Source organism: Talpa occidentalis, unplaced genomic scaffold, assembly GCF_014898055.3.
Source record: "Talpa occidentalis isolate TD23 unplaced genomic scaffold, MPIMG_talOcc4v2.1 talOcc4.15, whole genome shotgun sequence".
NCBI lineage: Eukaryota > Metazoa > Chordata > Mammalia > Eulipotyphla > Talpidae > Talpa > Talpa occidentalis.
In genome coordinates, this window is record NW_023601543.1 from 44220503 (window position 1) to 44281450 (window position 60948).

The 60948-nt window shown below is 43.4% G+C and overlaps 1 long non-coding RNA gene and 3 pseudogenes across 2 annotated transcripts; 3 read left to right on the plus strand and 1 right to left on the minus strand.

Moving 5' to 3' along the window:
* Positions 1 to 6433, minus strand: part of LOC119246069 (heterogeneous nuclear ribonucleoprotein A1-like) — a 6893-nt pseudogene extending 460 nt beyond the window's left edge.
* On the plus strand, positions 4733 to 5366 carry LOC119246388 (peroxiredoxin-2-like; annotated as a pseudogene).
* A 2748-nt stretch (positions 6434 to 9181) lies between the features above and the next one.
* On the plus strand, positions 9182 to 12416 carry LOC119245616 (60S ribosomal protein L23a-like; annotated as a pseudogene).
* Positions 12417 to 29400: 16984 nt separating this feature from the next.
* LOC119246071 (uncharacterized) lies at positions 29401 to 60259 on the plus strand. Of its 2 annotated transcripts, none has more exons than XR_008552005.1 (7): positions 29401 to 31552; positions 46398 to 46491; positions 49382 to 49509; positions 50058 to 50229; positions 50534 to 50836; positions 51495 to 51627; positions 52973 to 60259. It is a non-coding gene; the product is annotated as an uncharacterized LOC119246071 (long non-coding RNA). The 2 variants fall into 2 exon arrangements; XR_005125459.2 differs by lacking the exon at positions 29401 to 31552 and adding an exon at positions 37216 to 44931.
* Positions 60260 to 60948: the final 689 nt, after the last annotated feature.

Below are 60948 nucleotides of genomic sequence, written 5' to 3' on the forward strand. Positions count from 1 at the left end.
AATCTAACATTCTTTCACAACCCCTCCCCCACAACCATCACCACTAAAAACATAGGCCCATACCAGGGTATTCTGCAACTTATTTTTCTCACATAACAATCCATTATAGCATTCTCTAGATCAAGAGAGTAAGGAGGTAAACTGTTACCACCGCTACAAAATATTTCATAATAAGAATGTTCCATAATTTATTCAAATATTCTCCTTTTTATGGAAATACAGGTTGTTTCCAGTTGTCACAAAAACAGAGCTGCAAAACATTGTTGTTCATGCATCTTTATATACTGGTACTTCTGTTTTTGCAAAATGGTTTTTTTTTTAAGATTTATTTATTTATGCATACAAGAACTGGGGTACAGGCCAGAGGTGTGGGGGTGAAAGGATTAACCAGAGACAGTGGGGAACAGAACGGGTGGAATGACCTAATATACACTACTGAGGGGAGCAGTGGGCGAGACAGGAGAGGTCTGCCGCGCCATGTGGGTTGCTCCCTGGCCGACTGGGGATCGAAGTCGTGCTGCAGTGGCTGCAGACAGCCTCATAGGTTGTGTCTTGACCCCCTGCGCCACCAGGGAGGCCCCACAAAATGGGTTTTTAAAAGTCAGACTAGGTTCGAGTATTGAGTGAAGTGATATCTTTGTTTTTTTTTAATTTCCCTAAATATTGCCAGATTACTTTTTGAAAGGGTTGCAGGAATTCATTCTCCAGCAACCTATGAGTGAGACCTGGGCACCTCTTAACTGAAATTTCTTTTAACCACATGAGGATTTAACAACAAATTAGAGGTCAATTTTTACTGTCCTCCCCAAATAGTAAATATTAACATAAATTTATTTCCACCAGGAGGTTTTAAATATTTTTCTTACTCATGGAGCAGTGCAGCTAACAATCCACAAAATAACAGAGCAATTCCTCCGAGAGATGACCTGAATACTTACGTACACCCATACACACACCCTACTGAGATGCTTCCAGAACATATATTAAATAGTATATGCCTGAAAATCCTCATTTGTTTATACATAAAGGGCATAGAAAAAAAATTAATCTAGCCCATAACGAATATGCCACAAACTGGTTAGTTTATCAGAACTACTTAGGTTGCACACGCAAGGCAAGTAAATAAGAACGGGTAGGCCCAGGAGGTTAGGCTGTTCCTGAAAGCCCGCAGGGGAGATGGAATCTTCCATTTTGGTGCAGCGTGGTGTCAATAAAAACCCATTTAGTCAAGGAAAAACCATAGAACGACCCAGAATCCCTTCTAGGCAACCACCTTGCCTTATCAGTGGTGGTAAGGTGATGAAGGAGAAAGAAATGATTCTCCGATATTTTGAAGAGAGGCGAGACAAAAAAACGAAACCAAGCCGGCTCCTCCCCCCACTCAGGCAGGCCACGCGATTCCGAAGTGTGTCGCCTCCCGAACAGCCACATCTCGAGCTGCTGTGAGGCCCAGCACTCACCACAACACAAAAAAGGGGCGAGCTTTCTGGAATTTCCTTAGCAGATTCGTCCCTTGGACGCCTTTCCACACCCGCTACGCCCGCAGAATTTGTCCCAGTACAGGCGCCGCCATCTTAGGTCCTAGAAGAATCCGGGGGTACAGAGTGATGAAAGCCTGGGGGTGGGGGAGCCACAGGCAAATAGGCCCAGAGCCCAACCACCGCGCGCTACCCAAATGGCTCCGCCGGCATTGCGACCAGCCGCCCTGGGCCCCTCCCCCACTTTTCCTGACCGGTTGCTCTTCCTCAGGGTTTAGAGTCACTGGAATTCCCTCCTTCTTCCTCCTTTTCTTTCCCTTCATCTCTTTTTTCCTTTTTAACCACAAATTTATTTTACTTTTGCCCCGACTCCTCCTTTTCACATTTCTTTTTTTTTTTTTTTTTACATTTCTCAAAGTGAGGGAAAGTTTATTGCGCCCCGGGCGGACCTCACAGACCCAAGGCGGGGGTCAGTGCAGTCGCGCCCTTTTCACATTTCTAAGTCGCTCTCATTATTCTCAGCTTTCATTAACTTCACAAATACATAGCATTTTACAGTAGACAAATCTTTGGTTTTTTACTAAATTATCATTTTATAAGGAAAACTAAGGAGTGACTTTTCCGATTTCATAGATGAGGAAACTAAGGCCCAGAGAAATGAGCCAATTTCCCAAAAGCTGCAACATCTAGTAAGTTTTAGAGTGGACCAGAACCGAGTATTTTTCACTCCAGTGAGCTCCCTGCTCCAATAGATTACCATCTGCTTCAACCAACTAGTGATAATTGGAAAGATAGGAAAACTGAAACCAGAGATGGGAAGGGTTTGGGCCTGAATTCATAGAGTGAGTCAGTGACAAAACTGAATTCAAAACAAGCTACTTCCTTATTTAATTCTCAAACACAAAGCTCCTTCACAAAGGGATTTGGGATGCAATTCTCCGGCTTAAAAAAATCATTTCTCTTCTTATACTCATCTCAAATCCTGACGCCTGTAAGAAACCTCTACTTTTATCAAAACCTTTTGCTTTTTCAGCCCCTTTCCATGAGGGCAAGGACACTAGCTGGATGCCACCCCCCAAATCCTAAAAAATTTTTTTGAAAACTTAGAAGGCTGAAACTTGTTGTGAAGCGTTATAAGTGAATGGTGTAGAAGACTAGTGGGGGAAGTTCCGCCCTGCACAGATAGGGAAAACACGATTTTTTAAATTATTATTAATGTAGGGACCTCCCTGGTGGCACAAGGGGTTAAACACCGCACTATGAGGCGATCCGCAGCCTCTGCAGCAGAAGTTTGAGCCCTCGCAGGCCAGGGAGCAACCCACCTGGCCTGGCAGACCTCTCCTGTCTCACCTGCTGGTACCCTCAGCAGTGTATTTCAGTCAGTCTGCCTGTTCTGTTCCCCACTCTGTCTCTGGTGAATCTTCTCTCCCCCCCTCACCCCCCGCATCTCTGGCCTGTACCCCAGATCTTGTATGCATAAATAAATAAATTTTTTTAAATTGTTATTTATGTAACATTCCCTAAACTGAATTCAATGAGTTCTTCTTTTGGTGGATATCTGGGCCAAATAAAACACCCTACCAAGATGGATAACACACAAGACAAGTATCTATTTTCTTGTGACAAGAAAAGGAGACAACTAACCCAGGTTTCCAAAGAAACTATCAATATTTCACAGAAAGCAGTTAGTAAAGTTACACAGTATTGTTCAGTGTGCAAGGGGGTCTTCAGGAATATCTTTGTTCCTGCTGCTTGCATTTTCTGATCTTTACCTTCAACCAGGGAGGCCTGTGAAAAACATACCTCCAGGAGAAAATGAAAGTTTGTCATATACTCTATTCTTATCTCATCTAGGTTTTTTTTAAAGACACATTTATATAGCTTCATGTTCAGACTATTACATTTTGCAATCAATAGCTTAGGTACCAAAAAAAAATCTATACTAAAACCCTTTGTGGGCCTCCCTGGTGGCACAAGGGGTTAAGTGTCAGCACTATGAAGCTATCCTCAGCTACTGAAGCACAAGTTCGATCCCCGGCCAGTCCTCAGCTACTGAAGCACAAGTTCGATCCCCGGCCGGGGAGCTACCCACATGGTTTAGTAGACCTCCCTTGTCTCCCCCACTGCTCCCCTCAGCAGTGTATTTCAGTCAGTCTGCCTGTTCTGTTCCCTACTCTGGTGAATCCTTTCACCCTCCACACCTCTGGCCTATACCCCAGTTCTTGTATGCATAAATAAATCTTTAAAAAATAAAATAAAATGTGTCTTCTTTGTAGCAGCTAGGCCTTGCCACCTCTGTGCTTGGCTGAGTTCACAAAGCTATTGTAACCTGTAGCTCCACTGTCATTTTTCTGGCTCTCCTCTCCTGCTAAACTTTATTTTTATTTCCTTAATTAAAACCTTCTGCCACTGCTGCTGCTGGGGAACCACCATAGCCACTTTGCTTTCCTGGTTTGGCAAAGTACTGGCCTTCCCCACAGGGGCCAGAGCTTTTGCCTCCAAAGTTTCCTACTTTCAAGGTTCAAAATTTGAACATTGAGATGGCTTCCCTGGTGGCGCAAGGGGTTAAGTCTCAGCACTATGAAGGTATCAGCAACCACTGTAATAGGAGTTTGATCCTGGGCCAGCCAGGGAGGCCAGGGAGGCCACATGGCACAGCAGACCTCTCCTGTCTCAGCAGACCTCTCCTGTCTCACCCGTTGCTCCCCTCAGCAGTGTATTTCAGTCAGTCTGCCTATTCTGTTTCCCACTCTGACTCTGGTGAATCCTCTCTTCTCTCTCTCTCTCTCTTCTCTCTCTCTCTCTCTCTCTCACACACACACACACACACACACACACACACACACACACACCACCTCTGTCCTGTATCCAAGTTCTTGTATGCATAAATAAATAAAATAAATCTTAAAAAGAAAAAACAAAATTTGAAGATTGATTGTTGTAATTGCCAAAATCACGGTAGCTTCCACCACCTCCAAAATTGCTTCCATCATTGCCAAATCAAATCCATTATAGCCATCCTCACTGCTACCATATCTTCCTTATTCCTCCACAACCCCCACCACGATGGCTGCCACCAAAACCACTTCAACCACTGAAGTTTCCTCCACCACGCAGGTTGTCATTCCCACCAAAACCACCTCCACAACCAGCACCAGTTTCCAGAACGAGGTGCTGAGAATGTGAGTCAGTGCTTGGGTGGGTCCCTGCCTCCTGCCCTTGCCCCCTACAGCTTTCTGTTGTGGCCTTGGGCAATGTGCACATCTGAAAGCCTGAAGGACTTCCAGGCTTCGCTGAGGTAGATGGCGCCTTCAAAGAATCGACGCTTTCTGACCACTGAGGAAAACCTGTGGTGCTCTTTTCCTACACACTGAACTTCACCTTTTTGTGCCCCACAGAGATCATCAGTTTCTGAGAACATGCAGAGCCTCCACAAACTAGGCTGCGAAGTTCTGGGGGTGTCTGTAGATGTAGACTCTCAGTTCACTCATGTGCCTTGAATCAACACCCCTGGAAGAAGGGAGGTCTAGGCCCCCTGCACATCTCCCTGATGGCTGACACAACCACAAGTCTATGCCAAGATTAAGGTATGCTGAAAGAAGATGAGGGCATCATCTACAGGGGCCTCTTTATCATCGATGGCTCCGGTGACCTTCAGTAGATCACTATCAATGATTTGCCTGTTGGGCATTCTGTGGATGAGGCCTTGCAAACTGGTCCAGGCCTTCCAGTACACTGATGAGCATGGGGATGTCTGTCCTGCTGGCTAAAAAACAGTCAGTGATACAATCAAGCCCAAGGTGGATGACAGCAAAGAACTTCCCCAAACACAACTATAGTAGATACATGGCTTTGGCTCTTGGCCCCTGCCTGAGTACCCTGTGCTGACCCAGAAAAGGCCAGACCTGCCCCTTCAATCCCCATAGTCTGTTACCCTGAGGGGTAGGCCAAGGTCTTCCCATGCTCCCAAATGGGAGTATGAGAGCCCTCCACACAGCAGGCACAGGCCTAGAGGTAACTAATAAAGTATTAGAGATGGTGAAAAAAAAAAGTTTCCTGGATGACTCCGACCTCTTCAGCTGGATGTAGCCCTGGCCATTTCTTTTTTCTTTTTTTTTTTTTTTTAAGATTTATTTATTTATTTATACAAGCACTGGGTACAGTCAGAAGCGCGGGAGGGTGAGAGAATTCACCAGAGCCAGAGCGGGGAGCAGAGCAGGCAGAAGGACCGAAGTACACTGCTGAGGGGAGCAGCGGGCGGCAGGAGAGGTCTGCGCGCCTTGTGGGATCCTCCTCCAGTGGCCGGGGAGCAGCCAGGGATCGAACCGGCACCGCAGAGGCTGCAGGCAGCCTCACAACCCAGCGCTCAACCGCTGCGCCACCGGGGAGGCCCAGCCCTGGCCATTTCTAGCTTAGTTAGGGCTTTCCTTGCTTCACAGTTGTGGCCATTCACAGTGTGGCATTTCTGAATGACAATCTTGTCTACAGAATCATGGTCATCAGAGGTTATGAAAGCAAAGCCTCTCTTCTTGCCACTGCCCCCATCAGTCATGATTTCAATCACCTCAATTTTCCCATTCTGCTCAAAATAATCTCTAAGGTGATGTTATTCAGTGTCTTCTTTAATGCCACCAACAAAAATCTTTTTCACAGTTAAGCAGGTACTGGATCTTTGAGAATCTTCTCTTGACACAACCCTGTGTTCCACACTCTTCCATCCACCTCGTGTGGCCTTGCATTCATAGCTACATCCACCTCCTTCTCCGATGCCTAAGCAGCAAGCCCAAAGCCTTTGGATTGCTTGGTGTTTGGATCTCTCATCACCACACAGTCTATGAGCATTCCTCATTGCTCAGAATGGCTTCTCATCTCCCATCAGTGGTTTCAAAGCTTAAACTTCCAACGAAGAACATCCGCGGCTGTTGGGGCTCTTTGGGAGACTCTGGCTTAGCCATGATGGTGGTAGAAGGGGAGACTTTTAAGATGCTTAATTGTAGGCATCCTCAGGCAGAAAGAAAAGGCTCTCATTTAGGTTTCATTTTATAGTCCAGAGATTTGAGAACAAGGTGATCTATGCCGGGTGACCTGAGCCAGCAGGAAAAATTTCTTCACTCTTACTCTCAATGTGCTCATAGTTGGTTAAAAACAGTATATAGATTTTAGGAATTCAGCATTATAAATCAACATCTGTATATACTACATTATGTTCGGCACTAAAAGTCTAGTTTCTATCCTTCCATAAAATGACCCCTTTTAGAGAAGTCTTATCCCTTCGCAAAAGCGTAGTTTCTCTTATAAGTTCTAATGTTACCTTTGGCTTTCTGCAAGTACCTAGCATGGAACACCTCTTATTCTATTCATTTGCACCATCACCTTTCCTTTATTTTGATATTGTCACTTAATGGTAGATAATTGTGTGAACATTTGGGCCTACAGGTATGGCCCAAAACACTGCTTGTCAGTGATACATGTACGTGAGGTGAAGCAGTCTTTAAGCTTAATGTTTATCATCTCCTGGACATTTTTAAGTACATCTTGAAAACTGGTGAGGCAGACACCAGAAGTCAATTGCAAAAGAAACAGCTGAACTTTTGAGAAAGAACACATCCTAAGACCTGAGAGTATTGAGTCTGAGTATTGCAATGGGTCTGTGACTTCATTTTTTCCCCATCAGGGGGCATATCTCTTGGTTGTACTACAAAATGTACTGATTTTGATCCACTGCACCTTGTGCAGTGCTTTACTGGTAAGTAGAATGGTGAAGAAAAATGAGTAAAACTTGTGGCCTTATTCTGGTGGTTTAAGCCTTTGGAACAAATGAACATTGGGTTTTAAAGAAATGCATATAAATAACCAGCAGGAAACATTAGTAGAACAACAGGCTTGTGGAGCTGCTAGTCAATTTCAGGGGGGAAACCCTGAGGCACCAATTTTATTTAATGGTGTTTCAAATTAAAATGAGCTAGACCCAGAGAGCTAGGGACAGAAAAACTCTGTTAATTCACAGCTAAGGTAGAAACTTCACATTCCTACCCCCACCCCCTCTTGTTTCCCCAGTCTATCTGCCTTGATTCTAAAGAAAATGCTTCCAGATAACACCAGAAACTAAGTTTCATGACCAAGCTACAATGCTTGCTTTTCAAAGTCCATCTTCTTGGGCCTCCCTGGTGGTGCAAGGGGTTAAGCACAGCATTATGAAGCAATCCTCAGCCTCTGTGGCTTGCTGGATCGCCCCCAGCCAGGGAGCAACCCATATGGTGCAGCAGACCCCTCCTGATTGGCCTGCTGCTCCCCTCAGCAGTGTATTTCAGTCAGTCTGCCTGTTCTGTTCCCCACTCTTTCTCTGGTGAATCCTTTCACGGCCGGCACCTCTGGCCTACACCTCAGTTCTTGTATGCATAAATAAAATAAATAAATCTTTAAAAAAAAAAAAAAAAAAAAAAGTCCATCTCCTTGGCTTCCTTGAGGTCCAGTCAGTACCTGTTTAATTCCATATGAGAACCTAGTTTTCCTTTTTCGTAAGTACTTGTTCCCAAAATAAGAAAGCTGGATACAAAATCCAAATAAGCAAAAGAGGAGTTGTAATTTCACCATCATCTGGATATGGTTAGCCAGCACTTATTTACAAAGGGCTCTCAGTTGGAGAATTTACGAAGATAATAGCACACTTAATGAAGCCTCTGACCATAGTTTTCTGTGACCTTTGCATTCATAATCTAAGACAGATGAGTAATGAACTTATAAATGACAGTTAAAATAATAGATGCATGCAGAGTTTCACTAGAACACATTCACTGAGGCCAAGTACAATTTGATGTGACAAATGGGAAAGCAGATGTACATAGAATTTATCATTGATTAAGAACCCACATGTAAAGAATAGAAAGGTGGAGAGTACAATGAAACCCAATATTAGAGGAGATTAGATTCAATTTGGGGGGGGGAATAAGGTATTCTAAGCAGTATTTTTGTATCAGGCACTGTACTAGGCACAAGGTGGATGAAAAGTAAGTTTTGGGTGTAGGAAGAGAATACAGAGATGAATCTACCATGATTCCTAGCCTCAGGGAATTTAGAGACTAGTGAGGAAAAATAAAACATGAAGTTGGATAATTCTTTTTATTAAAGGGGGGCCTTCCTTGTGGCAACAAGGGTCATTAAGTTTCAGTGCTGTCCCATCTAAGGCCTGAGTTCCATCCCTGGCCAGGGAGCTAACCCACATGGCACAGCAGACCTCTGATGTCTTGCCTGCTGCTCCCCTTAGCAGTATATTTTAGTAGATCCACCTGTTCTGCTCCACACTCTGTCTCTGGCAAATCCTCTCACCACTCCCCACCCCCTCCCCCACACCTCTGGCCTACACCCCAATTCTTCCACACATAAATAAATAAATAAATAAATAAATCTTTTTAAAACTTATTTTTATTAAGGAATTCAAGGAATTCAACACATAAAATCATATCTTTTGTAAGGTACTATACTAAATGATAAAAGGGATGGGAAGAACAACAAAAAGGAAAGCTGTGAAATATACTGCAAATCAATGAGGACAACATATTAGAATAAAGCAGGTATCAAGGAGACATGTAAAATCACACTACTTATACTATGTGTGACGTTGACCTGTCCTGATGTTCTTCTTTATTTATAATTCACATGCCATAAAATTCACCATTTCACACTTCTGGCTCCTCCACCTCAGCATGGCTGCTTTAGGTACTGTGCTGTCCAGAGGGGTCCGGAGGCTGCTCTGAGGGGCTGAGGTTCAGGTTGTGAGCCAGTGGCCACTCCAGTAGAGCCAGGCTGCCAACCATTCGGGCTACTTACTGAGCTACTTTCTTGCTGCTACTTAATGCATTTCCATATTAATCTTAAGCGGATGGACCCCCTGCTCTTCCAATGAAAGGCCAGCTACAAAGAAAAGTCCAAAGGGAGAAATTCGCAAGACTGTTTATACTGCTGTCACAGGGTTGGGACGCTGGATTACAGAGTTGGCAGCTCAGGCAGCAGCAGAAGTTGCAGGAAAAGAAAGGAAACAGGAAAATGGTCAAGGGCACGGGGCCTGTACTACAGAAACCCCTACCGAGTCAATGAAAAGCAACTAGTGTGTCTCTTCCCCAGTCTTATCCCTGGCTTTCTTTTCTAGCATTAGACGCTTCACCCCCGCCAGAGGACAAGCATTATGTCCCTTCCCATCTGCCTTCAGAACAAAAGAGTTTGGGGGCCTTAAACAGACAGGAAACTCACTGCCATGAAGGATCAACAGGCTCAGAGTCCTCCTCATCCTCCAGGACAGGGCAGCAGAATCTTGCTCAGGGGTATTTATCCTCTCCTTTGCGGGTCTTAGGTGTGGCACGACTCTTGGCAGTAGCTGCCCTACAGGAGAAGAGGGCAACCCTTTCACTGACTTAAGTTACACAGGCCAGTTAGATATTTAATAAATGTTCTGATGAAAAAGCAAAAAAATAAAAATAAAAAAGAAGAAAAAACCCTTTTCAGAGAGTGTAACCTTCACCACTAACTTCAGAACATTTTCATCACCTCAAAAACAAGCCCAATATCTATTATCACTCATTCTTCCTTCTTCCCCCAATCAAGTCCCTGGCAAATACTAATTTATTTTCTGTCTCTATCAATTTATCCCCTCTGAACATTTTATATAAATTAGGTCACACAACAGGTGATCTGTGCGTGGTTTCTTTTACTGAGCATATTTTCAAGGTTCCTGCCTGTCACAGCATGTAGAAGTACTTTATGACTAAATACCACCCCATTACATGGATATACAATGTATTGTTTATTCAACAGATGATGCATTTTGAGCTGATCACTTTTTGGCTAGTATAAGCAATGTTGTTATGACCACTTATTTACACGTTTTTGTGTGGACAGGTGTTTTCTTCCAATTCTTACTGGAATATATGCCAGAATGGAAATTCTGAGTAATATGGTAACTCTAGGCTGAACTCTTTGAGGAACTGTTGAACTGGCACCATTTCACTGCACCATTTCACTTTCCTACCAGTAATGTATCAGGTTTCCAGCTTCTCCCCATCAGTGTGTGTCACTGTAATTGTAAGCAGCCTAGCAGGTGTGAAGTAGCATCTAATAGTGCTTTTTTTTTTTTTTTTAAATAGAGGCATGTTTTATTTATTTATTTGTTTGTTTATACATGCACTGGGTACAGTCAGAAGCGCGGGAGGGTGAGAGAATTCACCAGAGTCAGAGCAGGGAGCAGAGCAGGCAGAAGGACCGATGTACACTGCAGAGGGGAGCAGCGGGCTGCAGGAGAGGTCTGCGCACCATGTGGGACCCTCCTCTGGTGGGGAGCGGCCGGGGAGCACCCGGGGATTGAACCGGCGCCGCAGAGGCTGCGGGAAGCTTCGCAACCCAGCGCTCAACCACTGTGCCACCGGGGAGGCCCTAATAGTGCTTTTGATTGGCATTTCCCTGATGGCTAATGACATAGAGCATCTTTTTATATGTGTATTGGCCATTTGTATATATTCTTTCTTTTTTTAAAAAAAGATTTATTTTATTTATTTATGCATACAAGAACTGGGGTGTGGGCCAGAGGTGCAGGGAGGGGGTGTGGGGAGAGAATTCAGCAGAGACAGAGCAGGTTGCAGAAAAGGCGGATCTACTGAAATACACTGCTGGGGGGAGCAGCAGGCAAGACAGGAAAGGTCTGCTGTGCCACGTGGGTAGCTTCCTGGCTGGGGATAGAACACATGCTACAGTGGCTGACAATAGTTTGATAGCACTGAGACCTTAATCCCTGTGCCACCAGGGAGGCCCCCTTTGTGTGTGTGTGTGTGTATATATATATATTTTTTTTTTTAAGAGTTTTATTTATTTATTTATTTATTTATTTATTTATTTATACAAGCACTGGGTACAGTCAGAAGCACGGGAGGGTGAGAGAATTCACCAGAGCCAGAGCGGGGAGCAGAGCATGCAGAAGGACCAAAGTACACTGCTGAGGGGAGCAGCGGGTGGCAGAAGAGGTCTGCGTGCCATGTGGGACCCTCCTCCGGTGGCCGGGGAGCAGCCAGGGATTGAACCCGCGTGCAGAGGCTGCGGGCAGCTTCACAACCCAGCGCTCAACCGCTGCGCCACCAGGGGAGGCCCCCTTTGTATATATTTTTAACAAAAATGTCTATTGGGTCTCCCTGGTAGCCTAGGGGTTAAGTCTCAACACTATCACCACTGCAGCCTGAGTTTGATTGGTGGCCTGAGTTTCATCCCTGGCCAGGGAGCAACCCACATGGCATAGCAACCTTTCCTGTCTTTTCTTCTGCTCCCCTCAGCAGTGCATTTCAGTAGAACTGCCGGTTCTGCTCCCCACTCTGTCTCTGGTGAATCCTCTCACACCCCATACCTCTGACCTACACCCCAGTTCTTCTATGCAAAATAAATAAAGTTACCAACACCAAAAAAAAATATTTAGCCATTCGTCAGCTTTTCACTGAGATGGCATCAAAAAGAAGGAAGGCCCTGCCCCTCCCAAAGCCAAGGCCAAGGCAAAATCTTTGAGGACCAAGACAGCAGTGCTGAAAAGTATCCATAGCCACAAGACAAAGGAGATCTACACATCACCTGCCTTCCGGAGGCCCAAGATACTGTGGCTCCAAAGGCAACCCAGATATCCTCGGAAGAGAGTCCCAGAGAAACAAGCTAGACCCCTATGCCATCATCAAGTTCCCTCTGACCACTGAATCACTCATGAAGAGGATAGAAGACAACAGCACTCTTGTGTTCATTGTGCATGTCAAGGCCAGCAGGCACCAAATCAAACAGGCTGTGAAGAAGCTCTATGACATTGATGTGGCCAAGGTCAATTCCTTGATCAGACCTGATGGAGAGAAGAAGGCTTATGTTCGACTGGCTCCTGACTATGATGCTTTGGATGTTGCCAACAAAATTGGGATCATCTAAACTGAGTCCAACTGGCTAATTCTAAATATAATTTTTTTTCACCATTAAAAAAAAAATACTTAGAGGCCTCCCTGATGGTGCAAGGGGTTAATCTGCAGCACTATGAAGCTATCCATAGCCACTGCAGCACTGCATGAGTTAGATTCCTGGCTGGCCAGGTAACTGACCCACATGGCACAGCAGACAGCTCCTATCTTGCCCACTGCTCCCCTCAGCAATGTACTTCAATCAATCTGCCCTTTCTGTTCCCCACTCTGTCTGTGGTGAATCGTCTCACCCCTGGCACCTCTGGCTTGTACCTCTGGCTTGTACCTCTGGCTTGTACCCCAGTTCTTGTATGCATAAATAAATAAATCTTAAAAAAAAAAAAACCAAAAAACAACGTAGCCATTTTTCAATTGAGTTGTTAGTCTTTTTTTTTTTTAAAAAATTATTTATTTTTGTAAAAGAACTGGGGTGTAGGCCAGAGGTATGGGGGATTTATTCTCCTAATACTTCTAGAGGTAGCTCCCTGGCAGGGAATCCAACTCAGGCCTCCAGGGTGGGCTGTCACAGTGATAGCACTGAGACTTAACCCCAGGCCACCAGGGAGGCCCACAATGTTTTCTTAATTTCATTTTCAGATTGTTAATTGCAAACATATACAAATACAACTGTTTGTTGTATATTGGTTTTGAAATGTATAACATGTTTTATTAGTTTGAGTAGATCTTTTTATTCTATAGATTTTCTAGGTACAATATTATGTTATTTGAAAGTTTTACTTTGTTCTTAGTCTGGAGGCCTTTTATTTCTTTTTCTTGGCTGGCTGTCCTGGACAGAATCTTCACTAGAAGGTTGAATAGAAGTGGTGAGGGCAAACATCCTTACCTTTTCCTGACCTAAGGAAGAAAGGATTTTCATAGGTGTTATATGAGCTTCCTATTGCCATTATAAAAAATTACTACAAAGTTAGTGACTGAACAGAACATAGATTTAGTCTCCTAATACTTCTAGAGGTCAGAAATCTGAAATCATTTGCACTTAGTTAAATCTAGGAGTCAGCAAGCAGCTCTCCTGGCACAGGTGCCTATGCAGGTATTTCTCTGGGAAAGATTTTCCCTTTGCAAAGCAGCAGCAGCTCTTGTGCCCACTCGTGTCTGGGCAAGCATCTTCTCCTTGCCTCAAAAAGTAAATTAATAAATATATCTTAAAAAGTAAATAAATAAATAAATAAAACCAAGGTGTCAGCAGGTCTGTATTCCTTCTGGAGGCTCTTGGGGAGGATCTTGAGGACCAAGACAGCAGTGCTTTTTTTTGTTTTTCCAGGCTGTGGGCATCCCTTAGCTTATGGGCCCCTTCCTCCACCTTCAAATCCAGCATGTAGCAGCGTCTGTAATGTTACCTCTGCTGTCTGTCTCTCCTCTTCTCCCTTTGACTCCCATCCCCCCCCCCTTTCTGATAAGGAATGCTATGATTACATTGGGCCCACCCAAATAATTTAGCACAATCTCCTGATCTCAAGCTCATCATTTAAGCATATTCTTGATTATCTTTTACCATGTGAGAGGTAACAGGTTCATAAATTCTGGGGACTAGAATTGGGGGCCATTATTCACTCTACCAAAGATACTCTTTTTCAGTTGCAGTTCCCTTTCTTTTTTTTCCCCTCCCCCCCTCAGTTCTCTTTCTATGCCTAGTTGAGTGGTGTTTTTTTTAGATTTATTGATTATTATTATTAAAAGATTTATTTTATTTAGTTATGCATACAAGAACTGGCGTACAGGCCAGAGGTGTGGGGGGTGAGAGAGTTCACCAGAGACAGAGTAGGGAGCAGAACAGGCAGATCTACACTGCTGAGGGGAGCAGCGGGCGAAACAGGAGAGGTCTGCTGTGCCATGTGGGTCACCTCCCTGGCTGGGGATAGAACTTGTGCTGCAGTGGCTGCTGATAGCTTCATAATGCTGAGACTTAACCCCTTGCGCACCAGAGAGGCCCCCTCATAATGTCTTTCTTTGGTTTTGGTGTCAGGATAATTTTGGTCTCAGGGGATGAGTTTGAAATTGATTCCTGCTCTTCTATTTCTTTCAAAATATTTCTTTTAACAGGGACTCAATTCTTCTTTTAGACATTCGGAAGAATTGACCAGTGAAGCCATTTGGTCCTAGGTTGCTTTTTTTAGCTCTTCTTTGTTATAAATTTCTTTTTTTCACTTTCATTATTTATATATTTATTTATTTTTGTATACAATATAAATGGCTTATTAACAGTGGCAGGGTATTCCGGGGGGGTTGGAAGTGGGGGGAGGGGCCCTGAGGGTTGACCCAGAATCATCCAGGACCCAGCACCAAGTTCAGTGCAGCCTCCAAGCTCCTTGCTCTGACTGCAAAAGAGTGCGCTTGTCGCCCTCACTAACTACGCCTTCCACGTGTAGGTGATGAAGTGCCTGGTGTCTTCCACGAATTCCACGCGTCCCAGGGTGCACTGGCCCTGCGAGGAGGGCGTGCAGCACCTTGGCGCGTCTACTCAGCGCGGGGCTGCAGGCCTCCTCAGTATCCCTGAGGGCTGAGGGCGGGGCGGTGGCAGTTGGCCAGAGGGCATCTTTTCACTTTTAAAAGTCTATTCAGATGCTCCTTTTTTTCTTCAGTCAGTTGTTGATAGTTAGTGTTCTTATTTTACATACTCCTTAAAGCTATTTCCGAGGAGATTAATGCAGGACTTCTCCTCTGGCTATTTCTGAGCCAAGTCAATGCCGGTTTAGTATATGTCAGAAGTATTCACAGTATTTAGTATATGTCAGAAGTATTCATAACTGTCTCTGGTTAAAAATCAAAATTGTGAAGATGCATTATTTGACTGTTCACATCTCCACTTCAAATGTGAAATTAGAACATTTTAAATTCCCTTTATTTCTATTTGATATTAATTTTCTCCACAATAATGGAAGCTCTCATGTGACAATCTGTACATTTTCAATTACTTTACTTTTCTTTGTCACTTATTTTCAAATCTCAAAAGAACATTCACATCTCTTGATAAAGATTTATATTCATAAAGCATACTTTCAAAGTTGGTTTCTTTTATTGCCATTATAGAGAGTGAAATACAGAGTAAAATCATACAGTTTTGTCTTCATGATTTATTCACTTAGCATAATACCCTAAGATGCATCCATGTTGCTGTAAATGGCAAGAATTCATTTTTTTAAGTAGGTAAATAGCATTCTATTGGGTACATATCTTCTTTATCTATACTCTCTACCAGGACCCAAATCACCAGACTTAGATAGACTAATAATCTCGTGGCATCGGGAAAAGTTAGCTGATTATTTACCTATAGGCAAATGGCACAATTACACTGATAAGTGGAGCTCTGGCAGCAGCCCTAAGCTTCCTGGAGGTGTTTGCAGACATAGAAGGAAGGTGCTTATTAATCTAAATGTGTCTCCATATGATGGCAGTGTAAGAAATTTATAAGAATAATTTGTGCCATGTGGTAAAAGGTTTTTGGGGAGCTGAGGGCCACCATGTAGTCATGTTAGCAGGCAGAATGAAGAGCACATCAGGATCCCCAAACCTGCCTCTTCTAAATGGGTTCTGCCATTCACTGCATAAAGACAAAACATACTCTAGTGCATAAGACCTTCAATAAAAAGAACTTTAGTGTGCAAGAGACAACTAGAGTGCAATAGAGAGAAGAGAAAGAATGTAGCTAAAGTAGTTTCCAATTAAACACCCAAAGTTAACCATCCTCCAGACAAACAGGATTGACCCAAAGCAGGGCCACTGAGACCCAAAAGATTGCTATAAATCTAAGGCAGGGAAGGGGCAGAAGGAGCCAGGCAAGTCTGGAAGTGAAAGAACAAAATCAAAACCCAAGTCATGACAAAGGCTGCCATCATCAGCCCCACCCCCACCCCAATGGGTCTCTCACCCCCATCTCTGTCTCTTCCAAGTGTCTCCTTCCATGTCACCTAAGTCCCTGGTACAAGTCCAAGGCCCAGAAGCAGGTGTGGCTTCTTCACATATCTCTCTGCTCCTTGTGCTCTTCAGATCTTCTTCTCCATTTCTCTCTGCTTCTGCCCTCCTTACTCAATCCTCCCAGTCTTTTCTAGCTTCACCTCCCTGCTCAGCTCCACGCTTCCTTGGGTAGGGCAGGGACCCTGGAACCTCTGCATTTATGGCTGTCACAGAGTTGGGCAACACCTACTGCAGAACTTACTTACTCCTGCGTGCTCCATGTTCCCCAAGTTGTTCCTGTTCATCACAGTTGTGTGCCTTCCTCCCGCAGGGTTTCTGCAAATTCATTTTATTTTCTTCTCAGTAGCTCAACTGCCAGTGATATCAGAGGCCTTGAAGAACACAGAGACAGGAAGGGGAGAGGGGGCACAGAGATCGCAAAGGATGCTAGCTGGCATGGCTGTATCATTTCTAAATCAAACATTTGGAAGTGAGAAGCTGTCCACAGCCTCTGCATATCCATAACATGACTTCAAAGGTCACAGAAAGGCTCTTCACCCTGCAAATAATTTTGCCGAACGAAAGAAAAGTGCACACCTCTTGGTTTGGGGGTCTTGAGAGTAAAACTTGAATTCCTCAGGGACATCTGCCTGTCTGTCTCTCTCAACATGGAGTTTTCAGTTGGTTTTTTTACATACCTCAAATTCACAAGTAGATGATTTCTGTTTCACAGGCCTAATGTAATATATGGCCGCAAGTAAAAATTAGGAATTCAATTCCTAGACCAAAGGCCAATTCCTCCTTCATTATAGATCCTAGGCCCTACCAGGTAGAGAAAATCTGTAGCTATAGCTTTTGTACTGACAAAGCGAAATATTTGCTGAGTCACATTGTGTCATTAGTTGTTAGGAAGTATTACTGTTGCTCCAGCTGTCCAAATGATGATTTGCCTAACTTTGTCTTTATTCGCTTATATTTCTTTCCTTTCCATTCACATCGCTGGATGGTTTTGCTGGGAGAGAGGCGGCGGCGGGGGTGGGGGTGGGGGGCGGGGATTTAGGGAAATTGCCCCTCCCTTGGAAGCTTTGGGCTTGAGCGCCTGGCCTCTTTTGATGCTTTGTCATTTGAAAGACTGGAGAAAGGAAGAAGAAATTGGAGGAATTCTAGGATGCTGAATGAAAGGGGAATGAAAAGGAGCTTTTAATTCTCAGCAGGGCGCCATTCTTTATTTTATCGAGGAGGGTGGTGTTGAAAAGAGACTCAGGAGCTAGGCTCACCGGTTTGGTCTGATTCTCTGATGAACTGGTGAGTGAGGAAGCTGCCCTTCGGACTGCACAGGTAAAGGCATCTTATGCCACCATCCTGTCCTCTCGCCTTACCTCTACAGGAGCCTTTGTAGGGGGGACAGTTTTTGCAGTAGAAGGATTGACTTGTTTGCCTGGGGATAGATCTTTGTTCCTTCCTAAGCTAAGCAAGTCTTAGAGAATGCTGATTTTCCTTGAAAGGTCTTAGTCAAGCCCCAGGTGAGCATCAGAGAAGGAGGCACAAGACTGAGGCCACTGATCTCTCTCTGTGGGGGGAGGATGCTTGGGGTGGGGAGCATAGCTGACTGCAGTTCTCTTTGCTCCTGGGCAGTTTATCCACAAGGTGAGGGTGAGCCAGTTTAGGTTGGAGGAGGGGTGGCTCACAGAGCAATTGCCCCTGTAGCAAACTCAGCTACGGAAATCTCCCTTTCAGCCCCCAAGGCTTTCCTCTCTTTTTTTCCTGAATAAATAGTCTAGCTCCGAGGCTCTGAGAACTCACATTCCCTTTCAAAGCAACTGGCAGCATCTTTCTCAGTGAAATTCCTTTGCCTTCCCCCTCTTGGCTTCCCCTATTAGCCAGATCTCTCAGCTGTTCTCTGCAGGGGTAGATGTGACACCAGGATTCTACTGACCTCTGTCTCCTTACCTGAAACACAGATAGTGCCAAAGCAATCCCCACTTGGCTCCCCGCCCCCTCCACTGCCTCACAGTCTCGATGCTCTAACATCAAGCATCAGGATATGAAACTCAGGAAAAGGCATCTGTGAAAGTTGGTAGAGGACTCCCTGGTGGCCCAAGGGGTTAAGACATAACCTATGGAGCTGTCCACAGCCTCTGCAGCATGAGTTCGATCCCTGGCCAGCCAGGGAGCTATCCATATGGTGCAGCAGACCTCTCCCGCCTCACCCGCTGCTTCCCTCAGCAGTATATTTCAGTCAGTCTGCCTGTTCTGTTCCCCACTCTGTCTCTGGTGAATCCTCTCAACCCCTCACACCTCTGGCCTCTACCTCAGCTCTTGTATGCATAAATAAATAAATCTTGGGGAAAAAAGTCTGTAGAAAACTAGAACAAAGCTGAGGTGAATATGGGCTGCGTTGGTGCAAAGAAAAGGAGATAAAGAGAACACAGAGATTTCTGTTATTGTTAAAGCCTTTTTAAAGCCTTTTTTTTTTTATAGAGGCATGTTTTTATTTATTTATTTATTTGTTTTGTTTATGCATGCACTGGGTACAGTCAGAAGCGCGGGAGGGTGAGAGAATTCACCAGAGCCGGGAGCAGAACAGGCAGAAGGACCGAAGTACACCGCTGAGGGGAGCAGTGGGCGGCAGGAGAGGTCTGCGCGCCATGTGGGACCCTCCTCCGGTGGCCGGGGAGCAGCTGGGGATCGAACCGGCGCCACAGAGGCCGCGGGCAGCTTCGCAACCCAGCGCTCAACCGCTGCGCCACCAGGGAGGAATTTCTGTTATTGTTGCCACTGTTTTTTTCCTCAACGGCCACTGCTTTTACCTCCTCTATCCAGTGCCTCTCCCTTGCTTGCTGGCGGCAAGGGATAGAAGAGACATGCAGGTCTCCACCCCGCAATGGTAGCCTTCTATCCAGACTGAGGGCAGAGGTGTGAGGAAAGCTGACTCCTGAGTCTCAGCAAATTCAAAGATAAGTAAGGCTATTCTCAGCACCAGGGGCAGGAGGGAATGCTGTCATAGGTAAGGAACAATGAATTATTCATACTTCATTTTCCTTACCTCACATTTAAATGTTTTCCTTACCTCACATTTAAATATAGAATATTTCAGTTGAAGAGTATTTAGTTCTCTATTTTTATTGTTAGAAATTCCAGGACAGGGCCTCCCTGGTGGCTCAAGGGGTTAAGCACAGCACTGTGAAGCTGTCTACAGACTCTGCAGCACAAGTTCGATCCCCAGCCGGCCAGGGAGGTGACCCACATGGCACAACAGACCTCTCCTGTCTCTTCTGCTGCTCCCCTCAGCAGTGTATTTCAGTCAGTCTGCCTGTTCTGCTCCCCACTCTGTCTCTGGTGGATCCTCTCAACCCCCACACCTCTGGCCTGTACTCCAGGTCTTGTTTGCATAAATAAATATTAAAAAAAAACCCCTTTGTTGGAAAACTGATGTTCTGGGTTATGTGGACTTGTACTCCATTTTTAGTCTATTTTTAAAAAAGATTTATGTATTTATGCATACAAGAACTGGATTGCAGGCCAGAGGTGTGGGGGGTGAGAGGATCCACCAGAGACAGCATGGGGAACAGATCTACTGAAATACACTGCTGAGGGGAGCAGAGGGAGAGACAGGTCTGCTGTGCCATGTGGGTCACCTCCCTGGCCGGGGATCGAACTCCTGCTGCAGTAGATGCAGATTGCTTCATTGTGTTGCGTCTTAACCCCTTGTACCACCAGGGAGGCTTTGTGGGTCTATTGTTTCTTTAGATCAGTCTTAAACCCCTCATGAGATAAAGTCCTTTTTTTCTTAGATAATGCGTGTCAATTATTGATTAATAAATAACACAATTAAAATATTATTTATAGCTATTTTAAAAAGATTTATTTATTTATGCACACAAAAACTGGGGTACAGGCCAGAGGTATGTGTCGGGGGAGAGGATTCACCAGAGACAGAGTGGGGAGCAGAATAGGCAGATCTACTGAAATACACTGCTGAGGGGAGAGGCAGGCGAGACAGGAGCGGTCTGCTGTGTTATGTGGGTCACCTCTCTAGCTGGGGATCAACTTGTGCTGCAGTGGCTGTGGATAGCTTCATAGTGCTGCATCTTAACCCCTTGGGCCATAAGGGAGGCCCCTAAATAAATAAACCTTAAAAAAAAAAAAAGAAACTCCAGGACAATGTAAATTAGCAATGGTGAAAGTGGGCATCCTTGTCTTGTTCTTGACCTTAGGGGGAAATCCTTCAGAATTTCAACTTTGAGTATTATATTAGTTGTATTAAGAAAACAAATAAATGGGGCCTCCCTGGTGGCACAAGGGGTTAAGTCACAGCACTGTGAAGATATCTGCAGCCACTGCAGCGTGAGTTTGATCCCCGGCCAGGGGGCTACCCACATGGCGCAGCAGACCTCTCCTGTTTTGCCCGCTCTCCCCTCAGCACTGTGTTTGAGTCAGTCTGCCTGTTCTGTTCCCCACTCTGTCTCTGGTGAATCCTCTCACCCCTCACGCTTGGCCTGCAATCCAGTTCTTGCATGCATGCATAAATAAATCTTTAAAAAAAATAAATGCCTGCTATCATATTCAGGAAGTGCCCCTCCATTCCTAGTTTTCTGACTGTTTTTATTATAATGAAGTACTGATTTTATCAAATGCTTTTTTCTGAGTCAATTAAGATCCTGTTGTTCCCTGCATCTTGTCAATGTGGTATATTACATTGATATTCATATATTGGAAAATTCTTGCATCCCTGAGATAAATTCCAACAATGTAGTATAATCCTTCTAATATGTTGCTAGTTTCAGTTTGTTAGAACTTTGTTGAGAATTTTTGCATCTCTGCATGTAAGGAATATTTGTCTGCAGCTTTCTTATGATCTCTCTGGCTCTGGTATCAGGGCAATTCTGTCCCCAGGGAATGAATGACGAGGTATTGTGGAGGGGTGAGGCCAAAGGCCCAGGTGGCTGAAAAAATTCTCCAGAGACAGAGTGGAGAACAGAAAAGGCAGATTTATTGAAATACCCTGCAAGAAAACAGGGCAAAACGGGAGGTCTGTGTGGGAAGGATTTGGGGCTCTCTTTCAGTCTCTATTTTCACAGACTGTCTTACTTGGGGTGCCAAGTCTGGTCTCAGAACTGGCCTTTGACACAGAATGAGTTCTAGCTCTGTTTCTTCATTCCTGGAGCTGGGCTGGTATTTCTGCTCATAGGTCTATCTTATGGCCTCATTTCTATGGCAACCTTATCAATTCCCATATCTATTCAAGCCCCAAAACCTGGCCTGATAGGCAAGGAGTGGGAGCTGAGTTTTTGTTTTTATTTATTTATTTTTTAATAAAAGCTTTATTTATTTATGCATACAAGAACTGGGATGCAGGCCACAGGTATGTGTGTTGGGGGGGGGGTGGTGGTGAGAGGACTCACGAGAGACAGAGTGGGGAACAGAGCAGGCAGATTGCTGAGGGGAGCAGCAGGCGAGTCAGGAGAGGTCTGCTGCGCCATGTCAGTCACTCCCTGGCTAGGGATTGAGCGGCTGTGGATAGTTTTATAGGTTGTGTCTTAACCTCTTCTGCCAGCAGGGAGGCCCCGGGGGCTGAATTTTTTAGCCTTATTAAATGAAACCCTGACATTTACCCCTCTCTGAGAGGACAAGGACAAATCTTTGGGAATGGGCCTGAGATTGTGACTTCTGCAGCTGCTTCAAGCTGAGTTTGGGGGCTTAGCACCACTGGCCCTGCCTTGCTTACTGTTGTCTCTGGGCACTTGGAATGGGGTGTGAAAGAGAATAAGATGGCGCTTTTGGGACTTTCAGATCAGGGTCAAATTTAGCTAACAGTGTTGTTCCGAGGGGCTACAGGTCCTATTATTTTGCAGCCATTTGTGCCTCTAGTTCTCAATAGTCAGTGACCTGAAGCTGCAGTTTAATAGTCTGTAAATGAGATGAAATTAAAAAAAGGGTTAAGAGGGCCTCCCTGGCGGCGCAGGCAGTTGAGCGCAGCGCTGTGAAGCTGTCCGCAGCCTCTGCAGTGCTGGTTCAATCCCCGCCAGCCTCGCAGCATCCAACATGGCGAGCAGACCTCTCCTGTCTTGCCCGCTGTTCCCCTCAGCAGTGTATTTCTTCGGTCTGCCTGTTCCGTTCCCCACTCTGTCTCTGGTGAATCCTTTCACACACCCCCACCCCCTCCGCACCTCTCACCCTTCCGCGCATCTGGCCTGTACCCTGGTTCTTGTATAAATAAATAATTTTTTTTAAAAAAGGAAGAATGCAATGTCTTGGGACCTCCTCGGTGGCGCAAGGAGTTAAGACACAACCTATGAAGCTGTCCGCAGCCACTGCCGCAGGAGTTCAAATTCCCAGCCAGCCAGGGAGTAACTCACTTGGTGCAGCAGATCTCCCCTGACTTGCCTGCTGCTCCCCTCAGCAGCGTACTTGGTCAATCTGCCCGGTTCTGTTCCCCAGTCTGTCTCTGGTGAATTCCCTCACACACCCCCACTCCCTCAGCACCTCTGACCAGTACTAACACCCAGCTCTTGCAGGCATAAATAAATCAATCTAAAAAAAGAAAAAGAAAAAGAAAAGAATGCAATGTCTTAAAAGACCCCAGTGGAGAAATTTTTGCATAAGAGGCAGTAGTCCCCTCAGGCGTTTTTTTTTTTTTTTTTTTTGGCTGGAGCAGGCTATTGTGACTTCCTGGAAAATGCAAAGATCCTTTCATTGCACCCTAGTAGGGGTGGTAAAATAGATCAGTCCAGATAAGCTTACAGAGGGCCAGATAAGCGTCTCCTCTTTTATTTTGAGAAAGATTGGTGTTAATACTTTAAATTTTTGGCAGATTATACCAAGAGGCTGGTCTTCCTGGATTTTTTTCCCCCTGGTTTGGATGGTTTAAATTACTGATGTAATCTCTTGGTATAGGTTTATTCAGGGTTTTTTTCTATTTTTTGAGCCAGACTTGGTAGTTTGTATGCTTCCTGGAATTTGTTTATTTCATCCAGGTTATCTAAATTTTTGACCCACTTACTATTGTATTCATAGTAATTATTTATTACAACCGCATAGGAAAAAAAAAGTAAGGTCTTTTTATTTCTGTATGGTTGTAGCAATGTCTGTAAGATTTTGGTAACATTTCTGTAAGTTTATAATTATTATTTTTTTGTTACAGAGCAAGTTCCAAGTTGTCTCCTGGTACCAGCAAGCCACTTTAGGATTACAGGCTGCCATCTCTACACTGGCTGTCTATCTGGGAAATGAGAAGTGGTAGACAGGTAAGCAAAAATGCCACAGTGCTAGGTTATGGTATTTTAGCAGCATTTATTCATTAAGTACCACTCTGGTTGCTCTAAGTTATTTTAAAAATTAGATTCCAGAGCTCTGAATAAGTTGGTTATGAGCCCCCCCCACTCCAGCTTAATGGTTGTTTCAGTGGATGGGTGTTCCAGTAATGTCCCCCCATTTCATTATAATTATGAAAGATTTCGGTCAGGCAGTAAAGATGTAAGGATAGTACAGTGAAGACCCCTCCCCCACATAGGTTCTACCATTTACACTTTACTATATTTGCTTTTAATTATATAATTATCTATAATTCTACAATATAGAGTTATATTATATAAACAAATTTTATAATATGGAATTATAATATCTATAATTCCACTATCAATCCATTAATTCATTTTATGTTTTGATGCATTTCAAAGTAAATTGCAAACCTTCATATATCCTCTGGACAATTCCATAAATGACATTAACAGACTTTGAAATTCTTTTATAGTGTTTTTAACTGCGATGTAAAGTACATATAACGAAATGCACTATTAAGTATATATTCATTGTTGGTAAACATTAAAAACCTCTCCTAACATCCTGATATCCCCTTTATGGACCCCATAAATTGTGTATGCATGTAGGGAAGGATTAGAGGAATGATCCAAATGGGTCATAAGATGCTGAGCTAGAGGGAAGACTCTTATAGGGCATATGGCCCAACGTATCTGATTATTCTTTACATAGCATTCCCACCATTGCATTGAATACCCTCAGGGATTGGCATCTCACCAGTTCTGCAGTTCATTTGTTCCATCTTTGGATAGGTGAGAGTGTTGCGACAGCCCTATTTATATAGAGCTATATAGACAAGGATACTCATCTCTTTCTCCCAGTGCAGAGAGTCCTTACAAGTTCTGAAGAACCCTTCCCTAAATGTTCTTTTCTTTATAAAATGTTCTGGTTCCTTTAACTGTTTTTCACTGATGACAGCTTGGAAAGATCCCACCAGTCTGCTTATTTGACTTTGAATACTTTATTAAAGTCCATTTTAAAAAACACTGTAATCAAAGGCAATGGGAGAAAAACTCCCACTCAGAGGGGCTGTTCAAATTAGAAGGAATAGAATTGAAAATCCAGAAACAGGGCCTCCCCGGTGGCGCAGCGGTTGAGCGCTGGGTTGCGAAGCTGCGCGCGGCCTCTGCGGCGCCGGTTCGATCCCCGGCTGCTCCCCGGCCACCGGAGGAGGGTCCCACATGGCGCGCAGACCTCTCCTGCCGCCCGCTGCTCCCCTCAGCAGTGTACTTCGGTCCTTCTGCCTGCTCTGCTCCCCGCTCTGGCTCTGGTGAATTCTCTCGCCCTCCCGCGCTTCTGACTGTACCCAGTGCATGTATAAACAAAACAAACAAAGAAACCAGCAAACAAATAAATAAAGCATGCCTCTATAAAAAAAAAAAAAAAAAGAAAATCCAGAAACAAAAGGACATTTATATGGACAGCTACTCTGTGATAAAGGAGCCCAGAATACACACTGGAGCAAGGAAAGCCTCTTCAACAAGTGGTGTTGGGAAAAGAAAGCAAAAACCAAAACTGAAAACAACAAGTGGTCTTGGGAAGAGTGGACAGCCACATTCAATGAAACTACACCACTATCTAATATCATAAAAAAAAAAAAAAATCAACATAGCATACATGAAACACTCTGGGACATAGGCTTCAGAAATCTTTTGTGGATTTGTGTCTAGCAGCAAGGAAAAGAAAGAAGAATATAAACAATTGGGATTACAGGAAACTAAAAAGCTTCTGCACAGTGAAAGAAGCTATCACTAAAACAAAAAGACATCTTACCAAATGGGAGAATGTATTTGTACACCACATATCTGAAAGGGGGCTGATATCCAAGATCTACAAAGAACTGATACACTTCAATAAAAAGAAAACAAATGATCTGATAAAACAACAACAACAAAACTAAATAGGCATTTCTCCCTAGAAGACATACAAAAGTTCATCATCACTTAACAGGTAAGTGCAAACAAAATCTTAATGAGCTAACACCTCACACCTGTGAGAATGGCCATATCAAAAAGACCAGACAATAAATTCTGGTGATGGTCTGGAGAAAAAGGAACCCTCTTGCACTGTTGATGGGAATGAGGACTGGCCTATGCAGGATGGAAAACGGTATGGTTGTTTAACAAAAAATTAAAAATGGATCTGACATACAATCCCAAAACTCCACTTTTACTATTTACCCAAAGAATATAAAAATAGTACTTACAAGGGAAGCCTGCACTCAGATTCATAGCAGCACTATATTTACAACACTCAAGCTCTGGAAACAACATAAGTGCCCAAATACAGGTAAGTGCATCAGGAAGTTGTGGTACATATACACAGCGGAATACTACTGGAGTATCAAAAAAAAAAACAAACAACACACACTCCTGCCATTTGTGGCAACATGGAGGAGCTGGAGGAGGTGATGGTAAGTGAAATAAATCAGAAGGAGAAAGACAAATACTGGAAGATGTCACTCGTGTGTGCAATAGAGAGAGAAAAAGCAAAGGTTCCGATCAAGCCAAACTAACAACAAACCTTAGAAAACTGAGTCAAGAGCGATGGCGGCTGTCAGAGCGGGAGAGCAAGGGGAGAGCACGGAGAGGCGCACCAAGAGGGCAGGAAGCAGCAGGACTGGCTGAGAGTTGCCAGGGCTTCCGTGCTGGGTGTGCTGTGGAAACAGCGCCCGAAAGGAAGACAGCATACTTCGAAAACACAAATGATGCTGTCCACCGATGTTACTGAATTAAAAACTCGGGCGGATTTCAGCGCTCTTTTTTTCTGATACTGAAGTTGTACGAAGAGGACATTTTCTTCAGCTCAGACCGCGTACAAGCCCTTGCCGCCTTTCCCGGTCTGGCTCAGCGTTTCGCTGGTAATTGCAGCCCGCCCTCTGGGGGCTCAATCCGGCAATGCATCACTTTTACTGGAACTAGTCTGAGCACCTGAGAGGACGGAGAGGTTAACAAAGTAACAAGCCTAATGGAATAATCAGAATCTTTAAGAGAGGACTTGATTGTTCCGCGGGCTTAATTCCATGCGTTTGAGAGCCCAAAACAGAGGATGTGGACACACCTAGCGCAAAGGCACGGAAAAAACGCCTGGAACATCTCCATTTCAGTCCAACTCTGGGGAATGGACTAAGTCACTTTTTCTTCAAGTATCTGTTTCTACGCCTCTCATCCTGACAGCGTTATAAAATGAAGTGAAGCATCAGTGCAGGCAAAGAGGGACTGTGAAAGGAAGAAAGTGAAATGGAGGACTGAGGAAAGGCTCCGGGGCTTTCAGGGCCCTAGGCAAATATTTTTGGAGAGTCCCTTTCTTTGTAAGTGATCTGATTAAAAATATTTTATAAAATTCATGGCTCCATGTGAGGTGTAATTTGTCAACGACGGTATCGAATAATGGGTAGCAAAAAGGTACTTCTTTCATTTTCACGCCTGTTTATTTGTGATCGCTATTGTCAAACACACTACACATGCGGTTAAGTTCGCATTTCTTGCTCACAGAGAATGCTGGCAACACTGTTAATAGTTCCAATACCGCGTCTTCCGGAACCTGTTTTTTTTTTTTTTTTTTTTTTCCATAGAGGCATGTTTTATTTATTTGTTTGTTTGTTTGTTTTGTTTATACAAGCACTGGGTACAGTCAGAAGCGCGGGAGGGTGAGAGAATTCACCAGAGTCAGAGCAGGGAGCAGAGCAGGCAGAAGGACCGAAGTACACTGCTGAGGGGAGCAGCGGGCGGCAGGAGAGGTCTGCGCGCCATGCGGGACCCTCCTCCGGGGGCCGGGGAGCAGCCGGGAATCGAACCGGCGCCGCAGAGGCCGCGGGCAGCTTCGCAACCCAGCGCTCAACCGCTGCGCCACTGGGGAGGCTCCCGGAACCTGTTTTTAATCCAAATAATATCGATTTCTTGCTGCGGCAATTGTGTGCTCGAGTGTGTTTGATTACCGCTGGAGTCTTCTCTCCCAAGTACCTGCAGTGCATCTTCAGTTAGCTGCAGCCAGCAAACGTCTTGCGGCCGACGTGAGTGAGAGTCACCCAAAATCAGCTTTCTGCGCCTTTTTCGCGGCTAAGTCTTACCCGATCCTATGAAAGAAATTTCTATCGCAGTCAATGCGAGTGATCTTCCGGCCACCCTACCACCCTAGCCTGTCCGTAGAACGCCGACATAACCTGTTTTTAACTCGCATTTTCTTCTTTTATTTTTCTTTTTCGCAAAACAAAAGGTTTTAATGTTAAAACATCAGATTTATCAGTCTTTTGTAGTCGCTACTTTCTGTGTCTTGTTTAAGAAAATTTTCCAGAACCCAAGGTCTAAACAATAGGAAGCACTTCTGCAACTGTGGAAAATTCTGCTAGACAGAGTTTATTGGACAGGCCTAGTGATTGATAGCTTGTGCTAAAGACACAAGAAACTGAAAAAAGTTAAATACTATAGTGAAGTTAGATTCCTGGTGATGCTATGAGTCCAGGGATCTTCATACTGGCACTAGCTTTTAAACTAAAAACAATGGAATCAACATTCATCAATCTCAACTTATCAACACATATAACGAATGATTCCTTTACCTGAACCTGTTTCACCAGTTATGCAAGATTAAATTAGGGTGAAATCTTAGAGGATGGGGGGTATACATTATGAAAGAAATTTATTATTTATCTGCAGGCCCAAGGGCATGCTTACTTGAAAGTATTTGGGTGACTAGAAGACAATGTATCCTCTGACTTTGTGGGACTTGCGCGATACTTAGTTTCCATTGTCTTCTGCCTAGTCTCTGCTGTTTCTCTGCTCAACGATAAGAGTAGTCTGACATTAATCGCTTCTTATTGAAATAGCCTACAGGGGGCGTCTGGCCTTTTGTGACCTTTTTTCTACCAGTTACTGTCAGTGACTTTACTTCTCTCCTGTGCTCTTCCGAATCAGTGTTGATGTTATCACATTCGCGGGAGAAGTTGGAATGTACGAAAGTTTGGTATTCACCAGCTTGCAAGTACAAATAGGTCATAAACAGTATCCGTGGATTCTTTTGGGGTTAATCGGCAATCTGTGAATGCCTCCTTTCGTTTCTACTTCTTGCGCGGCAATGAGTTTGTAAAGGCACCCGGTGACCTAGGTTTGGGGTGGTAACACGACGTCAAAGTCCTGGAGTAGAAAACACACGTCCGTATGATCTCCTGTGCCTCGGGTAACCTTCAAAGGTTTGATAATCGATGAGCAAAGGGTTAACCCTTGACTGTCACCTCCGGTAATGGAAGGGGTCGTCCTTGTACTTTACCGTATTACCTTTCCGTTCTTGTTTGATTCCAAGGTTAGGTGGGGAAGTGAACCATTCTGACCAAATGAGCTATATAAATGCTTCATTAACATATCAAAGCTCTACCACTCCCTTCCTCTTATTTCAAAACCAAACTAGACTAAAGATTTCTCATTTGTTATTCGGTTGAGAATTTTAGCATTACTTTTCTGATTTGATTGACCCAAGGTCTCTATTTTAAGGATAAGAACCCTTTGAAAGCCCATTCAAGTTAGAGATCCTGGACTAGAGATGAAGGTTATTTCCAGTCCAGTGTTTTTTCCTAATGCATATTGTTATAAGATTATAAGATTTTTTCTTTCTGGGTAAATTTTAAACTGTCTGGCTTTCAGTCTTTAGACCACGCCTCTTCTTCTTCCTCCGCCCTTACCCCCTCCCTCCCTCCCTCTTTTCTCTCTCCCTCCCCTCCTCCCTCCCTTCCTCCCTCACATTTTAAAGCCCTGCAACTAGCAGCGATCGCCATATTTTTTGTGCGGCAACTTAGTGAGGGTGGCGCTTTTTGCTTGTATGGTTCTTTCTGGAACATTTTCTACTTCCCAACACCCTTTAGGGTGTATTTCTTTTCAAAGAGCCATTAAAATACAATGAGATACCTTCTGAAGGCTAAACTTTCTCCTTCTGTGTTCTTCACACCTTCTCTTGGTTTTTGAGGTGCTCGAGATCTTTTAAGGCGTTCTCCATATTTGAAGAATTTTTCGTTGGAATGGTTTTGGTTGACTCCCGCTATTTGTGGTATAGTTTTATTTTCCGTCCACTTCTCTATATATTGCTCATGGGGTCTATTAATACCTGGTTTGATATTCTTTTGCCCAACGGGGCTGTGGATACCTGCTTTTTATTCTTTTTTGTTTTTAATGTGCCCATCGGGGCCGCGGATACCTGCTTTTTAATTTTTTTTCTTCCCTTAGCCCATCGGGGCCTTGGATATCTGCTGGACCACATCCCCTGGCCCATCGGGGCAACGGATACCTGCTATTTTTTTTTTTAACAGCCTTTTGGTCCATCGGGACCCTGGATACCTGCTTTTATTATCATTTTTTCCCCTTGCCCATCGGGGCCTCGGATACCTGCTTCAATTTTCTTTTTTTCTCCTTGCCCATCCGGGCCACGGATACCTGCTTAGATTTTTTTTTTTTAATCGCCCATCAGGGCTTTTGTGGATGGGAAAATGTTGTTTTTGTGGTCCGTTATATTATCTGGACTGTCTACAGATTTTTGGCTGGTAATCGTTTGGTGGTGTGAGTGGCTCTCTGGCTTTGGCCGGGAGGCGCCTGCAAGTTAGGCTACGGGGTTGGCTAGGTGGGGGGAGGGGAAGAGAAAAGATGGCGCTCGCTCAGATTTGCTGCGGGTCTCAGCTGAGTTCTAAATACTTATGCTAAGTATAAATTAGGGAGGCAAGATGGATCGCAGGTTAGAGACAGTTAAGCACTTTGCATGAGCTAAAGGTTTGAGAAGAGTCGATCTGGAGCTTGTTAGGAACGCTGCATAAGCTCTGTTATCGCGAGGTCTCGAAACGGGGTTGTGCTGTCATTGCCCGAGGCACGTTGAGAATGACAGGGAGAGGAGTCAGGCACGGGTGTCAAAATGGCGGCTTTAGCTTTGCGGCGTTGTTCAGCATGGCTCTCTGCTTTGTGAGTGTCCAAAATGGCGGATTCATTTTTTCCGCAGTGTCCAAGTGGCGGGAAGGCCACATCCTGGTGGCGTCTTTGTTCTAGTGTGCAGCATGGCGGTGGAAATATTCTGTTACATGCTAAAAGATGGCGGCCCGAGCCCTTGCTGCAGTGTGTAACATGGCGGCTTTTGTCTCTGCCGTGTGCGTTTCCTGGCAGGTTTTGCCTCAGGGGCAATGTGGCAGGCCTTAGCGTGTGGAGGTCTTGGCAATTTTCACGTGGATGTCTCGGCAGGGGGTCCACAAGGGTATTCGTCTGCACAGTCTTGGCGGGCTCTGTACCTGGTGGTATTGCCGCATTGTTAAAGATGGCGGGGTTTGCCGCGTTCGTGGCGGCAGGCGGGAGAAGATGGGGTGGAGGAGTGCTGAATTGCTGCTCTACATACCCAATCACAGAGCATGTTAGAGTAGGGTATGACCAATTAGTGGAAGATGGAATTAGACTGGTGAGTTAGCATGACTCCTCACAGGTCCTGTTCAGCCAGTCAGAAGGCAGAAGTGGAGCAGCCACATTTTCTATGTCGGCTCCCAGTGGGTAGTGTCCAAGGTCTTTCCAAGGACATATGGCCTTTCCACCTTCCTCCCCCCTCCCAGGTTCCCTCCCCAGCTCCTTCCCCTCCAGCATTGCCTCTTGCACTGCCTCCAGCATTGCTGGCTGAACCTCACCCCATTCCTCGGCACTGTCGAAATGGCCGAAGGTTAAACTACCAGGCCCACTTGCCCCAGGCCCTGCTCTTCCACTCTGTGGCCCCCGGGGCCAGTGCTCCATGCTGGCCAAGTGTGAACATGCCGATCAGTCCAGGCAAGGACCAGAAAGGATCGCAGATGATCGTTGACCACAGTTGGCAGAAGAGGAATCCCTGCCTTCCTCAAGAGGAACATCTACCCCGTGGCTAACGGCTGGGGTCGGATTTTGATTTCTATTTACTTCTTGGATGTCAGTCCTATGTAGTTTGATTGTGTGGCTTCCAAGTATTCTACTTAAACCTTATAGTGACTTAATGGAAATGTATTTAGGGACTTCATTTGTAGGATTCATTTTAACGACAGTTACTGAGTTTATTTTCGAAGTCCCTAAAATTTCTTAATGTTTTCAATTTCTTTTCTGTAGATTGCTTTAAAAAATTTGGGCTTTAGATAGTCAACTAATTAGACATTTAACAATAAGTTTTTACTATTTCCGAAATGGGTTTTTGAAGACATAGCACAGATAAAGTTGACTAAAAATTTATCATTATGAAAAACTGGAAAGGAATACTTGAAGGTCCACTCCAGTCCAGACCTTGCTTTGCTCCCATCCTTAATGCTGCACTTACTGTCAGATGACTGACCTATCATGCCGGAAACTTGAATTGCTGCAAATTTGTTACCTCTATTCAAACTTGTATTGGAATATTACTGACAACAGTTTCAATTTTCTGTGGAGCCCTACCACCACACTTGGCTCCTGCCCAGCCCAATCCCAGCAACTCCCCATCTAGCCCCTGCTCCAGCCCCCACCCATGGCCCAGCCCCTGCCCTTGCCCCAGCCCCAGCCCCAGCCCCAGCCCCAGCCCCAGCCCCAGCTCCAGTCCCAGCCCCAGCCCCAGGCCCAATTCCCCCTTTTAATCCCACGCCCCAGCCCTGCTTCTTCCCGAATCTTTATCGATTCACCGCTCAAAATAAGTTGTTCAGTGCTCATCCATTGGACTCTGGAATCCCCATCTGTCTCTAGCATTCATTGCTGATAGTCAGTGCTGACTACCGGATCATTATTTTCAATCAGTGTGCACAATCCTACTTGTCCATTGGCCCAGCTAGAACAAATACCTGCACCCTTTGATTTAGTGTTAGGAAACGTTAATTTATCAAGAGCTTCATATCAGGCCATTACTGCCCATGATTCTCAGTCCCTTACCCTTAAGGAAGGAGAAACCATTTTTGTCATTGCCACAGTAATCACAGCCCTAGTTTCCCCTATAGTGCATACATACTATGTTGATCACCAAAACGCTGCTCTGCATGAAATTCTAATTGTCCACAAATCTGCCCATTGGATTAGATCCCAGTCTAAAACCCTTTTGCTCTCATTAAAGGGCACTGAAAATCCAAGTCTTTTACTTGAAATTGGTACCTTTTACGTTGCTTGAAAGTTAATGTGCTGCTAAATCCCGATGGCCACAGCCTTGCTCTTTAAATAAAGGTACCCCATCACTTTTGCCCACCTGGGGTAGTCCAGCTGTTTTTGGGCAAACAGCTACCAAATTGCAGCTGTACATGGTCTCACTTGTCCACTATCCTTCATCTCATTTGCATTGCTGTTAATGCTGACTGCCTGAGACCATGTTTCATGAATTAATAATGAGAACGCCAATTGTCCATTCCCCTGTTCTTTACACTGGCCCTTTGCAACTTCTTAACACGGCAGAGTTGCTCATCTGCAAAAAGCCCTTTCTCTTGGAATATTTATGGATATGATCATTATTGATGGGCCTGTCAAATAGACAAAACCCACCCTTGCTCTTTTCATTGCTCTTAGGTAGTACAGATTACCTACCACCTTGCACTAAAATTCCCACTGCTTAAGGTCCCATTTACATGTCTTAAGATATCCCTTATCTCTATGCTTTAGTTTAGGAGTTTTGACTCCCTTTCTCTTAAAAAGTGAATGTGCACAATTGCATACATCCTGGGGCCTCCCTGGTGGCACAAGGGGTTAAGCACCTCACTATGAAGCAATTCGCAGCCTCTGCAGCACGAGTTCTATCCCCAGCCGGCCAGAGGCCAGAGAGCAACCCACATGGCAAAGCAGATCTCTCCTTTTTCGCCTGCTGCTCCCCTCGGCAGCGTATTTCAGTCAGTCTGCCCCACTCTGTCTCTGGTGAATCCTCTCACCCCCTGCATCTCTGGCCTGTACCCCACCTCTTGTAAGCACAAATAAATAAATATTTAAAAATTGCATACCTCCTGTGCAATTAAAAATAAAAGGATTTCCACCCCATCTCACTGTCTGTGGGATATTATTTGAAGAACTAAAGAACCAGTTTGCACAGTGTCCAGGTCCTGTCCATTGGAAAGGATCACTATATTCTATTCTGTGCTATGTGGGTGGATCACTCCAAGACAATTGTCTTGAACTGATGATGTCCAAAAATGCATTTGCCCTTGTCCTGTTAACTAGCCCCATACACTTATACTTGTATTTAAGCAGGGACCTTACCTTTAGAAGTCTGCACTCAGGCGGTTTCGGTGCTCCATCCTAAATGATTCGAATGGAACCTTTCAAATCTGGAACTCTGCCTTTTCTTTAATTTACATCAAAAGTGTATTGAATGTCTAAAGCCCCTCTCTGGGGCAAATTTACAATCCCCTGTGTCTCCCTTTAACCTAAGAGCCCATCCTCTCCTAGCTCCCTTTGCATTACTGAAGAGGGTACTTGAGACTTTATATAATTTAATTGGAACTATAGTCCTAATGTTTAGTTTGCATCACCACAGAAGGGACTTGGGACTGTTAATGTGCTTAAATACAAATAGTGTTACTGCAGGATTCCCTTGTCCTTCAACTTCCTTTTCTTTACTAGTTGTTTATAATTGTTAAATGTGCTCATTTGCATCTGTGGTCTCTTCTGTTTCCCAGTTTGTGTCGACTCCTGTGCACTTTGCAATTCAAAGGAGAGTACTTGAGATTGTTAATGTACTTAATTGTAGCTGTGGTCATTTGTATAACTCTAGGATTCCATCCCCTTCCTTTTACTGTACATTACCTGGAGTAATATTTTGATTATTAAGGTGCTGACTATAACAGTGGTCTTTGTGTCTACTCTCCCATCCCCTCCTACCGTCTTTGCATTTCTATAGAGGCTTGAGGAACTGTTAAAGTGCTCATTTGCACTTCAATATTTCTCTGGTATCCAATTCCTTTGTGCTTCCTTTGTATGACAGCAGAGGTACATGGAACTGATAAAATGCGTAATTATGGCATGATACATCCATGTGTCTAGGAAACCAATATATTCTCACCCTGTGCACTACATGAGACTATGTAAACTGTGAAAAATTGCTTGATTATACCTATATTTCCTTTTGTTAGGAGAGTTTGAATATCCTCTACTCTGCATAACAACAGAGGCTACTTGGGACTGTTAAAGTGCTTCCTTGCAGCTGTGGCCCCTAATGTTACACTGCAGTTTCACAGGCCTTTGCATTAAAGCAGGTACTGCTTGGGACCTTTAAAAGCTTCCTTGCAGCTGTGGCCCCTAATGTTACAGTGCAGTTTCACAGGCCTTTGCATTAAAGCAGGTACTGCTTGGGACCGTTAATGTGCTTCGTTGCAGCTGCGGTCCCTAATGTTAACTGCAGTTTCACAGGCCTTTGCATTAAAGCAGGTACTGCTTGGGACCATTAATGTGCTTCGTTGCAGCTGTGGTCCCTAATGTTACTGCAGTTTCACAGGCCTTTGCATTAAAGCAGGTACTGCTTGGGACCGTTAAAGTGCTTCATTGCAGCTGTGGCCCCTAATGTTACACTGCAGTTTCACAGGCCTTTGCATTAAAGCAGGTACTGCTTGGGACCTTTAAAAGCTTCCTTACAGCTGTGGCCCCTAATGTTACACTGCAGTTTCACAGGCCTTTGCATTAAAGCAGGTACTGATTGGGACCATTAATGTGCTTCATTGCAGCTGCGGCCCCTAATGTTACTGCAGTTTCACAGGCCTTTGCATTAAAGCAGGTACTGCTTGGGACCGTTAATGTGCTTCATTGCAGCTGTGGTCCCTAATGTTACTGCAGTTTCACAGGCCTTTGCATTAAAGCAGGTACTGCTTGGGACCGTTAAAGTGCTTCATTGCAGCTGCGGTCCCTAATGTTACTGCAGTTTCACAGGCCTTTGCATTAAAGCAGATAGTACTTGGGACCATTAATGTGCTTCGTTGCAGCTGTGGTCCCTAATGTTACTGCAGTTTCACAGGCCTTTGCATTAAAGCAGGTACTGCTTGGGACCGTTAAAGTGCTTCATTGCAGCTGTGGTCCCTAATGTTACTGCAGTTTCACAGGCCTTTGCATTAAAGCAGGTACTGCTTGGGACCTTTAAAAGCTTCCTTGCAGCTGTGGCCCCTAATGTTACACTGCAGTTTCACAGGCCTTTGCATTAAAGCAGGTACTGATTGGGACCATTAATGTGCTTCATTGCAGCTGTGGTCCCTAATGTTAACTGCAGTTTCACAGGCCTTTGCATTAAAGCAGGTACTGCTTGGGACCATTAAAGTGCTTCATTGCAGCTGTGGCCCCTAATGTTACACTGCAGTTTCACAGGCCTTTGCATTAAAGCAGGTACTGCTTGGGACCTTTAAAAGCTTCCTTGCAGCTGTGGCCCCTAATGTTACAGTGCAGTTTCACAGGCCTTTGCATTAAAGCAGGTACTGCTTGGGACCGTTAATGTGCTTCATTGCAGCTGTGGTCCCTAATGTTACTGCAGTTTCACAGGCCTTTGCATTAAAGCAGGTACTGCTTGGGACCGTTAAAAGCTTCCTTGCAGCTGTGGCCCCTAATGTTACAGTGCAGTTTCACAGGCCTTTGCATTAAAGCAGGTACTGCTTGGGACCAAAAACGTGCTTTGTTGCAGCTGTGGTCCCTAATGTTACTGCAGTTTCACAGGCCTTTGCATTAAAGCAGGTACTGCTTGGGACCTTTAAAAGCTTCCTTGCAGCTGTGGCCCCTAATGTTACACTGCAGTTTCACAGGCCTTTGCATTAAAGCAGGTACTGATTGGGACCATTAATGTGCTTCATTGCAGCTGTGGTCCCTAATGTTAACTGCAGTTTCACAGGCCTTTGCATTAAAGCAGGTACTGCTTGGGACCGTTAAAGTGCTTCATTGCAGCTGTGGCCCCTAATGTTACTGCAGTTTCACAGGCCTTTGCATTAAAGCAGGTACTGCTTGGGACCGTTAATGTGCTTCATTGCAGCTGCGGTCCCTAATGTTACTGCAGTTTCACAGGCCTTTGCATTAAAGCAGGTACTGCTTGGGACCTTTAAAAGCTTCCTGGGCCTCCCCGGTGGCGCAGCGGTTGAGCGCTGGGTTGCGAAGCTGCCCGCGGCCTCTGAAGCGCCGGTTCGATCCCCGGCTGCTCCCCGGCCACCGGAGGAGGGTCCCACATGGCGCGCGGACCTCTCCTGCCGCCCGCTGCTCCCCTCAGCAGTGTCCTTCGGTCCTTCTGCCTGCTCTGCTCCCCGCTCTGGCTCTGGTGACTTCTCCCACCCTCCCGTGCTTCTGACTGTACCCAGTGCATGTATAAACAAAACAAACAAACAAATAAATAAAAGCATGCCTCTATTAAAAAAAAAAAAAAAAATAAAATAAAAGCTTCCTTGCAGCTGTGGCCCCTAATGTTACAGTGCAGTTTCACAGGCCTTTGCATTAAAGCAGGTACTGCTTGGGACCGTTAATGTGCTTCATTGCAGCTGCGGTCCCTAATGTTACTGCAGTTTCACAGGCCTTTGCATTAAAGCAGGTACTGCTTGGGACCGTTAAAGTGCTTCATTGCAGCTGTGACCCCTAATGTTACTGCAGTTTCACAGGCCTTTGCATTAAAGTGCTTCATTGCAGCTGTGGCCCCTAATGTTACACTGCAGTTTCACAGGCCTTTGCATTAAAGCAGGTACTGCTTGGGACCTTTAAAAGCTTCCTTGCAGCTGTGGCCCCTAATGTTACACTGCAGTTTCACAGGCCTTTGCATTAAAGCAGGTACTGATTGGGACCATTAATGTGCTTCATTGCAGCTGTGGTCCCTAATGTTAACTGCAGTTTCACAGGCCTTTGCATTAAAGCAGGTACTGCTTGGGACCGTTAAAGTGCTTCATTGCAGCTGTGGCCCCTAATGTTACTGCAGTTTCACAGGCCTTTGCATTAAAGCAGGTACTGCTTGGGACCATTAAAGTGCTTCATTGCAGCTGTGGCCCCTAATGTTACTGCAGTTTCACAGGCCTTTGCATTAAAGCAGGTACTGCTTGGGACCGTGAACGTGCTTTGTTGCAGCTGTGGTCCCTAATGTTACTGCAGTTTCACTGGCCTTTGCATTAAAGCAGATAGTACTTGGGACTGTTGAAGTGCTTCATTGCAGTTGTGGTTCCTAATGTTACTGCAGTTTAACAGGCCTTATTTAGAACCTTTGCATTAAAGCAGAGGCTACTTGGGATTGTTGAAGTGCTTCATTGCAGCTGTGGTCCCTAATATTACTGCAGTTTCACAGGCCTTTGCATTAAAGCAGGTAATGCTTGGGACCATTAAAGTGCTTCATTGCAGCTGTGGTCCCTAATGTTACTGCAGTTTCACAGGCCTTCGCATTAAAGCAGGTACTTCTTGGGATCGTTAAAGTGCTTCATTGCAGCTCTGGTCCCTAATGTTACTTCACTTTCACAGGCCTTATTTTGAACCTTTGCATTAAAGCAGAGGCTACTCGGGATTGTTGAAGTGCTTCATTGCAGCTGTGGTCTCTAATGTTACTGCAGTTTTACAGGCCTTTGCATTAAAGCAGATACTACTTGGGACCGTTAAAGTGCTTCATTGCAGCTGTGGTCCCTAATGTTACTGCAGTTTCACAGGCCTTTGCATTAAAGCAAGTACTGCTTGGGACCGTTAAAGTGCTTCATTGCAGCTGTGGCCCCTAATGTTACACTGCAGTTTCACAGGCCTTTGCATTAAAGCAGGTACTGCTTGGGACCTTTAAAAGCTTCCTTGCAGCTGTGGCCCCTAATGTTACAGTGCAGTTTCACAGGCCTTTGCATTAAAGCAGGTACTGCTTGGGACCGTTAAAAGCTTCCTTGCAGCTGTGGCCCCTAATGTTACAGTGCAGTTTCACAGGCCTTTGCATTAAAGCAGGTACTGCTTGGGACCGTTAATGTGCTTCATTGCAGCTGCGGTCCCTAATGTTACTGCAGTTTCACAGGCCTTTGCATTAAAGCAGGTATTGCTTGGGACCGTTAAAGTGCTTCATTGCAGCTGTGGCCCCTAATGTTACTGCAGTTTAACAGGCCTTATTTAGAACCTTTGCATTAAAGCAGAGGCTACTTGGGATTGTTGAAGTGCTTCATTGCAGCTGTGGTCCCTAATATTACTGCAGTTTCACAGGCCTTTGCATTAAAGCAGGTAATGCTTGGGACCATTAAAGTGCTTCATTGCAGCTGTGGTTCCTAATGTTACTGCAGTTTCACAGGCCTTATTTTGAACCTTTGCATTAAAGCAGAGGCTACTCGGGATTGTTGAAGTGCTTCATTGCAGCTGTGGTCCCTAATGTTACTGCAGTTTTACAGGCCTTTGCATTAAAGCAGATACTACTTGGGACCGTTAACGTGCTTCATTGCAGCTGTGGCCCCTAATGTTACTGCAGTTTCACAGGCCTTTGCATTAAAGCAGGTACTGCTTGGGACCGTTAAAGTGCTTCATTGCAGCGGTGGTCCCTAATGTTACTGCAATTTCACAGGCCTTATTTAGAACCTTTGCATTAAAGCAGAGGCTACTCAGGATTGTTGAAGTGCTTCATTGCAGCTGTGGTCCCTAATGTTACTGCAGTTTCACAGGCCTTTGCATTAAAACACATGCTACTTGGGACCGTTAAAGTGCTTCGTTGCAGCTGTGGTCCCTAATGTTACTGCAGTTTCACAGGCCTTCGCATTAAAGCAGGTACTTCTTGGGATCGTTAAAGTGCTTCATTGCAGCTCTGGTCCCTAATGTTATTCCAGTTTCACAGGCCTTTGCACTATTGCAGAAGTTATTCGGGACTGTTCCAGTGCTTAGTTAGTGCCCTGGTTCCTTTCCTTCCTCTAGTTTCCCACCCCCTGCTACTCCTTTGCATTATAGCAGAGAGTTCTTGGGATGGTTTACTTACTCACTTGTAGCTGTGGTCCCTTATGTTTTTCTTTCCCCATCTTTTCCTACTTCCTTTGCATAGCTGCAGAGGTTGTTTGGGACTGTTATAGTTCTTAACTGTAGCTTGGTCCTGTTCCTAGTGTAGTTTCCCACCCCTTCCTGCGTCCTTTTCAATACAATAGAGAGTAGTGAATATCAGGGCCCTGGCTTTGGCACTGTTAATGTCATAATTGCGTCTGTCCCTCTTGCTGTGCTGTCAGTGAACACCTTACTCATCTTCCTTGTTTTCACCTACCGACCCACTTTACGTAACACTTTTCTATTACATGGTAATTGACCAGAAGTGTATGGCAGATGGAGTCCCTTGTACCCTTGTTTTGTTACAGCAAGGTGTATTAATTAAATGTTACTTTTTTTCTGGGACTATTTAGCCCTCCATATAAACTAATATCCCACCCTTCTAGTAGTGATGCTAACTACCCAAAGTCTTCCTCTTGGGGGTCTTAATGTGCATGTGCCTTCCTGATAAGCTAATATCCTGACTTCTTAGTATAATAGCAGGGGGCACTGACCACCAAAAGTCTTCCTCTTGATCAGTTAATGTGTAAAATTGTGCTAGGGTCCCATTCCCATCATACCTCCTTTGCATTATGGATGCTGAACCAAACTATGGCTGCTTCTCCTATAGCGTAAATGTGTATTATTACAGCAGTCGGTGTCCCCTTATGTTAAAATAGGATCCTGTTTCCTTGCCCTGTTTACATTATGGCAGAGGCTTCAAGTTAGCCATTATCCATTCAGAATGTTTGTCCATACTGACATTTGCTCCTGTACCTGTACATTGGGTAAGGACCCTTCCCATTTTTCTGACATTTCAGCCTACTACTGAAAACCTTACACAGTAATGCAGTTAATGTGTACAATCTTAGTCGCCTTGTATACATTTTCAGTTGAATTAACTGAGTCCATGGCACATTTTACACCCTCTTTGCTTTACCGCAAGGGGTAATAGTCACTTAAGGTTCCTGTTCAAAACTGTTAGTGTACATAACAACAATTACATTAGTATCCTTTCCCTTCACATGTCCTTCGAAGTACTGCAGGGCGGTTGACCCATAACGTCCTATTACTTGGCCTGCTAATATGTGTGAACCTACTTGTCTGGGTTTCTGTACAGTACACAAAGAAAACTCTTCTCCCCACTCCCTTTGTGACAACTAAAGAGTGTCCCCTCCCCAAGATGGACAATGCCAAGTGCCCACAGCTGTGCACCCTGGAGATTAATGAGCACAATTGCACATGGCTCACCCCATATGAATCCGATCCTGCCCTCTCAGACCCCTTTTGCAGTACTGCAGGGGTGCTGACCACAGAGGGGTGCCCCGTCCCCAAGATGGTTGCGCTTGGACAGTCAAGACGCACAATGGCAATTGCCCACGCTGTGCACCCTGGAGATTAATAAGAACAATTGCACATGGCTCACCTCATATGAATCCGATCCTGCCCTCTCAGACCCCTTTTGCAGTACAGCAGGGGTGCTGACCACAGAGGTCTCTCTTCCCGGCCTGCTGCTGTTTGTGCGGTTATATTTGAACTCCTGTGCACTGGACAAGCCCATCCCTCACCCCCATCTTTTCCCTCCCTTGCCCCGTCTCCAAGATGGTTGTGCTTGGACAGTCAAGACGCACAATGGCAATTGCCCACACCGTGCACCTTGGAGATTAATAAGCACAGCTGCACATGGCTCATCCCATGTGAATCTGATCCTGCCCTCTCAGACCCCTTTTGCAGTACAGCAGGGGTGCTGACCACAGAGGCCTCCCTTCCAGGCCTGCTGCTGTTTGTGCGGTTATATTTGAATTCCTGTGCACTGGACAAGCCCATCCCTCACCCCCATCTTTTCCCTCCCTTGCCCCGTCCCCAAGATGGTTGCACTTGGACAGTCAAGATGCACAATGGCAATTGCCCACGCCGTGCACCTTGGAGATTAATAAACACAATTGCACATGGCTCACCCCATATGATTCCAATCCTGCCCTCTCAGACCCCTTTTGCAGTACAGCAGGGGTGCTGACCACAGAGGGGTGCCCCGTCCCCAAGATGCTTGCGCTTGGACCATCAAGATGCACAATGGCAATTGCCCACGCCGTGCACCTTGGAGATTAATTAGCACAATTGCACATGGCTCATCCCATATGAATCCGATCCTGCCCTCTCAGACCCCTTTTGCAGTACAACAGGGGTGCTGACCACAGAGGCCTCCCTTCCTGGCCTGCTGCTCTTTGTGCGGTTATATTTGAATTCCTGCACTGGACAAACCCATTCCTCACGCCCATCTTTTCCCTCCCATTGCCCCGTCCCCAAGATGGTTGCGCTTGGACAGTCAAGACGCACAATGGCAATTGCCCCCACCATGCACCTTGGAGAATAATATGCGTAATTACACGTTTGAACCTATTTAAATAAAATCTTACCCTGTTAATCCTTTGCAGTCTAACATGGGGACTGATCACTAAGGCCTCTCCATGGCTTGTTAATGTGACTATATTTTTCATGTGCCTGGACTTTTTAAGGACTTCCCTCTCTTTAGTTTTTGTTTTAGTTAGGAGTACACACTAATTTAAGGTTCTTATATTTGCACGAGGTGTATAGTTCTAGTTTGCTACATGGGACATTATTGCACATAATTGCCACTCTTGCCCTCCATTTGAATTGGAGCAGGGCTACTGTCCCATTCGTCTTCTCTTGTCCTGCCAATGAACGTAATTGCAATTGTCTGAGTGCTTGGGCCCCCTCACCGCTGCCATATGAATTCATATGCTTTCCAGCAGGTGCCCACTGCTAATACCTGAACACAAAGACAGTTAATGTGCACAAGTGCAGTTTTCTACAACCCTATTGCTTACTAGGACTGTACCTCTTTTGTTCTACTGTGGAGGCTACCGTTTTCTACCCACACCCCAGCCCCAGCTACCTTTGGAGTGGACCACTAATATGCATTATTGGAATTGTCTTCATCAGTAGACAAAATCATACCCCTCAGCTTTCCTTGTGGACAGGTGGTATGTGTAGTTGCAGTGCCCACGACTCAGTATTCTTTCACTTGGAAAGTTCGTGTTCACAAATGCAATTTTTCTAAGCATGTCTTATGCCAGAACCCCTGTACCTTCTGTGTTAGAGCAAGGCAGTGCTGTTGACCTAATGCTCTTTGTACTTATAAATAAGCATAATTGCATTTGTCCATCTATTCCACCGGACTGGGATTGCATCCCTTTTCACCCTCCTTGCCTCACGGCCATGTTAACGATGAATGAACTCTTCTTCTAAGAATATTAGTGTGCATAATTGTATTTGTCTGTAGACCTGTACCGTAGGAAAGGATGTTATGCTTCGACCACTGCCTTCGGATTGTTGCTGAGGACTACTAACTATCATTACCTCAGCTTTGGGACAGTTAATATGCAGTAATAACCATGATCAAAATATTGATCATTAGATAAGACCCTTTTACCTTTCATGTACCTTTCAGCAGGAATACAGACTAAGGCCCTTTTCTTTGACTGTTAGCGTGAATATTTGCAATTACCTATTTCCCATCCTGTTAGAGTAGCATACTTATACCCTCTTTGCAATACTGCAGGGGCTGTTGACTGCACAAAATTTCTCCTGGGACTGTAAATGGGCAGAAAGGCAATTTTCTTCCCTGGCGTTGTTAGGCAAACACTCCCAGCCCCCAACTTCCTGTGATACATACAAGTAAAAACATCACACTATGCCATGAATTTGCCCACCAGCTGCCCACACTCCCGTTCCTTTTGCATTGCTCCACTCTATAAAATTCCAAGTAGTCATGGTCTTTCCTCCTTCCCCTTCCCTCCCCTTGCCTCTCCTTGAATCCTGATGAACTACTTCAAGTGTCCATATTTCAAACCATTAAATAAGATTGTGCCATCTCCACCCCCTGCCCCTGCCCTGCCCCTTTGTTGCTGGGGAATGTTTAGTGGGCAAGTCCCTTCCTCTTGGGTTAAAAAAGTAACAATCTCAGAGGTTATTGGTTTACCTACTTTGCATTGTTACAGTGCTTCAGTTGCACTTTCCTTTATCCTGCCAATCAGACAGGGACCCTTCCACTTCCTTCTTTGCATTGCTTCTGAGTAGTGCACGCCCAAAGCCCCCCACCCCGTGTTCTTAATTAACGCAGTAATATTGTCCCATTTTCCAGCCCATCAGCCCAAGATCTCCATGTTGTGTTTGTGCAGTGTTGACTACCAAAAGCAGGTCGAAACTCGGTGGATGGACTCTCATTCCTTTTCCTGCATTTGTTAATGATCCCAACACCAATCGTCACTTTCTGGGGACAGGAACCATTCTTGCCCACCTCTGTTGCTGCTTTACTGGGCTAAATGCTCAAGATAAGCCAGGCCCACAGAGCTGGATTGCTGGCTTTTCTTTTGTATGTTCCATATATATCACTACCAGTTAAAAACTGGTTCCCCAGGAAAGCAGGTTAGCGTCGTCTCTGCATTCTTTCCTGCACAGTTTGCCTGGCTGTAAATCTCTCATCTTATGTGTTGCTGTTGTTAAATGCCAGTTGCCAGGAGGCAACCAAAAGTTACTAATTTTTCATTTTCTAAAGAAAGGTGTCTGGAATGTAAGGTGGAGTTAATAACCTGGTCATTAAATATTTGAAGTCTAAAAACCCATTTATCTCATGTACCTAATGACCAGTGTCTCTCATTTTACTAAGGGTGGTTGGTCTGTGGGCAGACCACTGTGACTCTTGCTATTTTATTGTTAGTAAAGCTAGTGAGTTCTCAAGTGAAACTCTCAAAGACCGGTACCTTTGGGCTCTACTACCATTCATTTTTAGAACAACTGTGGAAACTTTGTAGTCCTGAAATTTCTTCATCTGGAGCACCAACCAGCCCAGTCCCTATTTATTTCAGCAAGATTGTTGTAAAACAATTAAATGAGAGAATGGACATATGCTGAGGTGCCTTTGAAAATCATAGATCACCTTCTGTGATACTCTATTACATAAAATGCACCCTGTTTTCATTATGCTGAATTAAGGTAGCTCAAAGCACCACACGCAAGTGAGGATTTAGAACTGATGGGACCAATTTTTCTGTGTTATATTAAAAGAAAGATGAGCCAAGATTAATCATTTTTCTGGGTATAAATTTTAGCAGTGAGTTGTTGTCTGATAAAGTGAATAATACCCCAGCCTCTTATATACAGGCTGTTTGGTAGCAGAGAAAATTTAGTAAGGAACTGCTGAAACAAGTAACTAGGTATCACAACAGCAGTTCTTGGTAGTCACTGAAAAAGGATACTATTCCTCTGAGAAGGATGTCAAAAGATCGGCCCAGCTCAGGGTGCAGTATGCACTACTAGCTCCTTGGACAGCTGTAAGAAGAGTCTCTGGCTCTTTAGAATACTGTAAGTACTGCTTTGTAGCTTCTAAGTAATCCCTTCCCTGTGCTGTTGTCTTTCTTTAAGATGCTGCCCATAGAAAAGCCACGGAGTCCCCTCAGTCTCCTTTCCTGTCCCCACCTCATCTGCAGCTGCTACCTCTATCGCCACATGAGCTAACCAGCAGGATTACAGATGGTCTATTGTGTACCCAGCCCTATGCTAGGTTACACTGAAGTGAGGAGTAGAAATTATATTGTTCCATATGATCTCTTGCCCTCGAGATGATTGGTATTGAGGCACTAATTTACGCACACTTGGAATAAATTTAGGGAATGATAATCAAGTGCTGCTTTGTATGAACTTTAAGTTATGGAGTTTTAAAAAGGGAACCCACTAGGGTTTGAAGTCGATAGGACAAAGGAGGAGGAAGTTTTACTTTCTCTCTTTGGTCCATGACATGACGAATACTCTAAGCTTCTGGATAGTTCAGTTGGTGTATCTTAATGTCATTTGTTTTGTGCCTCTTTTGGAGGCATGGAAAACAATTAAAGCGATATCTGGCCATTGGATTTGGCTATATGCCAAGGCTGACTGTTGACTGTAACATCTCATAATTTGAGGTTTTCAAGGTTCATGGATTGGGGATATAAATCCAATACATTGGTTCTTTGTACCTTTTTGTTCTATCTCTGCCCAAGAGCAGATGAAAGCAGTGATGCCTTTTTAGTTTGAGATGTTTATGGAATATGCTTGGCAAGAAGGCAATGGACAAATGTTTTATATAAGAACCTTGACCTTTGCCTACTTTATGACATACTTTCTATATCCTCTTCCCCTTCCTCTTTTCAACAAGTACTTGGGTAAACTAAAGTAGCTTAGCCATTCTGATGTGTTTTCATAATACTAACACAAAGGTCCAGCTGAGAAAATATTAACATCAAATTTGAAACATTTTTTTGTGCACGTCCATGCATCTTAGCGGGAACAAGAAGAACCAAATAAATGAGCTGGGCTTCTCTTACTGCTCATTTTACTTCATATCCATATTTTCTCACAACTTGTCCCCACCCCCTACTTCTCCCAATGCCTAAAGACATTCGTCTGACAGGGCATTAAATATATCAATACAAATGGTCCTGAGCCTTATTGGAAACATGGTCTGTGCCATTGTTTCTCAAACTGAAGTAATTTATCAGGATGAAATACCCTTTAAAGCAGCAAAATTTTTAAGATCCTAAAGAATATGTGTTTTGAGGAACTGATTAAAGAAAGTTACTTGAAATGTAACATGTTATAATTTGAAGTTATCTTTGCCTGAGACATGTTTTGTGTGATAACATGCAGGACTTTGGGATCCACGAGAACATAACCACAGCCACCCCAGGGTTCTTATCACCCCAATTTGAGAAACACTGGTCTATATTTATGAAATCTTTTATTTATACTAGTCAATTTAGAACTATAACTGTCTCTTGGAATTTGTTTTAAAGGAATGAATTCTGATCCGGTTTTGTATCCATTCTAAGAAGAAGGATGGTTGCCAGCCTCAGGCGGATTTACGCTTGCACCACACAGCATCCAAAGGTGAATTTTGCAATATATCTGGACTTTGTATTTCAAGTCATTGCTTAAAATCTCTAGCAGTTGTAAAAAGGGAAGCTCTGGAAATGTTGGCATCTTCAAAATTGAGATAATCTTTGTGTTAATGCTAAATATTTTTTGGGCCAAGCACTGGTATAAATAACAAAACCAAAGACATGATTCCTTTCAAAGGATTTTCTCTCTCATAGAGGATGCAGAAATGTCAAAGTCATTATGGTGCTTGGCCGGTTGATGAGTACCATAAAAATGTTGGGAAATTTTGTGGGGCAAGAACGAAGAAGAGTGGGGGGAACACTCTTGGTGGGCAAAGTGATGTCAAGGGAGAAGTGGAAGGTGTCCCCAGGGAGTGGCTTAGTGAGCTGTGGGTGTGTAAGCTGAGGCCTGAAGGCACTACAGGGCTCTTGTTCTTTGCAAGTGTTCTCTTAGATGGAGTGAATCACTGTTCTTTTTCATCAGTTTTTGGGCAGGAGTGAGATGTTGGCAAAATTCTGAAAAAGTTCCAAACTGGGAATAAGAACACATAGCCTTTGGTCCTGTCTCTCACCTCGGATCAATCTCAACTTCATTATCTAGGGACTGCAGATGAATTAAGACAGGGACTTGAATGCTTCAACCTCTGAAAATGACATCCTGTCATTGGAAAAAATTTCAAAGCATCAAAAAAGAAAGCACTTTTTGGGATATTTTTCTGGATTATTGTGATTTCTTTTCTAACTTTTCCTCCTTACAGAACCTTAATATATATGATTGGAGGAAGTTCTCTGACCCCAGTTTTGTGCATCTCTCCCCTTATCCTTCAGCTCTTCTACTTACCTGCTCTATACCATTGTCACACCTACTGATAACTCAGAGTTGTGGCTGGATCAACCCTCATGGTTCTTGTTAGGTTTCAAGATACTCTCAGCAATAATCATCAGGAACTTTGAAAGAGACGTGGTTTACTTACACTGGGATTTTGGATCAAAGGAGGGGGCCAATGATTTCATGGGCTCATTTTTTATTATTGAATTTAAAACATAAGAACAGAAAATTAAAGCATGGGGAGACAATAAATAAGCCACAAGCTGCCCAAATGGTTAGTTACCAAAATCAACCAAATTCTCTAAAAGGAACTTGGGGTGGGGGCACAGCCTGTCTCTTTATCTAATCATTTGACGGGCAATATGTTTATGCACAGCAGCCACCTTTGAAGAGATTGCCTTGGCAATCAAAGCTTAAGTCAGGCACTTGCTTTATAAAAAGGAGAAAACACAACTATCCGGGGTTGTACTTCACTGCCTTTCTGTAATTTACCAACATATTTCTTTAACTACCCCATTAATCATAGAATATCACAAGGCCCACAGTTGCTATAATTAAACATTCATAATATCTTTTCAGGGTATCTGGGCCCTGGTTATTAAAAGTATACCTGGATGGGAATTTGTGACTTGAAGAATTAAAAGTTGATCCATCGTGGCTGTTAAAATATTTTATTTGTGAAAGCATCCTGGGAAATTTTTTTTGCTAGCTTAGAGAGAAGAACTGATACCTGAACTGAACTATTTCCCCAAACATTATAAACTTGAATTGCAAAGAGTACTGATATGTGTATGGTTAAACAGGGCTAAAACCTTCCTCTGCCTCAGGTCTTACAGACTGGATTGGAGGACACCTTAATTTTCTCACTACCATATTTTGGGGTGGAGACAAGTAGCACTCAACAGATGTTTTTCAAAATATAACTCAAGGGCCTCCCTGGTGGCGCAAGGGGTTAAGCACTGCACTATGAAGCAATCCGCAGCCTCTGCAGCACGAGTTCGATCCCTGGCCAGCCAGGGAGCAACCCACTTGGCGAGGCAGACCTCTCCTGTCTCACCCGCTGCTCCCCTCAGCAGTGTGTTTCAGTCAATATGCCTGTTCTGTTCCCCACTCTGTCTCTGGTGAATCCTCTCACCCCCCCGCATCTCTGGCCTATACCCCAGCTCTTGTATGCATAAATAAATAAATATTAAAAAAAAATAAATACCTTAACCAAGCAGCCTGTGAATGAAATTGAGCTTGGACCTATTTATTTAAAAATTCTCGGTGTAAACACACTTGCACATGGCATATTTGTTTACCATAATTAATGGGATTTTAGGAAGGAGCATACATATAAGTTTGTATGCACTGTCATGGGAAACCTGTATTTGGAGATGAAGTTTCTAAGGTTAAATAAGGATGGAGAATAATGTTGCCAAGAGAATATGAAGCATTTTCTGCTTCTATTGAGAACATCATAGAATATCTTTGGACTTTACTGGACATCTTGTTTAGAGAATACAGTTGAATAAGTGAGGTTTCAAATATTGTTATAATTTGTTTAGTATTAACATAAAGGTCCTCATAACATGGTAATCCCTGATCAAGAATTTGGGAAGCCATATCTGGTGCTCACCTCACTTCACCACACCTTAACAAGTGCTTTCGAGATTGCAAACTTGGCTTAGATCTGTTTCAGGGAGCTCCTACCCTATAGTAAAGGCAGCTAACCAGTTATTAAAAATGGTCAAGGCAGTTGCCCCTGGGCAGTAGTAGCAGTTGCTCTGTTATCTTACATCTTGAAGAAGTATTTTCAGCAACAGGATGACCTTTAGGCCACAAATTTTATCAGACCTTATGGTGGGCATTGGTTTGACCCCTTATTTCCGTTTACTTCATTTTCTAAGCTTGACCAATCCTTCTGTGATACTGCCAGCGCTTGCCATGCAGGACTTAGGGAGACTGAATAGGCTAGGGAGGAGAGCTAGGAGACACTTATACCTAATGCTTCAGGTTAAAGCTTCCTAGTTTTTTTCTTGAGTTTTTCTCAGCAGTTTTGGTGTCCTATTGAACTGTCTTTCTTTTCAAGGACATTCTCACAAGAGGACTGTAAGCAGCTTTAAGAATGTCCACATTCAGCAGATCTTTCAATTTGAGAATCTGGATAATCGCCAGTTAATCTAAGAGGATGACTTGCAATCTACCTGGAGAAAAAAGGTAATTTGGGGAGCTTGTCGTTGGGGGATTTTTGTCTTTGGCTTTAAGGACGTTAACTTCCTCCAGATCTTCCTTTTAAAACAGAACATGAGGGCCTCCCTGGTGGCGCAGTGATTGAGCGCTGGGTTGCAAAGCTGCCCGCGGCCTCTGCAGCGCCGGTTCCATCCCCGGCTGCTCCCCGGCCACCGGAGGAGGGTCCCACATGGCGTGCAGACCTCTCCTGCCACCCGCTGCTCCCCTCAGCAGTGTACTTTGGTCCTTCTGCCTGCTCTGCTCCCCGCTCTGGCTCTGGTGAATTCTCTCACCCTCCCGCGCTTCTGACTGTACCCAGTGCTTGTTTAAATAAATAAATAAATAAATCTTTAAAAAAAAAAAAAAAAAAGAGAATGCTACAAAGCTAAGTTCTACACAGTTCTAAATCACCACCCCTTCATCTACCTGTAGAAAAGGGTAGATACAGTTTAACTCAACCACTAGTTGCCCACTGGAACAGACTTTGTGAGTGTACTGCTCTTCAGTAATTTATTTTTCTTTTATCTCTTTTCCAGATCTCCCTCAGAAGAATAGGCTTGTTGCTTTACAGTGTTAGCGACCTATTCCCTTTGACGGTCCCTAGGTGGAGATGGGGCATGAGGATCCTCCAAGGGAAAAGCTCACTACCACTGGGCAACAATCCTAATGTAGGAGAGGAGGTGCTACCAAGTTTCTTCCTGGGCACAGGTGGGTAGATGAAATCTCAGGACAACTACCACATGTCAGAGATGGGTGTGCTGTCCCTAAAAGCATCATAGGTCTTCAGCAAAGGAAGGGGAAGGAGGGGGCTCAAAACTGGGGAGGGAAGAACACAAGGGTAATATGGTGATGGTTCATGGGTGATAAGGTGGTGGGAGAACTATGGGGACTACAGCAATGTAATTTAAAAAAAAAGAGGTCTTTAATCCTGATCTTGTTTTCCGGTAGATATTGTACATAGCTTTCCACTGAGATTGTTTTCATCATCAACTGTGTCTGTACTTACTTTTAGGAGAGCATGGACAACAACTGCTACATTTGTGTTAGTGGTCTTGGGCAGATCATCATTCTGGAGCCTCTCATCTGCAAAGTCTCCCTTGTGGTCCTTGAACTTTGCCAATCATTTACTTACTTCAAGATGCCTTGGGATGTCCTTGGGATAAAAGACAACAAATTGCTTGGAAAGACAAATAAGACTTGATCATTTTAAGCTGTGATGGGGGCCTCACAACTATGAATGGGAACCTGACTAAAAATGGCACAAAGTTATATTGCACCAGGCAAGAACTAAGAAGCAGGAGCCGGCATACTCTAGGTCAGTGGTGAGGGAGGCTGATTCGGGTGGGTGCAGGTTGGGAGGTGGCGGTGTCGTAAGTCCAGCTTTGTACAGATTAATATTGAACTAAATGAACGAAGTTATGATTATTTCCATTGACTCACCAGATGTTACTAGGTAAGACATTTCCTATTTATGCCATAGTTTCCTATTTTGTTGAATGAAGAAATTGTATTAGTTTTATCTCTAAGGGCCTAAAAGCTTAAACTTACACATTTCTAAACTCTCTAGAGACAGTCTCCATAGCTCACTAATTTGCATCTTCACATTCAAATGTGCTGAATAATCTCTTAATATTTCTTTTTTTTTTTTAAAGATTTATTTTTATTTATTTATACAAGTACTGGGTACAGTCAGAGCGTGGGAGGGTGAGAGAATTCACCAGAGCCAGAGCAGGGAGCAGAGCAGGCAGAAGGACCGAAGTACACTGCTGAGGGGAGCAGCGGGCGGCAGGAGAGGTCTGCGCACCTTGTGGGACCCTCCTCCAGTGGCCGGGGAGCAGCTGGGGATTGAACCGGCTCTGCAGAGGCTGCGGGCAGCTTCGCAACCCAGCGCTCAACCGCTGCGCCTCCGGGGAGGCCCTCTTAATATTTCTTTATGGCATTTACATGGTTTATCTCTCTTTTCTTTTTTGTAGCTCTTGATTGTTTCCTTCATACTTACCAAATCATTATCCTTCCCGAAAGCAGAGCAAGAGAGTATGAACTCTGAATACGCCAAAAGAAGATCAACACTTCTGGCACTCTAACACTTTAAAATAGCAGAATAAAGTAAGTAAGTGGTGGTATAATCTTGTTTTTTTGTTTTGTTTTGTTTTTAAAGATTGATTTATTTATACAAGCACTGGGGTACAGGCCAGAGGATGGGAGCATGAGAGAATCTACCAGAGACAGAGCAGGGAGCAGAACAGGCAGAAGGACTGAAATACACTGCTGAGGGTAGCAGCGTGTGAGACAGGAGAGGTCTGCCGCGCCATGTGGGACTCTCCCTGACCGGCCGGGAATCGAACTGGCGCCGCCAAGGCTGCGGACAGTTTCACAGCGCTGTGCTCAACCCGCTGCACCACTGGGGAGGCCCGGTGGTATAATCTTGTGAGGGTCACTTCAGAGCTAATAACTACATATGTGGGATGAAGTACGGAGGTCTAACATGCAGGGGGACTGAGTGTGAGATGGAAGGATGACCAGTGACAGCTGGGTTCACTGAAGCATCTGATAGACAAAGGCTGTTTACCAGTTGTATCATCGAGTAATTCAGTCTCAAATTGTTTGTCGACACAAATAAGAGCCTTTGCCACTTTTGGAGTCCTAAACATATAGAGACATAAAACAAGATCACTTTTTTTTTGCTGAAAGGGTGGCCTTCTCTCACTTCCTTGTAAGACAGTCTCTGCAGTTAACATTCAGTGTTAGAGGAAACCCAGTAATTGAATCTGCCATTATAATTGCGAAGGGTTTGAAAATCAAGTCAGTTTTCTAACGGGACATAGACAATGAGGGGATTCACAAGGTGCTCTGTGAGGGCCCTTTATATTCACTCACATGTAGCTTCTTGTTTGGTTCTTCTGGAAATCCTTACCAGTTGTACCAGAATGTTAAGAGGCACATATTCTGTGCTTAAATCCTTTGCCTCTCATTAGGTGATGAGGGTCTGATTGGACAATTAGTGTCTGATTAGATTTGTCTATTTGTGCAGGTTGAATGAAATCATGTTGTGCTTAATACAATGCCTGACACACGGTTAAATAGAAGAAAACCCAAGAAGCTTCATCAGTTCATTGACACAGTGACCAAATAATACCATCTAGGGGCAAGCAAAGTTGCCATAATTTGCTTTTGTGTAAAAAGTTCCCAAAATAGCACTTTGTAAGTAGAAGAACATTTGCGTTGGGTGGTTGTTGTTATAATTTTTATTATTGGTAGTAATGTAAGTAGTATTTGTGTTAGTAATTGCTTATTGTAATTATTAATGAACTTCTTCGTTTTCTTTTGTTTTCTCTTTGTGATGCTTCTTGTGCGTCTTGTGTCCCTTCATTGTACAATGGCTTGTTTCTTTTACTTCTTAACTGCTCCTGCTGAATGTCTGCCTTTGCTTGCTATCACTTTCACTCCTAAGTGTGTATTTCTTTGTCCAATTCTTCCTTGAGTGTCTTGGTCTTTCTTCTCTATCTAAAGTGTGTCTGAACCCATTTCCATGATTCTCTTGCTAGTTTTTTCCATGTGTATCTTGCCTCACTGCCTTTTGTGTTCCTGAGTGGTCTATGCCTTGTCTTAGGTATCTTTCTAGTTTTCTCTTTTTTCCTAGTTTTTTGCTTTTTTCTAGTTTTCGCTTTGCTGTCCTGTATCTGACTCTTCTTTCACTCTTCATCACTTTGTGTCTCTGCATCTCATGTTGTGTGCTTTTTGCTTATTTCTTGTTCCACCTACTTCACTTTTTCTCATTGTAGCTCTGATTGTTTGTGACCCCCTCCCTTTCTTGTTGATGTGACGTTTCATCTTTTCTGATTCTGGTCTCTCTTCTGTTGTTTTTCTTCCTTAGCTCGCATTTCTCTTCTACATTTCCTTTCTACCTCTTGGCTATCTTCTTTCCTCTTTTTCATGCTTTGTGTGCTTCAATGTCTCTGCTCTTTGTGAATTTCCATTCTAGTGGTTGTCTGTCTGTTTTCCTGGGTCTTCTCTTTTCCCTTTCTGCTCACCTTTTGAGTGTTTCAGCTGCTTCATGTATTTGTGTCTCCTCTTCTTTGTTTCATACAAGCCTCACTCCTTGCATATTTTTTGTGCCTGCGTGTGCGCTTTTGTGTGCATGTTTGTATTCTTTGTGACAAAGGGGCTCCTAACCCCTCCCCGATAGGTGCAGAGTGCCAGCTACCAAAACAAGTATTGTAGAACTGTTCCTGATGCCAGACTGTCCTGTGAGATGACCCCAGACCAAAAGAAGGCCCAAGGGTCTAGACTGAAAGAAGAGCTAAGACAGTACAAGGCCCCACAGAAGACAGATGATTGGAGACTACAGACCTGAGACCTGAAAACTAAAGTAAAAAAATCCATGTCCCAAGATAGAGGGATACCTCGGCCCTGACGCCTTCCAGAACAGAGCCAAAAATGTACAGAAGGTGCTGCTTGTTGGACATAAGACGTGAGTTGAATGGAGAATGTCTTGAGTCAACGCTGACAACTCTTGAGGCTGAAGACCTTAAATTGCAGATCCATGGAGGGTTTGAAACCTAAGACTTAGGCCTAAGACCTGAGATTAAAAAGCCTTAGCTCCGAGATCTGAGTCTCAAGGATGGAATGCCTGAAACAAACATGAAAAGCCAGAATTCAAGCTTCTCTAGATGGACAGAGGCTCAAGAGGTGGGAAGGCCCATGACTGGGAATATAGGAAGAATAAAATCCTCAAACCAGAGGAAATTCCAAGACGAGAACCCTAAATCTCAGCTCTTTTCTGTTGCTCTACTACTTACTCTTGGACCTTTTTCTTATTTCCAGTTCTCATATCTCCAATTAAGCCCCCTAATTCTGACATATTGTTATTACCGTACACATATCTTTGGATTGTCAGTATTATTCCTGGTCCATCTTAAACAGTTTTTAACCACAGTTTTGAGCTGTTTATTAACTTTTATGTGTTATTTAAACTTTCATTTCTCTTCATCTCCATTCCATCTAAGAGAGACATATGGGTGACATATTTCAGTCCTCCCCTTTTCTCCAAAGGTCTAGGTTGATGAGAGGAGGAAAAACATCAGGTTGCTGGGAGCAAAAATGCCAGGCTCTCTAGCAAAAACTTGAAGCGAAGCTCCAGGTCAGTTAGAAGAATCAGATAACAAATACACAGATGTGCCAGCCTGCTGAAAGGTACCAACCACCATCTTCTTTGAGCGTGGATGAGCAGGAATCCTGGGGTTTGGACTTCTTAGTTATGGCTAGAACAAAAGGATGCTAGGGCCTGGGAGAGGCCCCAAGGAGATAGCTTGAATTCCTTGCTCATTGTAGTGGTCCAGTAATTTGGCAGACTGTGCCAACCCATCCCTGGCTTTAATGCCTACCTCAAGGCTTAAAGGTAATAGAACTTGGGAATATTAGCAGGCTTAATCCTTTCATTGATCTCTTCCCTCCCCCCTTTAGTGTCATGAGGGAAGATGATTTAAACATATATAAAAAGCATTGTAAAACACAGTAAAAAGCAAGGTGTTCTTCTTAATAATACATTGGCAGCCATGCACAGCTAACATTTGCAAGTGCACTGTCAGTTGTAGAGCATGATGTAAACCAGAGATCATCATACTTTTCCACTAAAGGGTCATGTGGTCTCTGTTCCATTTTTTTTTAAAACAATTCTTTAAAAAGGAAACTTACTCTTAGCTCATGAACCAAGTGGATTTGGCCCATGGGCCATGGTTTATCACTCCTGATGTAAATGCCAGGGACTGTGCACTGAATATTAATTTTCTTCTGTCTGCCTGTCCCTATGCTAAGGCACCAAGGATGTGGTGATTAATCACGATCACATCCAGGTGACCGGAATAAAATTATGCGAATGTGCTTTGTAAACTATGAAGCACTTAAAGACTTATGAGTACTATGCACATAATAGGAATTGGGTGTTTGATAAGTGAATAATTGATGTATTTGTGGCCAACTTGTTTCAGCTGCTATGATGATTTTGAGTAAAAATACAATATTTCATATAGCAGAAAACATTTAGAAACTACTTTTAAACTACCAAATACACTGCAACACAAGGCATTAAGCTATTTGGATCACTTCTAATGTGCCAAATAACATGCTTAAGCACTAAAGATATCAAAGGGGAAAAAATGTTCACATTATTGAACTGAACATTTCAGAAAGGAAGTGCAGATTAAAGTACTTTGTAAATGAAAGCAATGTATATAAATAGCAGTAGACCACATGTTTATGAATCAAAGAATAAATATTAATTGCCTTTAGCTGGCACAAATCCAAGATAATGCTCCCAAGTAATAAGAGGGAGATTTATATCCTCTTCTATTTAGCTGTAAGCAATTAGATATGCTTATTTTAATCAATCAAGACTTTACTGGTGATATCAAATTAAATTATTACTGGTATATTTTCCAGGGAACAGAGGAAAACCTAATGAATATGATGTGCTTTCTAAACTATAAAGCACTATATAAAACATTAGATATCTTCTATGTGAATAAAACTTTGTGGATGGTAAGCATTGTCTCTACAAAGTTCTCATTGTGTCCTTGACACCCACTATGAGAAAGGTTGTATAAATATTTATATAATCTGGGCGTTTAAGTACTTGTTAAATGAATTAATATCAACTGCCCGCTGTGTGAACCCACTGTTACGGGCACTGAAGAGTACACAAATTTGTCATTTTGTTGTGCCTGTAACTGAGAATAAGGTAATATATATGTTGTAATTTTATGAACTCTAAAATTGGTGCTGAGTACTAGACTTATACTGTCATCATAGTTATGACTATACTTGATGAAAAAGTCAGACTTTGAAGATTTGTTAACTGTTGAACAGTTTGAAGGGGTATGTAGGGGATTAAGTCTCTCATGAGTGCAAGAATGGAAATTAACTATTTCCATTATATGTGCCAGTCTCCTCTTCATGGCATGAGAAATATAAAGATGACCCGTCTTTATTGTGTCATGGTTAACAGAAGATGATATCTAAAGTCAATTTATAAGCTTTAATCTACCACACATATATAAACAATATCTGTTGAATGTAATTGATTTTTTTACTCTATTTTATCCCCAGAGATAGCAACTGGGGACACAAAAATCTCATTATTATTGAACCTGCAAGAGGGATCTGTGTGTGCAAATTTACAAAGCCTACTGTTCTATACAGATATAAGGAATTTACTGTTGGCTTAATGAATGACTATTGATTACTTTCTATGAGGCTGAAAATGTCTCATGTCCTAGGTTATAAAAATCATTTTATCCTTACTGGATGCTCACAGGAGTAAATGAGGTTTATGATTCAGATTGAAACTTACCTACTGCCAAAAGCTTATTTGATGACAAAAACATGGGGAAAATAACTTTCTGTAAGGAGTTATGCTAAATGCTGAAATTGATGGAAAGAGAAAATCCAGACAAGAAGGCTCCTTGCTCCCTGGCCTGACTGAAGAGATGGGAAATTAAAAAAAACAAAAACAAAAAACCCCAAGATGTTGTGGCTCTGGATGCTGAAAACAGATGAGGTAGACTCACCATGGCCTGGGTTGGAGACATTAAAGAAGTAAAATAAATCACTCAGATTTTCTTTTAGATTCATTTGATGAATAGAACATCTTCTATGTAGATGGAATATGTCATTCTAGGTCCTGAACCTTAAGTGAAATGGGCCTAGACTGGAGGGCATTAGACCACAGATCACAGCTAAAGATACAAAGCCATCTTTGATTTCTGAGTGAATGTTTGAGTGCCTGTTCTCGACAAGGCACAATGCTAGATGAATTTGTCAAGTTGATCTGGTCCAGAAGACCCATTGACTTGCCTTAGAGATTTAACAAAGAAAAAAAGACAGTTTTTTTCAGCATAAAATCAAGACTTTTTTCCTAGCTCTTTCCCAATGTTACTTGCTTATTGACCTAGTTTGTAACCAGAAGACTGGTAAAGGACTCAGGATTTGTCCTTTAGTTGATAATTTAACATTCTGATTATACTATAGTTCAGTTGTTTAAGATGGGAATGAAAATGAACCAACTGGTTTTAAAAGTATTTGCTCGTGTCTCCTGACTCCTGAGTCAAGGAGACAGTTTACAATGAAAAAGATTTTAGATTTTCCATATCTTGTGAAAATTTATTCTCTCTGAATAAAGTACTATTCTTAGGTGCTGAGGAGAATAAAAAGATTTAAAAGACTGAGATTGAAATGTGCTTTAATCTCACTATATTATGTGAAAACACAAGAAATTTAATAAGAGTGCAATTCTATCTTTAGTTGAAAAAACTATTGAACAGCTGTGATATTAAGACACTGAGAAGGAATGCTTAAAAGGTCACCTTCTCCTTGGTATGTTTTGTAGAGTGGGAATAAAAGGACTTTTTTACTTACTCATTTTTATGAACATTGAAAGTGATGCTAAATGCTAAATGAAATATATCTGGTGCAAAAGGCACTTAGTCTGACTTAGACAAACAAGCAAAGAAGAAAGAATGTGAAAAACTCTTTGTTAAGTGAAAAACTCTTTGGAAGTGCCTTATTTGGAAGTGTCTTATTTCAAGGCATTGCGCTAATTCCCAGACAGAAAATACTAAGAGATCTTGACTCAACACTTCCTTATTAATTGACCTGGAGACTAAACTATGAGAGGTTACTGTTCATTCATTGTATTTATTCTTTTATTCTCTAAGTATATTTCAGTGCCTAATGGGTACAAATAATGTCCTTTGGTAGGTTCTTAGTTGGCCTCAGAGACATGAAAAATGAATGCCTCCCCAGAGAACTTTTAAAACTTTTTGTTTGGCCTATTTTCTGGTTATGGGCATGACTTACTCCCTAAATAATACTGTGTGGGTTTATTCCTACTCCATGTTTCTTCTACCACTCTGGCCACTACAATAAGCAGGATGTTTTACTGAGCTTGCTCCTTAAGTTGCAGGAATCCTCCTTAGACACTATTTTAATTAGCTTGTCCCCATAAAAAATGGCTGTGACCACTGCTGGTCAGGAGGAGGGTTGACAAACAGCTATCGCCCAACCCCTAGGCCTTGGGTACCCACTCACAATCAAGCCACAGTGGGTTTTGAAACGCATTTACCACTGTTGTCTCATTTGAATTCTTTACCTTTTTATATTCTAACAAATACTGCCTACATAAATCTCATAAAAGTACAATCCTCAGATAGTACATATCAAAATGGAGATGGAGATATGATTTCTTTTTTGCATCAGTTCTCAACTTACATCTTAGCTGGCGTATCATCAGCCTAAGTCAAGAAAAGACTTATTTATAGTAAAATAATGTCAGTGAATGAAAATAGCTTAACAATTTTATTATGCTGAGTGTTAAGAACAACAAAATAAAAATTGGAAGTAATTGGCAAAAATCAGGAGGGAAAAAATACCCCAAAACAATCCTTTAAATATGGACCCAAATGGGCTTTGACCTTTTCTAATATTTAAATCACTCACAGAGGGTGGGATAGGAGGAAGAGTGAAAGAAAAGGTTAAACCTATTTCCAAGGTCAGTCTGCCTTTGTTCTGGATTGGTCTAAAGGGCATTACTACCTCCAGGTATAACTTAAGATTGCTTTTTTAAAGTTGAATGCAACTGCTAATAATTGGTTATTGTTGAGATGAGAACAAAGGACTTTTTTCCCACTGATTTCTGCTGTAAGTTTTTGAGAAACAACAATTTTTGGCTGAATGGTTATCAACTCAGCTCTGAGTTTTATAGTTACAGGATTCATTGAATCAGTGACCTCTCCATCATAAGGAAGCATTAAAGCAGAAGTCAAAATTCACTTGAAATAAAGCCTTTATGTAATGCACACACACTTTTAAGTGTCTAAACTTTAGGTTACATGGCAAGCCAACAATAACATTTGTAAATCAAGAAGCAAATACAAAGGAATGACAAAATTGGTAAAAGGCTAAAGTTGAAGGATCTCGGGTTGAAGTTTCCCTTTACTTTGTTACATTTTAATTTAAGCATCGGATACATCTGAAATACTAATGTTTGTCTTTTAATGCCTGCCATTGGCTGAACTCATTACCCTTCCTTTAGCTGGGGTGGGGGTGCATTATTGGGAAGTGGAAAGGAGAAAATAACTAAAAGCCTTCCTTTCACAGTTTCTGGCATCTTAAAACTACCACTACCGATAAAACAAGGATAGGAGAACTTGCTATCATCTGATTTTGTGGCATAAATGAAGTTGTGCACAAGTCCGATATCAAAGGAAATCTCTTCATCTCTACCCTTCTACCTGAAAGGGAATCTTATACCTAAGCGCTTCCATAAACAAAAAACATATTTTGACTTATGAACTGACAGAAAATGCAGACTCTGACCCTTCAGTGGTCTGAAGATTGAACAGTCTTGCTCAGCATGGATGACCTCCAAAAAGTACTTTAAAGCCATCTGAATGTGACCACTAAGACAACGGGGGGATATGTTTTCTAATGTTAAATAAAAAATAATACTTGGAAAACTTTATGCTTTGATGTGACAAGTTCTGACACTCCCCACCAAGCCACAGTAGTTCCCTCACTTTCTTTCCCCCCTCCCTCCTGCTTTCCCTCCCTTCTTTCCTTCCTTTCTTCCCTCAGTCAACCAGCTTGGTTAGTTAAATGATTTGATGTCTCATTTCTTACAGCTTCAGTTGCTTTGGTCGGGGAGCCACAAGTCTAAGAAACAGAAATCTAATGAAAAACAGAAACTAAAGCTATTGAGGTACAGGGGTGGGACATGAGGAGGGCGTACAACTATTTGTCAGGTTGTGGGTAGTGGGTTGTATCTAGGAAGGAAATTGCTATAATTTAGTTAATAGGCCAACCCCTGAGTAGGGGAAGGGATCTCTGGTGTTGCTGGATTTCTGAATGATTGCACAAATGTTAGATTGGCGACTTGATAGGCATGTGGCCCAGTGCAGTGTTTATAGGAAAGAATTTCTACGGCTTTGTTGCAATTAAACTGGCAACTATGATCTTTGGAAGGAAGCGCTAAGCTGTTATGGGCCAAGTGAGAATTCAGTACATAGACTTTTAAAACATGCCTGAAGAAGTCTTGCCTTATGTGTTACAGTCAAGTCTCATAACTATGATTATAAAGTGATGTAATTGACCCATATACTGGTATGTTGTTTCTGAAAGGGAGTGGCCATTGGTGCTTGCTTTAATTTTCTGCAAGGCTAGGTCTGTACCACCCAGGGAATAAGGGTGGAGAGGTCAGGAAAGAGTTTCTGAAGCTGGTCATAGGTTCCTTCTGTAGCTCTGACTCCTTAGGTAGCTCTTCGATTCCCTCAAGGACTGACTTCGCCAATCTCCCAATCACGTTTGCTATGTTTAATCTTGGGTTCACGATACCATACATTCTCAAAACTCATCCTCGTATAATCTAATGGAGAA